The sequence below is a fragment of the Panthera leo genome, chromosome D1 (genome assembly GCF_018350215.1).
Source record: "Panthera leo isolate Ple1 chromosome D1, P.leo_Ple1_pat1.1, whole genome shotgun sequence".
Taxonomy (NCBI): Eukaryota; Metazoa; Chordata; class Mammalia; order Carnivora; family Felidae; genus Panthera; species Panthera leo.
Genome location: NC_056688.1, coordinates 111,527,310 through 111,595,481, shown reverse-complemented (window position 1 = coordinate 111,595,481; position 68,172 = coordinate 111,527,310). Strand labels below are relative to the sequence as shown.

General features: G+C 59.0%; 3 protein-coding genes across 3 annotated transcripts; 2 read left to right on the top strand and 1 right to left on the bottom strand.

Moving 5' to 3' along the window:
- The first annotated feature begins 17,256 nt into the window (after window positions 1-17,256).
- Window positions 17,257-21,122, top strand: FGF19 (fibroblast growth factor 19). The gene is made up of 3 exons (XM_042907229.1): window positions 17,257-17,497; window positions 17,857-17,960; window positions 20,808-21,122. Exons 1-3 carry the CDS (start codon window positions 17,257-17,259, stop codon window positions 21,120-21,122), a joined length of 660 nt encoding a protein of 219 aa, XP_042763163.1.
- A 12,367-nt stretch (window positions 21,123-33,489) lies between these two features.
- Window positions 33,490-42,357, top strand: LTO1 (LTO1 maturation factor of ABCE1). Its single transcript, XM_042904949.1, has 5 exons — window positions 33,490-33,597; window positions 35,472-35,577; window positions 37,297-37,367; window positions 40,225-40,342; window positions 40,633-42,357. The coding sequence occupies exons 1-5, from the start codon at window positions 33,548-33,550 to the stop codon at window positions 40,699-40,701; spliced, it is 414 nt and encodes a 137-aa protein (XP_042760883.1). The 5' UTR covers window positions 33,490-33,547; the 3' UTR covers window positions 40,702-42,357.
- A 10,758-nt stretch (window positions 42,358-53,115) lies between these two features.
- On the bottom strand, window positions 53,116-63,168 carry CCND1 (cyclin D1). Its single transcript, XM_042904947.1, has 5 exons — window positions 62,754-63,168; window positions 60,976-61,191; window positions 60,286-60,445; window positions 56,057-56,205; window positions 53,116-53,460 (listed from the first exon to the last, which is right to left on the bottom strand). The coding sequence occupies exons 1-5, from the start codon at window positions 62,949-62,951 to the stop codon at window positions 53,296-53,298; spliced, it is 888 nt and encodes a 295-aa protein (XP_042760881.1). The 5' UTR covers window positions 62,952-63,168; the 3' UTR covers window positions 53,116-53,295.
- Between the last annotated feature and the right edge of the window lie 5,004 nt (window positions 63,169-68,172).

The following is a 68,172-nucleotide window of genomic DNA, read 5'->3' as shown; positions in this document are numbered from 1 at the left end:
CGTGGCTTCGTGGCTGTTCGGCTGAGCCGGCAGGAGGCAGGTGCCGTGGCTGCCGATTCCACCTGTGTCTCGCTTGCTCCTGGGTGTATGTGCACGGTGTGCAAGCCGGCCTCCTGGTCCCCACACCGAGGGTGACCCCAGGACCGTGATTCTGTAGTGCTGCTCTGAAGGATCCTTGGGCACGGGCACGGGCAGGTCCGCCTTGTACAGCTGTGCGGGTTGTGCCCTGCACAAGGGCTCCTCCCGGCTCAAGTCTGGCCTGCCCGCTGAGGCTGCAAGGCTCCGTCTGCCCAGAGCGAGGGGGACCTTTCCCAGTTGCACACGGATGCCTGAGAGGCCGGGGGCCAGCTAGCTGTTGGTAGGCCCTCCTAGGGGGCCTTGGGTCCCATGCCCTGCCCGGCTACAACACAGATACGGCCTCAGGGGAGCCAGGCTTGCTCTCTGGGCCTCAGTTTCCCCCTGGGAAACACGCATTTCGCAGCTCCCTCCATCCCTGAAATGCCAGGACGGCCAGGACGCGGCACACAGTAGGGGCCCTGTAGCGTGAACTTGGCCGCTGTGGCTGCCTGTGGCATCGGGACGGGGCTGGATAATCTGTTCGCCCAACAGGCAGGCCGAGCAGGTATTAGCCGGTACCTGCTGGCTTACCTCAGCCTCTCAGACATTCACAGAACCCACGCCCGCGCCAACGCTCCCCGTTGGCTTATCCACACCTGCAAGGCATTGATGTGGCCCGTCTGATGTGTGTGCTCTGATACCGAAGCCCCCTTCGCTGTGGGCCTGAGGCCCCAGGAAGGGGGGCCCCACCCCACACAGGGCGCCTGGTCCCCCGCGTACCCCCTCGGCGTCGTGCAGCACCCCCCCCCATTGCCCTGGCCAGGTCCTCCCCACCTTTGTTCCAGGTCCTCCCCCGGGAGCCCCAAGGCCATAGCCCTGTGGAATGCCGCACCTCTGAAGGGTAATAGCCCCCCACGAAGCGGCCAGCATTGTCCCCTTGTCCCCGGGCCTCCCAGCTGCCTCCCACCTCAGGGCAATTTATGGGGTCACGCACCACCTCAAGGGGGCAATTCTCTGCCCTGGTGTAAACGGGCTCTCCCAAAGTGCTTTACAACCTGCTTGTAGCCCCCGGGGACAGCCCGAGGCCCGGTGGCCCTTCCATTTGGCACCCAGGTCGGGGGGCAGGCGGGGAAGGCCAGGTCCTGCCACCGGGAGCCCCAGCCCTCCTGCGCTGCTTTTCTGGTGGTGTTGACAGAAGTCACCTATGGTCATTTTCGAAGCAACACCCCCCCCCCCCGCCCACGCCCACGGCTCTCCAGCAGGACAGGAGCGTGAACCCCACCCCTCCAGGTAACACCCTCCACTTCTCTGTGCCTCAGGCTCCTTAGGTGTGGAAAGGGGGTAATCAGAGCTGCTTTTCAAAATTGGTTGGCAGATGTCAAGCACTCCACACTTTATCAGCACGCAAGTGGGAATTGCCCGCGATCTCACCTTCCCGAGGTGCCCTCCGCAGCCCCCCGCCCGCCCAAGTCTCTGCCTCCTTGCATTGTGGGAAATAGCATACGCACCCAACAGTGCACGCAAGACAGGGCAGGCCCACGAATACTTGCACAGCGGAGACCCACAGAACCCACAGCCAGGCAAGAGGCAGAGCGGCTCTGGGGTCCAGAACCCTCCCTCCTGCCCAGCCCCCCGCCGACCCCAGCCCAGCACCGCCCCCCAGCCCCTACTCGGCATCCTGGACTTTTCTGACTTTTGCAAATCATTTCCTTGCTTCCATCCGGACAAGCCTCTCTCTCTGTCTCTCTGTCTCTCTTTTAAAGGATTCTTTATTTAAAAAAATTTTTTTAATGTTTATTTTTGAGAGACAGAGAGACAGAGCACAAGCGGGGGAGGGGCAGAGAGAGAGGGAGACACAGAATCCCAAGCAGGCTCCGGCCTCTGAGCTGTCGGCACAGAGCCTGACGTGGGGTCGAACTCACAAACGGTGAGATCATGACTTGAGCCGAAGTCGGATGCTCAAGCTCAACCGACTGAGCCACCCAGGCGCCCCTAAGGGATTCTTTATTTTAGTTTTTTAAGTCTATTTATGTATTTTGAGAGAGACAGAGACGGCATGAGTGGGTGAGGGACAGAGAGAGAGAGAGAGAGCACTGTCAGCACAGAGCCCAACGCGGGGCTCGAACTCACGGACCTGAGTCGGACGCTTAACCGACAGAGCCCCCCAGGCGCCCCCCGAGAGCTTCTGAAAGAAAGTCGTTGTCTGCCTGTGTCTTGCCTCCTCCCTCTTCACATTCGTGAGCTGTCGGCAGGCGGCCCCATGACCTTATAGTTCACCCACTTCCCTTGGCGGTATAATGTGCGAACGGTGCGAACGTGCCCCAGTCCGCGTGTCCGTGCCCTTGCACACGCACTTGGGCTGTTTCAGGCGGCGGCTGCGGGAATGTAGCTGCTCGGGCTGGATGGGTCGGGAGTGAAATTGGGCTCACAGCTCACGGAGAGCTTCAGCTTTACCAGAAGATACCACACGGAGCCAGCATTTTGCTGCAGGAACACGGGGCGCCTGGGTGGCTCAATCGGTTAGGCGTCCGACCTCGGCTCAGGTCACAATGCCACCATTCGTGAGTTCGAGCCCCGCGTCGGGCTCCGTGCGGACGGCTCGGAGCCCGGAGCCTGCTTCGGATTCTGCGTCTCCCTCTCTCTCTGCCCCTCCCCTGCTCACGCTCTGTCTGTGTCCCAAAAATGAAGACACATGAAAACAAATCAAGACGGGCAGTGGTGGGGGCAGCGCGTGCCCACCCAGAGGTACAACCGAAAGGCTTTCCTGTGAACGCTTATGTGCGCAGAGAACATTCCAGAAAGGAGACAGCCTACAGCCCGGCCTGTCAGCAAGGAGACCGCTGAGAAGCGAGGGGGCTACTTTCGCGATTCACTTCATTCGCTTCTTTACCGTCGGCTCCTGGCGCCTTGGGCACGTAGGCGCTGTCGTGGAGCCTGGTTTTCCTAAGTGCCGCGAACCCCCACCGCACCCCCGATGCCCTCCTCTCCCCTCCTGCAGCGCGGGGCTTGTGCTCACGCTGAGCTCGAGGCCCTCCCGCGTACATTTCTGCACTGAGGGGCCGTGTTTCGGGTCCCTGGCTGCCCAGGGCCCAGGCACAGAGAGAGAGGTTCTGGAAAACAGTGCACTCGGCTCACCGCTTTGCTCCCGGTTCGAGGCAGGCCCTCGGTGCGTCATCCCTGATGACGCGGCCCCCTCGCCCCTTGCTGCCTGCCCCCCTCCACTTGCTTGACAGGTGGGAGAGCCGGGACAGGGCCACACGGTCGAGGCGGGGTGCCCGCCACTCCTCCTGGGGAGGAGCTACCCCGGCCTCGGCAAAGGTCCTCTCTCTCCAGCTTCCTTCCCCAGCGTACCCCTCTGCCCGGCCCCCGAGTTATCGAGGCAGGCTGCCCATCTCGCGTCACCTCGCCGCACACCGCGGCCTTGCGCCAGGGTCCCTGAGCCCCAGGGACTGAGAGAGAAGCGGTTTTGATGGACAGAACCTCCCGAGGCCCGGGTGTCTTGCCAGTACGGCCCCCGCCCCCTCCTAAAAGTGTCCGCATCACGACGGAAGCCCCCAAGGAGGGCCGTGATTTGCTCCCCAGTGGCCGGGTTGGGCGGCCGGGAGGCACGGCTGGAAAGTTCCGGCGTCCGTTGTGTGCCAGGCACGGGGCCGGAGACTTCCACATCTCGCCTCGGTGGTTACCCTTGAGCGCAGCCCTGTTGTACCGTAGGGGAAACTGAGGCTCGGGGTCCAGGGAGCCTCACACCGCAGGTCAATATCAGACCCAGGAGCACAGAGTGAGCCCGCCCCTGAGCCGTAAGGGGCTCCCCCTCCCTCCGCCTGGAAGGATCACAGGTGCAGCCCCCAATTTGTTCCCTGTCCATTAACAACCCCGACCTCTGAACCATACTGGGCGTCAAGGAATTAGGGCAGAGATATGCCACCTTTTGGGAGCTGACACCCCTATTCTTATTTAATTCCACCCCGCCTCCGTCAGTCCCTCCAAGTGTGAGCTGGCAAACATCTGTCCTGTAAATCAAAGCGCCCACAAGGGACTCGCTGCCTTTGACGGGCCTCTGAGAATTTCACGGAGCCCTTTGGAGAAGGCACCGTCGGGAGCTGCGAAAGCATTTGAAAAAGTTAAAAGCCTTCTTGGGTAGCGCAACGTGGCCCGGGGAGCCTGGCTCTGCGCGGGGGTCACAGCCTCAGGCAGCCAGGCGAGGACAGGTCCCCTGACCCCCCTGCCCCCCCCCCGGGGAAAACCTGGGGACGGTTCCGGCTGGAGAAGCCTGAGTGGAAGGCCATTGTGCCGGCCTCTCGGGTTTTGTTTGGGAGGAAGGGGACACCCGGGGACCCGTGAGACGGTGCCGTCTGCGTGCCTTTGACCACTGGAGCCGCACGGACGTCCCCGTATGTGGTCACTCGCCGTTGACGTGGCGTTTCAGTGACCGGTTGGAGTCGCTCAGCCGTGCCACAGGAATCCTTTGTCCGCCGGCCCCGAGGGAATAGCTAAACAGTATTGCTGACTGATCTAGTGACTTCTGTGTTGTGACTATAGAAGGGATCCATGGCAGGGGCGCCTGGGGGGCTCGGACTGTTAAGCCTCCGACTTCGGCTCAGGTCGCGATCTCGCGGTTCGTGGGTTCGAGCCCCGCGTCGGGCTCTGCGCGGACAGCTCGGAGCCCGGAGCCTGCTTCGGGTTCTGTGTCTGCCTCTCTCTCTGCCCCTCCTCCACTCGTGCTCGATCTCTCTCTCAAAACTAAATTAGGAAGAGCAGAGGGGTACAAAAATCGGAAATGAAATAGGCGAATTCTATCGCTTTCTAAAACTGTACCTCGGGGCATGTTTTGGGGTTCTTTTCTTGCTCTCACACAATCAAATTCTACTGTGTATTTAGTTTGGGGCCGTTTTCTTCACGCGGCCTTGTACGGTGGCAATTTGAGGTGGGGGCCCAGTGTTTGCACGTACCCCCATTCATCTGACCGGTTCATTGAGCCCTTGCCTTTTCCAATCCGCTTCAGACCCACGGATTCCCTCCCTCGGCCTTGCCTGCGAGGGGAAACCAAGGCCCAGGTTCCACACAAACCGTCCGGAAGCATCCCTGCCCCCTGCCAGGACGAGCAACCGAGGCCAGCCTCAGGGGCTGCTTAGCTCTCTGCCGGCTGGCTTCCACCCGGAGGACTCCCATCACGCCCCCCACCGCGCCCCTACCCGTGAGCGAGCGTGTTCCCCTGTCTCTGCTGGAGGCCTCTCCGGTACCACCCCTCTCCCGGGGCGAAGGAGCCACCTCAGCTGGGGCTCGGCGTGCTGTAGTGGGACAAGCATTGACCGATGGAGCCTGCAACGTGTCCCCAGTAGGTGGGTCCCCCTGAATCCTGTGGGTGTGACCTTATTTGGACAAAGGGTCTTTGCACATGTACTCAAGTGAAGGATCCCAAGATGAGATCATCCTGGATTATCCGGGAGGGGGGGCCCTAAATCCAGTGACAAGTGTCCCTGTAAGGAAGGAGCCAGGAGTGGGAGATGTGAGACACAGGTGGTGGGGCGGGAGGGGGAGGGGTGCGTGGGACGGAGCAGAGGGCTGCGGCCACAAGCCCGGGGACACCTGGAGCCCCAGCAGCTGGAGTTACAGGAAGGACCCTGCCCCTCAGAGCATCTGGGAGGATCAGCCCTGTCTCCATTCTCATCTGGGAGTTCCGGCCTCCGGAGCGAAGACCGAATCGGTTGCTGCTGCCCAGGGAGGGGGCCTTTGTTCCCACAGCCCCAGGACGCTAACGCAGGGGTCCGCGGGTTCTGACCTGGAATCCCAGCCCCCGTGCTTGCGGGCTGTGCGGCCGTGGGCGGGAGTCCCCACGGCCCTCCCGGTAGGTGTGAGACTCCAGGTGAAACAGAGCCTGGCACAGAGTAGGTGCCCAGGGAATGGCCGCCGGTGTTCTCGCAGATGCTGACTGTCGGTGGGCTGGGCCGTTTCGAGTTAAAGAGCACCGAACGCCATGCCATGTCCCTACCCCTCGGGAGCGTCCCACGTGAGCTGGTGGGAGGCAGGTCGTAGTGATGCCTGGGGCACGGGTGGTCCTGGGGCCGCTCAGGGGCTGTGTGAGGTGCCTCTGCTGTGGCCCCCCCACCCCCCACCCCGCCTGGCATCAGACTCCACACCAGTAAGGGACAGAGGAGTCGGAGCTGGCCACCCCTCGCCGGGGCATCACATAAGCACATTCCGGGCCACTGGTCCCGAGTGCAAGACAGACGGATGCCATGACTCCAGCTGTCTTGTGAGGAGGCCTCCAGAAGGAACCCTTAAAACAAACAAAATCATGGGACTCAGACGCTGATGATGAGAGCGAAGTTTCGCCCACGAGGGGCCAGGCTTTCCACGCTGGTGACGTGGTCACATCACTGCCTGGCCGGTGTCTGAGGGGCACACCCTGCCCCCCCCATTATTGACACCCTCGGGGACGCAGGCCGGCCCAGCCTGCTGAGCCATGATCAGCCAGAGGCAGGGCAGAAATCGAGTTCGTGTCTGCCCCTAGCCATCGACCGTGGGGAGTGAGCCCGTGGCTCTGCTTGAAGATCGAGGTACGGCCACCTTCCTGGGGCCACAGAGCGGCCACTGCCAGGGTCAGGTGCCAGCATTCCTGTCCAAGGACCACCAGGCACTTAGTGAGGCTGGTGATGAGCTGTGCCTGGTGAGGAGAGGCCTGTGCGTGGAGGGCACAATGCCTGACCGACCGCCTCCAAGGCCAGGCTTGGGCTCCGAGGACCCGGTCCCTCCACAGGGCTGATTCCTGGCCTCCCGGGGTCATGAGCCTCTTGGAGAAGGCGTTGAGAACTGTCCGTAGGTGGGGCCCAGAAACCTTGACATGAGATACCAAGGGTTCACAGGTCCGAATTAACACGGGGTTGCCGTCGAGACTTGAACAGGGCTTACGGGTGGATATTTGTGGGAGAGGAGAATGGAGGCAGGTGTGTGGACAAAAGGGGACATGGGGGGGGGGTTGGAAAGAAGAAGAGAAAGGGGGTAGAGCTGGAGGAGGGGCGTGGGTTGGGGGCCCCTCCAATCTCTACTGGTGAGGACCATCTGGCTGACTGTCCCCAGGCCTCAGTCTCCCCGTCTGTAGAGTGGGGCTGGGTCAGGCCCTTGCACACACACACCTCATTCTATAGACGGTGGGGAAACAGGAATCAGACCGGAAACAAGGGGGTCAGGGGGAGGGGTGTCACCCGAGAGTTGACGGGTCAGCCCGGGAATGACAGGTAAGGCTGGAACAACCCCGGGGCGGGGGGGACCCGGAGGCAAGGGCTGGCGGCGTCTGAGTCCAGACCGGCCCTGGGCAAGGCTTCGGGAAGAGGTCCCTTCTTGTCACAGCTGAAGCACGAGGGGTCTGGGTTGGGGCTCCCGCCTCCCCCCCCCCCCCCCCGCAGAGGTGCCTGGCGAGGAGCCCAGCCCGCCTCGGGGGACCCCTCGAGCCTTTGCTAAGCCTCTCCTCACACAGCCCTCTGCAGGGTCTCGTCCCATTTCCTAGATGGGGAAACCGGGTCGAGTGCTTGTCCCAAGGCACACGGCAGGAGCCTCTGGAAGGAATCTCCGGCCCCCTTCGTCTGTGGTATGTGCGGCCAGAAACCCTAGCCGGAACTGAGCCCCGAGCATCTGTTTAAATGCCTCAAAACAGAAATACCTCTGTTGTCCGCTGACCTGCTGGGAAGGCAGGCCCGGAAGCCCAGGAGGCCGAAGCCACCGCTCTCCTGTCCTTCCTCCCTTCCTTCTCTCCTCCTTCCTTAAGCCATGTTTATCGTGCAACTATACGCCAGGGCTGTGCGGGGCTGAGGGGCGACGGCCGTGACCGAGACCTCCACGGCCCCAGCCACGGCCCCAGCCACGGCGCCTGCCAAACAGACCGCGGGCGTCAGGTCACCCGCGCACTCACGAACACACACTCGGGCAGGCACGCTCATCCATGGGCACGCACTCGGGCATCTGCTCACGCTCAGGCCTAGGCCCGGGAGGGTTCGCGCGCGTGCCCGCGCACAGGGTCTGGTGGCGCCGGTCACCGGTCATCGGACCATGCAGAATGCTCCGGAACTGGACTTCTCAAGGTCTCTTTTCTCCCTAAAAGGGCTGTTGCCTGGGACCTGGGTGCAGATTTGCTTCTGAGGTCTTACACGAGAGAAACCACTTCAAACAAGGTGCTGAGTTCCCAGTACAGAGTAAGACCCCCAAAATCGTTTCCCATTAAAGAAGAAGAAGAGGGGGAAAAAAAAAAGGCATTACTTATAACCAAGTGACAGAAGACTGAGTCACTATCTACTTGCACAGAGTAGGATGGGGTGGGGTGGAGAGAGGGTTCCTGAGGGAATGACAAGACTTTGGGGTCATTCTCCAGGGAATGGCTGCCTCGGAAACTATGTCCTCTGCCTGTGACATCAGGGACGCAACACGACTCCCGTTTATCTAGGAGACATGCCCCAAAGGACCCAAAATAGCCACACTTCTTCTCCACACCCCACTTGGTGCTGCCGCTGTGGGTGGGCCCCGTGGCTTCCCAAGCCTTGGTTTCCTGCTCTGGAAAATGGGACGTACGACAGTGGCCACACGCATTCATGGCACTCTTGTAGAGCCCCCCGGGGACGGTGGCTGGGAACCGGGTGCGTGGGCTGCAAACCGCGACCCAAGCAAGGCCTGCCACAAACTGGTACCAGGCAGGTGGGGTGGGTTTCCCCCTCTGTTTTTTTTTTGTTTTTTTTTTTTTTTTTTTGAGAAAGTCCACACCTCCAGAGAAGTTTCTAGAGCGGTGTAAAGAACGCCCATCCCCCTTTCGCCTGTATCACGGCCCTTCCTGCCACAGTGGCATTCTCACTGCCTCGTACACATGCATTTATTTTCCTGAACCGTCGGAACGCGAGTCGTGACCAGGACTACGCGAGAGGACTCTGGCACGGGGCTCTGGAACGCAAGGACACTGTGTACATAACCAGGATGCGAGCGCCCGACCCAGGACACCTAACCACGCAGGTGCTAACTAACCAATGAGAGTCCGTATCCAAAGGTCCCCAGGGGTCTCAGCGGTGCCCTTTACGGCAACTTACTTCCCGGTTACTTTCCAAAAATTGAGGGGAAAGTCATGTAACATAGTGTGAGCCGTTTCATTTACTTATCTATTTTAAGATTTTTTAAGTAACATTTTAAGTAACCTCTACACTCAATGCGGAGCTCGAACTCACAACCCTGAGGCCAAGAGTCACACACTCCACTGAATAAGCCAGCCAGGTGCCCCCAGGGTCAACCATTTTAAAGTGTAATATTTGTTTATTTTTATTTATTTTTATGTTTTTATTTACTTTTGAGACAGAGGGAGACGGAGTATGAGCAGGGGAGGGGCAGAGAGAGAGGGAGACACAGAATCGGAAGCAGGCTCCAGGCTCCGAGCTGTCAGCACAGAGCCAGACGTGGGGCTCGAACTCACGGACCGCGAGATCATGACCTGAGCCGAAGTCAGACGCTTAACCACTGAGCCACCCAGGCGCCCCTAAAGTGTAATATTTAGGGGCATGTGGGTAGCTCAGCCAGTTAAGCATCTGACTCTTAATTTCGACTCAAGTCATGGTCTCGTGGTTCATGAGATCGAAACCTGTCTTGGGCTAGATCGTGGACAACATGGAACCTACTTAGGATTCTCATTCTCTCTCTCTCAAAATAAATAAGTAAACTTAAAAAAAAAATAAAGTGTAAAATTCAAGGGCACCTGGCTGGCTAAGTCACAGGAGCACACGACTCTTGATCTCAGGGTTGTGGGTTCAAGCCCTGCGCTGGGTATAGAGATAACTTAAAAATAAAATCTTAAAAAAATAATGGGTTAAGCGTAAAATCCAGCATTGCATTTACTGCCTTCACAGCCACCAGAAAAGGACACTCCTGACCCGCCAGTCAGTCGGTCAGTCCCCGGGGCACCTCCTCCCCAACCCCCTGGAATGACCAGTCTGCTCAAGCAGGTGTCTTAAAAAATTTTTTAAAATGTTTATTTAGTTATCGTGAGAGAGAGAGGGAGAGAGAGGGGGGGAGGAAGAGAGAGAAAGAGAGAGAGAGAGAATCTCAAGCAGGATCCACACTCTCAGCTCAGGAGCCTGACACAGGGCTCGATCTCATGAATCGTGAGACCATGAGCCAAGATCAAGAGTCGGATGCTCCGCTGACTGAGCCACCCAGGCGCCCCTCAAGCAGGTGTTTTGTTTTTTTTTTAATTTTTAAATGTTTATGTATTTTTGAGAGAGAGAGACAGCAAGCAGGGGAGGAGCAGAGAGAGAGAGAGAGAGAGAGAGAGAGAGAGAGATGGGGACAGAATCCGAAGCAGGCTCCAGGCCCTGAGCTGTCAGCACAGAGCCCCACGCGGGGCTCGAACCCACGAACCACGAGATCATGACCGGAGCCAAGTCGGACGCTTCACCGACTGAGCCACCCAGGCGCCCCATCCCAAGCAGGTGTTTTTAAGAAGGAGCCATCAGCACGTGGGGTTTTTCTTTTTTAAAAAGACTTTATTACAAATCAAATGTCACACTGGAGTCTGGGTGTGCTCCGGGAGGGAAGGGACGTTGCGGTGATAGAGTGTGTTTCTGGTCCCTTCTCTGCTGCCCACACGCCGAAGGTCTTTGGGCAAATCTTTCCTCCTCTCTGGTTCTTAATTCTGTTCATTTGCTGATCCGGGGCTTCTAAGAAACTGTCTTAAAGGTCCCATCCAACCCTTGAATGAATCACGTGACCAGGCATCGCGCTTCAGTGCCCCTAGCCTCCGGGAATATCTGTCCTGCTCGAGGGTCTCCTCCCAGGCCTGGGGGAAAGGGCCAAGCGCGCAGAAGTGCTGTCCTTGGGTGGGGGGTGGGATCTCACTTGGGGCTTCTCTCTCTCTCTCTCTCTCTCTCTCTCTCAGCCTGGCTTCGCGCCTCGGTGTTTCACCTGCCAGATGGGTCAACAGCTGACTCCTGGTGCTACCGCAGGAACTCTGTGAGAAATGGCTTTGCGAAGCAGACCCCTCCCCGGAGGTGAGGACTTCTAGGTCGGCGAGGCAGGCGGACTGGCTCTGGTCCCGGGTGAAAGTCGCTGCCCGTCCTCCTCCTGCCCTGGTGGGTTTCTTTCTCTCATGGACGCCTCTCCAAGAGGCCTTCCGGCGTTCCCAAGGTCATGGGGAAAATGAGAGTGGGTAGGGCAGTGTCCGAAACAGCTCCTGAAATGTACTTATGGCGCAGGGGACAGTCTCCGGGATGGGTACACTGCTGGGGACTTCTGGAGAAAGTTCCTGTTTGCGCTACTCCCGCTGGCCCCAACAATCCTGCAACAGAAATGTCAACCTTCACCCACATGGGGCCCCCCTGCTTGCATCACTGGGTGCCCCAAGCACACGCCCTCCGGCTGGGTTAGGAGCCCTGCCTCTGGGGTGACATGGGGCAAGGGAAGGTCTGATGCCTGAGGTCTGACCCATCAGGAGTGCCCGGAAAGTGTTGGCAGATCAACGAACAATCAGTACGGGGAGGGAAGCCAGGGATGGGTGGAAGGAAGGACGGACAGAATGCGCAAGGAAAGGATAGACAAACGGAGAGGCCAATGCATTCATAGCCGCATCGACGCCTCCTGGTTCCTTTAAGTGATTCGGGCACTATTTCTTGACCCCCAGCGACACGTCAGCTTCTGCTCAAGTCACCGAGGGGCAGGGCTGTGTCAGGAGCGGAGCCGACTGAGCCGGGGCGGGGGTGGGGTGGCCTCTTGCGGTCCTGCCGGCCAGGGGGCCCACTGCGTCAGGAGGGCTTCCGCTCAGTGGCTCCGGGGCTTTCCGGTGTCCGTATTTTAATGCTATGGCTTTTGGAGGCATCACTGTTGGCACAGTTCAAGTTTTCTCACGAAGCTACTTTTTGTTTTCTTTCACTCGGTGACATTTACCACGTTCTCGCGTTGCTCAGATATCGATACACCGACAGGTCCAAACATTTTCCATTGAACGCGCTTTGACGAATAGAATCCACGTACAGAAATCAGCTTTGCAGCCACGTTGGCCAGAATTCCTTGGTCCCAGGAAAGAGTGCCGGCTCCTGTATCACAGATGAGAAAGGAAGGCCCAACCACACCCAGGTCCTGCCTGACAGGGGAGCTGGGCCAGTGGGTGGGTCTCGGGCCCTGGGGTGGCATGGGGGTTCTGAATCGGCGGCAAAAGAGGCTTCCGGTCCCAGGACCTGTGGTACTTGCTGTGGCTGTGACTTCAACACAGTCTCAGACTGGGGGAGGTCATGCCTTCCTTTAGGTGTGGATAGAGCAGAGTAGCTTCTCGAATTCCAGGAGAAAGCTGCCACATCCCACCCCACTCCAGTGTTTGTACATGGGCAGGGTCCTACCTGGGAAGAAAGACCATGTGACCCAGTCATTCCCCTCCTGAAAGTGCACAGGTGGGATAGATGTCTCTCTGGATTTCGTCCCGCACGTGACGTGAGAGGGGAGACTGGAAACAACCTAAATGTCCAATGGTAGGGGACAGACTACACACTCACGGCACCCCACTGAGATCTGCCAGTGTCGAAGGGGGCTGTAAAAGAGGTTTAATGCCCTGGGAGACGTTCACAATAAGAGGGAGAAAGGAGGATATAATTCAAATGCTGTTTCTTTTTAAAATTCTTTTAATGTTTTTATTTATTTTCGAGACAGAGAGAGACAGAGCATGAGCAGGGGAGGGGCAGAGAGAGAGGGAGACACAGAATCCGAAGCAGGCTCCAGGCTCCGAGCTGTCAGCACAGAGCCCAACGCAGGGCTCAAACTCACAGACCGTGAGATCGTGACCTGAGCCAAAGTCGGATGCTCAACCAACTGAGCCACCCAGGCGCCCCTGTTTTCTTTTTCTTTTCTTTTTTTTTTAAGATAAATATATACTTTTTAAAAGTCTGAGGAAGGCATTCACCCAAATAGAAGCAGCTCACAATGCGGTCATGATATGCTAGGTTTCAGACTTGTCCCTGGTGTGTTTTTCTGTACTTTTCAAATTCCCAACCACAAGCGAGTGCTACTTTTGCAGAAAATATCCAAACTCCACTGAGGCATAACTTAAAACGCACCCTAATTTTAAGGGCACCATTCAGTGAATTTTGACCGATGTCATTGTCTGTTACCACCCCGGTCAAGAAAAAGGACATTCCCATCATCCCAGAAAGCTTCCTCCTGCCCCTTTCTGGTCAATCCCAACCCCCATCTCCTGCCTCAGGCAACTACCGATCAGCTCTTTGTCACCATAGATTAGACTGTTTTTTTCCCAGTGTGTCCACTACATTTTAATTTTTTTTTTCAACGTTTTTTATTTATTTTTGGGACAGAGAGAGACAGAGCATGAACAGGGGAGGGGCAGAGAGAGAGGGAGACACAGAATCGGAAACAGGCTCCAGGCTCCGAGCCATCAGCCCAGAGCCTGACGCGGGGCTCGAACTCAGGGACCGCGAGATCGTGACCTGGCTGAAGTCGGACGCTTAACCGACTGCGCCACCCAGGCGCCCCTATTTTAAAATAAGCACTAAACGTGAGGCAAAGAGAGCCAGAGAGCAGCCTTCAAATAAATAACAACAGCTACCCCTTCTATTCTGCACCCACATATGCTAGGCGGTCTCTACATAGGTATTTATCTCTCCTTCGCTAACAATATCTTTGCCAGTCCTCACGTTAACTCATTTGGAGCTTACGGCGTTCCTTTTGCTGTTTACAAATAAGGAAACTGAGGCTCAAAGAAGGCTTCCCTTTTCCACTCTGATAATGGCCTCTGCCAATCTCCCAAAAAGGGGCTGAGAGGTACCCCTTTTTTGGAATAACGATGGAAGTAGGGGAAAAACGGGTCTCGATGATGCAGAATGCTTTGGGGGGGGGGGGGAAGATGCGTGTTCTAGCATATTCTAACAAAAGTATTGAACTGTCTCAGGTGTCCCTGAGTTCCAGTCTTGGCTCGGCCAGGAACCAGTGGCTTCCCCCAACCCGAGTATTCACAGCCCTTCCTGTCCCCGGTTTGTTATGGCAGCTTTTACTTTCTAAGGAAGATTTTTTACCACCACCCAGAAGTTTCTGTAATTACAAAGAACTCAACAGCGGGGAGGGGGCAGGGGATTTGGGAGGGGCATGAGGAGGTACTTATGTACTTAAGAAGGCATGTTTGACATTGTAACGTAAATTTCTACCCATAAAGTGAAAAGAAAAACAGCTATTTTCATAGTGTAAAGACTGGAAGTGAACGAGAACAAGATTTTTCTTGGCCGTTGGGACGCGCGTTTAGAAACAACGAAAATCTCTCATTTGCCACAGGAGCAGTTCGGACAAGCCGAGGGCGGCCCCAGTAAAAGCGTTTAGGGCAGTTGAAACGATCCCAGTTAACATCACAAGCCAAGCTCTGCTGGTCCCCTGGGCCCGAGACCCCTGGGGCCTGGGCGGCCTGGGCACCGTGGCGAGGACGCCTCGGACTCTTGCCCCTCCCCTCGGCGAATGAAATCTCAGTCGGGGTGGGTCACCTGGTTCAGTCACCACCAGAAGAATCCGCATCATCCCATCCCAGCATATTGGGGGCTGCGTGGTGTCCCCAGCAGGGGGACCGGCCTCGCCTTCTCCCTGCCGCTCTCACCTGGAGCGTTGGCCGCAGCGCCCCCTGCTGGCCAGCACCGCCTTCCCTCTGCCCCTCTTGGCTTCCTCCCAACAGAACACCAGGGGTTCCCCACCCCCGCAGACCTGCCGGGGCTCCCGCCCAGCCCACCTGGGTGCAAACACTTGCGACCTGTCTGGACAAGCCTCAGTTTCCCCAGATGCAGCGTGGGCTCGTCACCCAAACTTTCCGATGAACTGCGTGGTGCACAGCAGAGACTTGGTGGGTGGCCGCCACTCTTCACGAACCACGTCCTCTGTACTTTATGTCCACTCTCCCAGGAGACCCCGGGACAAAGCTCAGAGCGGCCACGAGGAGGCAACAGGCCCAGCAGGTCCCTGACCAGTCCAGGGAGTGGCCGGGCACGGATCTGTGGCGAAGGGGGTCCCACCCTGGAGCCCACGCTCCCGCTCGGAGGCCACAGCACCTCTCAGAGACCAGGCCTGGCCCGGATTTACAAGCTTGATGGCCTGGGTTCCAATTCCAGGTCCACTACTCACCGGATGCCTGCCACTTTTCTGAGGCTTTCGTCTCCTATCTGTTCCAGGAGGCGGGGACAGAATACCGTGGACGCTCTTAGAGGGGGTTAAGCCGAGAACGCCCAAACTGTGCTTCGAGCAGGGCCTGGGCATAGGAAGCTGATGCCTCGACCGCCTTCCTGAACTCCGTGATCACTGTGGCCAGTCTTCCCACCGTGGCCCTAGGAGGGGCAGCAGAGGAGTGGGGGGTGGAGCCAGAGGCTGGTACCCCCCCCAGACCGATTTGGGGGGCACCCCCCCCCAACGCAGCCTCTGCCGTCCTCCTCTCTGCTGCGCATTTATCCAGGATCTTTAAAACAAAAGCTGCAGGGGAGGGCAATTAAGTTTCATAGGGGCCGCTGTCGATTTAAAGCCACAGGGGGGAAGTAATTAGATTTAACAGAAGCCGTGGCTTTCTGAACCAAGGCACGCAGCGTGGGGGTCCTGGTCTAGAGAGCCTTTGAGATGATGTCTTCTTGCAAAGCCTCTCCTGGTGACATTTTCTGCGCGCTCCGTCATTAACGCCAGTCATTGGGGATTGAACATGGCCTTTACTCATTGAAATTCATTAAGCCTGGCATGGCTTTGCCTCCCCGTGTCTCTACCGTTTGCCCGCCCATTGCCTTGGTGCTGAGACAGCCCGGCCTCTCCCCAAAACTGGCGTCCTGGGGCCCCACACCCAGGAGCGTGGGGGTTTGGAGAGGAAACCGGGAAACATGTGCGGAAGGGTCCCCAAGAGCACCCTCTCCTTCCCGCCGTGGCATTCTCTGGACGCTGTAGTCCTTTCTGCAAGCATCGTTAGAGAAAGTCTGCGTTGTGCAGGAACCACTTAACCAAGTGGCCCCAATTTCCCCTTCTGGTGCGCGCTCCCGTCCCAGCAGCGCCCCGCACCGCTGTTCTCCCCCCTCCCCTTCCTCCGACCGCGTTGTTCTCCCCTGGCCCCCCAAGACAGCGCGCCCTGGCACCGGAGAAGAGCTCAGGGACCCGAGGACCGGATCAAGGACAAAAGGCGCCCCAAACGCAGAGGGGCCTCCCTGCGCGGCGCCTGGCCCGAGCCGGGAAGCCCGCGTTTCCCCGCCCGCAGCTGGCAGGCCCCCGCGGAGGCGCCTCCGCGGCGACCGCTTCAGCTCGGGGCACCGCCGCCGCCGCCGACCCAGGCCGGCCCAGAGGCCGAAACCGGGCCCGAAGCGCCATCTAGCGCTCGCCGCGCGCCACTCCCCCATTGTTCCTCCCGGGACTCGAGCCCGGCCCCCCGTCGGGGGGCAATTTACCGGGGTAAAAGGGGGCGGGAGGGGGGCAGGGATCGCGAGAACATAAAACCAGGAAAACGTGAGCTAGTCCGAGCTGCAGGGGGAAATTCTAATGGACAGCTTTACATCTGGAGATATGACGGCTAGGACCGTCGCGGGAGGGAGCGGAGAGCAGGCTTTTAAGGGGAGAGCGCTCCACAGCCCAGGCGAGGCTGCTCCAGACCGGGAGCGAGGGATGCAAAACTCAGCTGGTCACGGGGTTCGGGCTCCCCGCTCCTGCTAACGCCCCGAGACGAGCGCATTCCCCGGGGGAGCCGGGGGCCCGGGGGCGGGGCCGGGGGTCTCCTTTATTGCTTTATAAAACCAAACTCGCCCAGCCAAGAGCGACCTGGCCCCCGGCCCCGCCATCGCGCTGCGAGGAGGAGCTCCCCCGAACCCTCCGGTGAAGCGGGGCTACTCCTCCCCCCGGTCCGGGAGGCCTGGGCGGGGTCACCCGGGCGGGGTCCGGGGAGGGGCTGGGGCAGGAGGCGGGGTGTGAGTGGGTGTGTGCGGGGGGCGGAGGGCTGATGCAATCCTGATAAGAAATGCTCGGGAGTCGCGGGCACCCACCCGCCGGGCGGGTAAGACGCGCTATATAAGGTCGCTGGCCTGGAGCCACCGCGCCGTCGGAGCAGGAGCGCTGAGCGCCCAGGCGCCCGGAGCGCACCGTTGCTCGAGGGACGCACCCCGTCTCGGCACGCACAGCCCTGCTACCGCCCAGCCTCCCGCACCCTCGCCGCCAGAACTGCGCCCCGAGCCCGAGGGAGGTGCCATGCGGAGCGCGCCGAGCCAGTGCGCGGTAACCCGCGCCCTGGTCCTAGCCGGTCTCTGGCTGGCAGCAGCCGGGCGCCCCCTAGCCTTCTCGGACGCGGGGCCTCACGTGCACTACGGCTGGGGTGAGCCCATCCGCCTGCGGCACCTGTACACCGCCGGCCCCCACGGCCTCTCCAGCTGCTTCCTGCGCATCCGAGCCGACGGGGGGGTTGACTGCGCGCGGAGCCAGAGCGCGCACAGTGAGTGCCCACCCGCCCCGGTGCCCCTTCTTCCCTTTACGTCCTGCGGGAACCCTACATCGTGGCGCCTCTGCGTTTTGCTCCCTGCCCGGGGTCCCTGACGGCGCGGGGAGGTGGGGGATGAGGGCACCGGCACGTGGACCCAGCGCAGCCACGCGTTATCCTTCGCTCGCCACCTTCGGTTCCCGCACACCCCCCCCCCCCCCGCTCCCAGGAACCTGGGTGCTCCATTCCCTCCCCAGGGTCCCAGCCTGCACGCGGAGGTGGAGCGGGGAGGGCGTGGGCCCGCGCGCCGACCGCATCCACGTGCTGTGGGCCCAGAGGGTCCCGGCTGCAGCCTCTGCTTCCCTCACGCGCAGGTTTGGTGGAGATCAGGGCAGTCGCTCTGCGGACCGTGGCCATCAAGGGCGTGCACAGCGTCCGGTACCTCTGCATGGGCGCCGACGGCAGGATGCAAGGGCTGGTACGTGTCTCCCCCCGGGGGTACGCGCTGGGGCGCGGGACCTGCACCGGGCCCCAGGCCGAGCCTGGCTGGGAGAGGGGGGCGGTGCGCGCCGAATCGAATCCGGGGTTTCCTCGCTCTCGCCGCCGGGTCCGGCACGGAGCTCGGAAGGGAAGACGGCAAAGGGCCAGATTAATGTAAAGTGCGACTTCTTTTCCACGGAGGCTTCCGGTCCTGGCTGGTGGCCACAGGGCGGACGAGAGCTGCCTTTGCATTTGCAATTGAGCCGCAGGCCGGCCCAGTGGGACAGAGGAAACGCGGGACCCGGCTTGCTTTGATATTAAACAGGGAAACCCACCTCGGGCCTTTGCAGTCTCGGCCTGCGCGTGGGTGGTCCTCGCCTCCGTTTCCTTCCCTAGGCTGAAAAATGAAAGGAAAGAACGAGAAAGGATATTCACAACTTGGATCTTTTTTAAAAAGGCAATCTTCAAATGAGTCAGGAATAAAAAAAAAAATCACATCTGGGATTGGGAAGGTTTTCAGCTAATTAGTTTTTATCTGCTACCAGTGTGGTTTCTGCAGACGCCTTGGAATCCCGTTCCAGTGGCGTGTTGGCCCCGGTGTGGGTCACCTGTACTGCAGAGGCTTTGCGGGGAGGGCGCTGGGGGGAACGGGCTGGGAAGGCCCAGGTGACCATCGAGGTCTCGGGGCAGGAAGTGTGCGTTTGCTGGGTCCTGGTCTCTGGGAACAAAGGCGGGGGAGTTCAAAGGGAGCCCGCGCCCCTCCCGCGCCCCCGGGCGCACAGAAGAGGCTGTGTGAGGTCCCGGCCCGGCGCTGGGCCTCAATGCAGCCCCGCTGGGCCGGGGCCTCGGACGCTGGAGGGGGACGGAGGGGGGCGGGGAGGCCGCGCCTCCCGGGATGCCCCCGCCCCCCAGAAAAGATGCAGAGGCCGGGCCTCCCCCGCAGCGCGAATCTTTCTGGTGTCCGCCTTGTTTTGTGGCCCCGAGGCCAGTGTATTCGATCTACACCCAGAGTGCCTGCTTCAGGTTTTATGGCGGAGTCCTGCGGGAAAGGACAAGAGTGGAGGGAAAGAAGGGAGGTGGTCGCTTGCTGAAAGCTGACACCCACTCCAAACCCGCAGTTGCAACTTTTGTTATTGCGACAGTTGGGGGGCGGGGGGTGGGGGGGGTGGGGGGGAGTTGTGGCCGGAGGACCCGGGGGCGCAGATGGGTCCACCCACCATTCAGTCCAAGCCCGGGGGGGGGGGGGGGGGGGGGGGGGGGGGGGGGGGATGTCCCATAACTGAAAATCCTGTTCTGCCTCTTGATCCCTTGTTTTTGTTTTATTTTTATTTTTTAAGACAAATTCCGCTTTCTCCAAGAAACTTGAAGTCATTTCATTTTCTGTGCGGAGTAGAGCGTGGGGCGAGAGTTCCGCCCAAAGACCCAGCAGCGTTCGCTTTTCCTTCCCTTGTTTATTTATCGGTTTGCATTTCCCCGACGTCTGGTGGCTCTGTCCCAGTGCACGGGTCAGGGGGGCCAGGACCTGTTGCTTCATTAGACTTGAGCCTTATCAGCGCCTTATCAGCATCGCACTCACTCACCTGCAGTTCAGCGACCTTTGTAGGCTTGGGCACGAAGGAGACTGGGTGCCTCCCGGGGTTGTTTACCGCCCAGCCCTCCTGGCTCCCCGCCTGGGGCTGTCCTCTGTGTCCCCCACGGGGTAATGACCTTCCCCAGCTTGGCACAGGGCTTGGCCCACCGCTGTCTCTCAGCTACCAGGGTTCTGGGACCCGGGGGGCTGCTTTCTGCCCTTCCGGTGGCATTTCCGGCCACCCGCTGGGTGCAGGCTCCGTCTTGGGCCGGGGGGAGGGGGCTGCCTTTATCCTGATAATCCTGGCAGGCTGCCTGGAAGGCCCTCCGCCTCTGAATGAGGGAGCCCTGATGTTTCCTACCAGGGCATCAGACAAAAAGGCCTCTGGGTCGCCTGCTGTTACTCAGGCCTCAATGGGGAGTAGATGCTTTAACCTGGGCCCCAGGTTGGATTGGGACAGCACACCTAGTTTAACAGTGTCTCCCAAAGTGCCGGTGGGTGCCAGGAACCTCTTGATGTCAATAGTTGTGCATTTAACGGAAAGGGTGAGGGGCCCAGGATATATATCGCACCTCTGATTTTGTGCATATCAGAACAAGACCAAGTTTAAGTGACGTGATTTAGAGAGAGACCCAAAAGACCCGTGTAACGTGTATACAGATATTGAGTATATACGTGACACGTATTCCTGAAGTCTATGTGTGTCGAAAGGTTATAAAGGTATATAAAACATCTATATGTCTAAATTTATAAAGTATATATAATATGTTCTATATTTAACATTTACTGTTATAATTGTTCACATTTATTTATTTTTTTTTAAATTTTTTTAGTGTTTATTATTTTGAGGGGAGGGAGACACAGAATCCGAAGCGGGCTCCAGACTCTGAGCTGTCAGCCCAGAGCCCGACGCGGGGCTCGAACTCACAAGCCGTGAGATCACGACCTGAGCCGAAGTCGGACGCTTAACCGACTGAGCCACCCAGAGGCCCCTGATTTTTCACATTTATATATTAGTACACGCTCGCTGTGTATAGTCATTAGTGTAACGCATACCTTAATAATACAAGTATATATTTGCATACATAACCATGGACTTTAGACACCTTCATGCTTTATAGAACCTCTAACTCTATGTGCAGATACATACGACCATCACGCAGACCCAAGTGGAAGTATGCACCACAGGTGCTCGCCTGTGCCCGGTTTCCCTGCTCCTTCTGGGGGGGGGGGGGGGCAGCCACGGGTGCTCACGGCTGTCTCTTTTCTCCCCAGCTTCAGTACTCTGCTGGGGACTGTGCCTTCCAAGAGGAGATCCGCCCCGACGGCTACAACGTGTACTGGTCCGAGAAGCACCGTCTCCCCGTCTCTTTGAGTAGTGCCATACAGAGGCAGCTGTACAAGGGCAGAGGGTTTTTGCCCCTGTCCCATTTCTTGCCCATGCTGCCCGGCAGCCCAGCAGAGCCCAGGGACCTCCAGGACCACGTGGAGTCGGAGAGGTTTTCTTCACCCCTGGAAACAGACAGCATGGACCCTTTTGGGATTGCCACCAAAATGGGGCTAGTGAAGAGTCCCAGCTTCCAAAAGTAACTGAGGCTCTGGCCTCCCTCCCTCCCTCCCCCGCCTGTAGAGGCCAGGACCCCAGACCTGGCGTGTTTGCAAAGTGGGTTCCGGCTGTGGTTCCACAAGTACAACCCTGTTCCTTTTAGCTTTAGGAAGAAACGTAGAGAACTTGTACGTAAACAGAGTTTTACATTGGCTGTGCCAGCTCTTAGCGGATAGACTTGTATGATCGTGAGATTGTAAGCCCTCCCGCACCCAGCACCTTCACCATTGCTGGATGATTGGCTGTGGGGCCCTGATACTGCTTGAATATCTCCACTGACCCGGGAGCTCACTACCTTTGGGAAGGTACTTACCGCCAAGCTGAAATTTCCTGCAGTTCTCCGTCGTCTCCAGCGGGGTGGGGGGTGGGGGGGGGCAGCCGGAAGAAAAGACGCCATTTACAACTCATGTATGGGTGATCAGCTTTGTGAAACCTTGGGTAACTTGGACTCCAGCCACAGGAGAATTGATGGAAGGTGGCAACTCCAAGGAGGTTCATTGACTCTCCCCAACCACCCCCCCCCCCCCCCCCCCCAGGACAGAACCGACCGACGGCCCGCCAGGCTTCAGGAACAGGGAGAGCCCACAGGCCGCCTCCAGCCTGGGTAAATCTTGAGAACTCCCTACTACGGCTGGTTCTGGGACAAATCACCGTCACCAGACTCCTTGGCAATCTGCCCAGGGCACACTGGGAAGTCACTTGCTGCCCCCCGGACGGCCAGCGCCCTGCACGAACCCACCGCGTGCCGGGGCTCAGACTGGTTCCCCCGAGTGCACGGCCACCTTGCCACCTGCTCAGAGGGACGGGACGCGAGGGCAGTGCCGGCAGCCCTTGCCGTGACGATGCGGGTTTCCACGGGATCCCATGTGCTTGGGTCACGTGGGTTTCCCACGAGCGCCCCTCGGGACGGAAACCCACAGGCCTACCCCCTTCCCGCTCCCACACACGATGCTGTGGCTCTGGCGTTCTCTGCCCCCTTAAGTGCCGTGGGTACGGGCCAGAGAGGAGCCCACACCATCTTCTGGGGCTGCTTCCGTTTCCCCAGCCCCGTGCCGGCACCACGTCTTGCCGTGCCACGGGACTCGACGTGCCACGGGACTCGACGGCCTCCCTCCTTAGGCAGACCGGCACATTTCATTCAAAGAGCCAGAGGAGGTTGGACTCGCAGCCCCTGATCTCGGCCGGTCACTTGCAGAAGCAGCCGGGGAGAGGGGGCCTTTTCCCCAGCACTTAGTTTCCCACGCGGTATTTATGAGTAATTTATTTTGTTTGATATGTACATCTCTTTATTTTCTTACTTTATTTATACCGCCCCCCAAGTTGTATTTATGACGTAAGTGAGTTTTGTTTTCTACATTAAAGCACAATTTGTACCAGAAGTTGCATTTCGTTAGCCACCTGGGTGTCTGTGAGGAAGAGCGGGGGGCCGGGAAGGGAAGCGATCCTGGCGCTGGGCTCAGAGGACAGACACGCTTCGTGCGCGGGCTACGTTTTAAAACTGCACTTTGTACGGGAGCTCCTGGGTCATGGTCACCGTCCCCTAAGCTGAGGCTCGGGTGGGTTGAACAATAGATTAGGTTAAACCCAGAGGTGGAGGCTGGTTGGAGCCGGCTTCCCTTCCTGCCTGGGTGCCAGCCTCCTACACGTTAGGGCAGCCACAGTGTAGGAGTGTGTGTGTGTGTGTGTGTGTGTGTGTGTGTGTGTGTTCAGATGCCTGAAACAAGCCCCAAGTAGCAGTGGCCTGACTGTCTCACCCGCAGCATATTGACATTCGTGGCCACAGTATTCTCTGTCGGGGGCGGGGGCTCCTGAGTGCTTAGATGACGAACAGGGACCCTGGTCTCCAGCCACTAGATGTCAGCAGCAACCCCTCATTAGACAGCCAAAAACTGAAAGCAGTTGGCGGCATGTTTGGGGGCAAAATTCCCCTACTAGCCGTTCATCCTGGAGCAAATCCTCGACCTCTCTGAGCCTCGATTTCCCCACGAGGAGGGGAACGGCCACGTGGTGCCTGATGGGGACAAGGGTCCAGTTACTGGGCGGGTTATGTCAGCCTCTGCTGCCATGAAGATCGTAGTTAAAGTCTACCGACGCCTCTCACGCCCCTGGCGAAGGGTCCTCACTCTTGAACGCCTCGTCACGCGACAATGTGGGCTGGACGACGCCCGCTGGGACCAGCAGGTAGCATCGTCTACCCCCTTGTTCCACAGGTGAGGGAGGACAGGACCAGCGAGGGAGGGCACTCATCCGAAGTCGCACAGTCCAGAAGCAGCATGGCAGAAGGGCTGTGGGGTCAGGCCATGAGCCCCCCGCTGTGTCACCTCCAGGAAGTCAGGCCAACCCTCAGCCTGCCTCCTGGTGTGGCCGGTGAGATGAACCATGTCTGCACCGCGGGACTGTTGGGAGAATCGAATGGAATTATGTCTGCAAGACGCCTGGTATACAAGCAGCCCTCGCCAGGACTAGAACTCTTGGCCCTGGACGATGATTTCCACTGGCTCTTAAATCTGGTTGCACGTTGAAATCACCTAGGGAAAAATACGACAGCTAGGCCCCGTCCTCAGAGGTCCTGGTTTAACTGGAATGGGTGTGGCCTGGACATTAGGACTTTGTAAAGCTCCCGGTGATTCAAATGTGCAGCGGAGGATGAGAGCCACAGGAAGACAGTTTCCATTTGATCCTTTGTGCTCTGGAGACCAATGCTTCAGGGGGAAAATGATGTGGCGTTTCCTCCCTGCAGCACAGCTGACAATAATGAGTAAATGCACAGCTTTGTAAACTAATTCACACTAGAGTGTTGATGGTTGGTACATTTTCACTGTCTCTGTGGAGGACCGTCCATCCATACGAATGGATGACGTGGGCCCTCTGGCAGGAGACGAGGATTATTTTTCAAGGCTGCACCCTTGTACTCACCCCCCCCCCCACCCGCCTCTGCTCCACATTCAGGAAGGAGGGTTTGCCTTTTTGCCTCATCTCCCTTCCCTGCCTCGGACAGCGTTGTCAAAATTTAGCAAATAAAAACACAGCAGCGCCCCGTTCCATTTGAATTTCAGGCGAGCAACACATTTTTTAGTATAAGTCCGTCCCACGCAATAGGAGATATACTTACACTAAGAAACGATTCACCGCTCACCTGAAATTCGGATTTAACTGGGCGCCCTGGATCGTACCCAGCAGCCCTCGCTTTAGACCCACCGCACCGAAAGGGGGTCAAATGGCGAGAGAGTCGCGGGGGCAGTTCAATTGGATAAGCCTGTCCAGGGGTGAGAGCCCAGAAGCAGAATCCAGAAGAGTTCTTCCTTTGGGCCGTTTCCCCACCTGTGAAGGGAGGATCCTCAGGTTATGTCACTCTTGGGGGTGACGCGCCTTACTGAACGGCCCCACCTGGCTTCGGGCGTGCTGCAGGGGGGTGGCCGGTGGGGGGGGGGGTGGCGGGAACTGCTCGGCTTTTGGCGTCTCCTCCCCTGGAAACGACAGATGGTCGCCAGTGGCTCCAGGCTTTTCTATCCTCCTGCACCCTCAGCAGGAATGACAGACGTCCTGTCCCAGCGACAGCTCCTACCAGGGTCCCAGAACCCTTCTGCTGTCCCGAGTTTATTTATTCCCCACCAGATCTCTGCGGCCCGGGGCCCGGGGGGCTTGTATTGGCCAGCCCTGCACCCTCCCCGACTGTCCTTCAAGAGAAAGGAGCCTCGTGGCCTAACACGCTTAGCCCTGGCTTCACCAGTCTGATGGCCGCCGTTCCTTTCTGAGGTTCCCAGTCTTCTTCTGTTATTATTTCTTCAGAGAACCCAACTTTGCCGCCCTTTGGAGGCCAGGATGGCAACACCTTGTCCCGATTTCCCCTCCGTCTGGGCCGGGCTGTGTTTCTCCTTCATTCCAGCCTGTCTGCGGAGGAAGGCTGGACTCCACCACTTTCCTCGTCCTCCAGCACCCCAAAATGTGACCGGATTTGGAGATGGGACCTTTAAACGAGGTGATGAAGGGGGCACCTGGGTGGCTCGGTCGGTGAAGCGTCTGACTTCGGCTCAGGTCACGATCTCATGGTTCATGCGTTCGAGCCCCCTGTCGGGCTCCGGGCTGACGGCTCGGAGCCTGGAGCCCGCTTCGGATTCTGGGTCTCCCTCTCTCTCTGCCCCTCCCCCGCTCACGCTCTGTCTCTCTCTCTCTCTCAAAAGTAAAGAAACATGTAAAAAAAATTAACATAAAAGGTGATTAAGTCACGGGGACCTCATGAGAAGAGAGGGGCAGGACGCACAGGGAGAAGATCCGTCCGTGAGCCGGGGAGAGAGGCCTCCTGAGCGACCCAACCTTCCAGCCTCCAGAACAGAGACAACAAACGAGTGTTCGAGCCTCGCCATCTATAGCATTTTGTCCCTGGGCTCGTAGCAAACCCCTGTCTGTCTCCATGTGGTCTGTTCGTGAAGACACAGTGAGGGGGTTGGAACCCGCCCCCACCCCGCCGCTCCCAGAGCGAAGTCTCCCCGAGCAGGTTCCCTGCTTCCCCCCCCACTGGGCTCACAGAAGGCCCTGGAAGGTGTTGTGCTGCGTTGCAGGCAAGAGACAGAGTGCCCCGGGGCTCTGGCTCCGAGGCCTGTCTCCGGGACGTGCCCGCACGGTGAGGGCTGGAGGGACACCCAGGTGAGGCGGGCTCCTTTTTGGCCAGGTGGAGAAGGCAAACTCTATTCCTAGGGCCATGGAGGGTCACAGGGGATCCCCCGGCCCCGGGGATGCAGGTCCCTGGGAAGCGCCATCCGCCATGGGGTGTAGAACAGAATGGGGGACGTCATCGCCGGAGTCCCCCAGGCCACGTGGGTGGGGTGCGGTCTCTGTGGCAGTCAGGGCTCAGGGACAGCGGGGGGAGAGCGGGGGTCCCGGGAGGAGTCCTCACCGGCCCCAGCTCTGACACCAGCGGCTGACCCCCTGGGCCCTTCGGGGGGGCCCCATCTTCCCGCCTGTTGACGGGGGGGGTCCTTGGATTCCATTTAGAGGGGTGTGTATTTTTCTTTATTAGCCAAGGTGTGGGCAGGGCCTCACTCCCTCCAGAGGCTGTAGGGGGGGAGGATGCTTCCTGCCTCCTCCAGCTTCTGGGGGGCTCCAGGCATCCCTGGGCTGATGGCTGCACCCCTCCGGCCTCTGCCTCTGGCTTCATGTGGGTAATCCAGAACGATCCCATCTCAAGATCTTTACATCTGCCACGATACTTTTCCCAACTAAGGTCACATTCTTTGGTTCTGGGGGTTAAGAGGTGGACACATCGTCCTGGGGAGCATCATTCAACCCACGACCGATGGAAAGGTGAGAGGAATTGCCGTGTCGGAAAGGGTACGCACGTTACGCGTCTTTCCAGAGGCCGCCGGATTGCACTCTCAATTTGTCCAGGGGCAATGCTTCTGCACACGTGTGCAGTCAGATCCCTCAGAACCACCGCAACTGTTTACTTTAGGAAGGACGGGGGGCCGACGGTGAGGGCGCCAGGCCTGGAGTTTCACCCACGACCGACACCAGCCCGGGGCTGGCAGGGCCCCGGCGGGGTGGGCGCGGGAGAGGCCCGAGGCAGGTTGGGGGTGGGCGGGGGTCACCTCCTTCCTCGTCAGCTGTCCAGCCCTGTGGCTCCTGGGCCCCCAGGTAGCACGGAGGGAGCCCAGGCCCAGGTGAAGCCTGGATCCAACACCGGCCCTGGAGAAAGCGTCTGAGAGCTGGGGGCAGCTGGGCTCAGACCAGAGCAGGTTGATGGGAGGAGTTCTAGAGTGCTCTCCCTGGGAGACCTGGGACTCGGGGCTCGGCGATCGTGCTCCTCATCGGAGCTGGGTGATGTCAGTCGGCCCAGGTTTCCTTCTCCTTATGTGATCGGAGTGCTCCCAGCTGGACAGGGGCAGTGAGTGGGTCAGGACCTGCTCTAATGGGGGCTGGGCGGCTAGAGGCTGGGGTAGGCGGTAATGGAGGGAGGCCATGTGGTCTGGGGTGGCTTTCACATCTGCCCCTTAGAAGCCACGTGGCCCCCTCGCCCCCAGGGCCTCAGTGTCCCCGCTGAGTGATACTGATAACATCCCCCCAGGGCACATTTTTAAGAATTACGAGTGATAACCTAAGAAGAGGTTCTGACACACAGATAAGTGGGTCCTTATCGTCATTATTGTGGCCTGGCTGGGGAAACGGAAGCTCAGGATAAGAATGTTCTAGCCCCGTGAAAGGGCCGCCAGTAGGGATTTCCCGAGCCCGGCGGCAGGTGGCCCGGAGCCGAGCTGGGAGGCGCGGCCCGAAGCGCAACGGCGCCCCCCAGTGGCGGGTGCGCGAACGGCCCGCGCGCGGCCGACTCCGGCCTCCTGCCTGCCGGGGTCCCCGTCCACCTGCCCGGTTAGTTTCGCGGAGAACCTCTGATTCTGGACCCCAGGAGAGCGCGGAGGGAGGGGAAGGCTCCTTCCCTTCTTCCACCCGCCGTTAGACACGCGCCTGGAAAACAATACATAAATATACACGTTTATAGATATAAATCTTTATATTGACAAAAACGAACATATATATGTGTATATCTATGAATATATTTATTGCACTTCCTGCATGCCAGGCACCCATCGTCCCATCATCCCTGCGAGGCGGGGAGGGGACCAGTATTCTTCCCATTTCACAGATGAGCAAATGGAGGTGAGTCCCACTAATGCCCGGTGGGCGAGACTGAATTTCAGACGCTGAGAAAAGCTGGTTTCCTCGAGCAGCACCACACACCCGAGTAGAGGAGGCAATGGAAACAAGGGTCTGGGCTTTAGTGCTGCAGAGCTCAGAGTGAGTGTGCTCAGGTTTCGGGAGCCCCAGCCTCGCCTCCCAGGGTCACTGTCCCGTTGGGAGGCAGATCTTCAGGCCGGGAGATAGAAGAGCTCTCCCAGGCTGGGCAGGGGAGCGAAAGCCCAGAGAGGGGCGCTGGGGCCAGAAGGCCCCTGCAGGCCGTGCTCAAACATGCCAGGCAAACAGGGCCAAGGGGACGTCTGGCCCCTCCTCCCTCCCATGGCCCCGGCGGTGGGGGGGGTGGGGGGGGTGGGGGGGTGGGGAGGCGGGGGGGGTGGGGGGGGGCCTTCCCAGCCAGCCACCTGCCAGCTGAGCTCTTCCGCTCATTCCTTCGACCCCATGTACGGAGCGTCTACGCTGCGCTAGACCCTTGGCAAAGTAAGCTCGCAACTTTGGCACCTGCAAAGATTCAGACGTTCGTATTTTCTTTGACACCTTCGCCACCTTTGAAAATCACAGTTTGGGAGACCCCCTCCTCCTCCTCCTCCTCCTCCTCCTCCTCCTCCTCCTCCAACTCCTCCCCCAGCCCCGGCCTGGCTCATGCTAGACTCCGTGCAAGTGGGAAGCAGCCAGCCCTTCGGGGCAGAAGCCACTGAGATGTCAGGGTGTCTCTGTCACTCAGCACAACCGAGCCCGAGCTGACACAAGGGTGCGCGGGAGAGGTCGGTCCCCTCTGGGCGGAAGTAAGTACCGCTGCCGGATCTTTGTGCCACTTTACCCCCGATTGTCTCTGCCTCTCCATACGCGTATGACTCTCCCTCTGAGACCGGCCGGCCTTTGAGGACTTCTGGGGGGAGGGGGGGGGCCTGCCTGCCCAGACTCTCCTTGTCTCCTCCTTGCATTTGGAAGCACTGGACGTGTCCCCGTGGATCCCAGAGCAGTCAGGAAGATGGAGGGATTCGGAGCTGGAGGGCCTGGGTGGTGAGCTCCGACCCAAATCTCAGAGCGGGGCCCCCCAGGGGTGGAGGCTGACCCCTGCCGGCCAGGGCCCTTCTGTAGGGCGGGAGTGCTCGGGGACGCCTCTTGGTCGCGGGTCACAGCACCAGACCCCCAGTCTCTCTGCATGTCTCCTGGCTTGTAGCTGTCAGAGGCTCCGAGCGGGCAGGTAGAAAACGGCCCTTCCGGCTGGGAACGCACAGGGGTGCGGCCACTGGAGAGAACAGTAGGGGGTTTCCGCAAAAAGCTAAAAATAGAACTAACCCGTGATCCAGTTATGGCGCTGCTGGATATTTACCCCTCGAAATACAAAACCGCTATTGCAAAGGGGTACGTGCGCACCCACGTTTATAGCAGCATTACTTACGATAGCCAAATCATGCAAGCAGCCCAAGTGTCCACTGGCTGATGAATGGGTAAAGACGACGTGGTATATATACACGATGGAATATTCCTCAGCCATCGAAAAGAATGAAATCTTGCCATTTGCAAGGGCATGGATGCAGCTAGAGAGTATAATGCTAAGCGAGATGAGTCAGACAAAGGCAAATACCATATGATTTCATTCATATGTGGAATTTAAGAAACAAAACAAATGAGCAAAGAAAGAGAGACGCAAATCAAGAAACAGACTCCTCATTATAGAGAATAAACTGATGGTCACCAGAGGGAGGTGGGTGGGGGGCATGGGGGAAACAGGTGATGGGGATTAAGAGTACACTCATGGAGGTGGGGGGCGCCTGGGTGGCTCAGTCATTTAAGCGTCAGAATCTTGATTTTGGCTCAGGTCATGATCTCACGGTTTGCGGGTTCGAGCCCCGTGTAGGGTTCCACACTGTCAGTGGAGCCTGCTTGGGATTCTCTTTCCCTCTCTCTCTGCTTCTCCCCCCACTGTCAAAAAATAAATAAACTTAAAAAAAAAAAAAAAAAAACAAATAGAGTCCACTTATCATGACGGGCACTGAGTAACGAATGTATACAATTGTTGAATCACTATATTGTATACGTGAAAATTACATAATGCTTTACGTTAACTATACCAGAATAAAAATAAAAACTTAATAAAAACAATAGTGGGTTAAAAACAAGAAGAAAAAAGGAAACGGTCCTTCTGAGCAGGCTCCCGCGTTTTCTCCTTTGGGGAAGGAACAGAGGGGAATTAGCCGAAGAGCCTGCCAGGGACCCAAAGCGTGGATTCTCTGTCTCCTGTCCCAGGGGTCAAACTGGGATTTGAAAGCCTCCAAAATGCCTCTTTTTCCAATTGTGTCTTCCTTTATTTTCGATGAATAAAGAATGAGAGGGAGATTTATTTCCTGGAAGTCGTCGCCTAAGTGACTTCCTTTTAAGAATTTGAAACTGCTTTTTTTTTCTTCTGATTATACAAGGCACATTTGCTCCACGACGAAAAGAAAAATCAAACACAGAAACACATCAAGGAGAAGATAAAGATTACTCATCATCTCGTCAACGCATTAGCCAGAAATGAGCACTCCAGCTCTGTAGCGAAGCACAGAATTAATCTGTAAAGGGATGAGGACCCTATGCTTGCAGGTTATTATTATTTTTTTTAAGTTTATTTATTTTGAGAGACAGCGCGCTAGTGGGGGAGAGGCAGAGAGAGAGGGAGAGAGAGAGAATCCCAAGCAGGCTTTGCCGTGTCAGCACTGTTAGTGCACAAAGCCCAACACGGGGCTCAAACCCACAAACCACGAGACGGTGACCTGAGCCGCAATCAAGATTCTGATGCTTAACCGACTGAGCCACCCAGGCACCCCTACAGATTTTTTTTTTTTTTTAACGTTTATTTATTTTTGAGACAGAGAGAGACAGAGCATGAACGGGGGAGGGGCAGAGAGAGAGGGAGACACAGAATCAGAAGGAGGCGCCAGGCTGCGAGCCGTCAGCCCAGAGCCCGACGCGGGGCTCAAACTCACGGACCGAGAGATGGTGACCTGAGCTGAAGTTGGAGGCTTAACCGACTGAGCCACCCAGGCGCCCCACCCCTGCAGATTTTGAAACATATATTGAAACTGGTCGAGAGGCCTGAAGTTTTTTTGGTCTTTTGTTTTTTACTGCCTTGGGAACAAATGACACATTTTGTTTTTATCTCGCTTTTTTTTTTTTTGTCTTAACAAAATGGATGTGTTTCCAGGTTAACAACTGTAAATCTGCACATTCAGGTTCATTTTGCTTAGTTTTGCAGGCTGGCGAATATTTTGCTGCAGATATAGGTAAAATTAAAAAAAAATCAATTCCAGTAAGCGAATACTTTTCAATGAACTTGGATGAATTTCGTTTTTCTCTTATATTGACTTGGTTCCGTTTGAACCTGAACAAGAATACGTGAAACGTTACAATTTTTTAAAGTGTGTTTTACTTGTTAATACGGTGGATTCCCAGGAGTTGATTATACTATCCCCTTGATATAAATTAAATATTTAATAATTTCTACCTACTTTTTAATGGGTTCAGGTATTGAAAAGGACACCACATTTGAAACTTATTTAAGAATTTTGAGGGACACCTGGGTGGCTCAGTCAGTTAAGCATCCGACTTTGGCTCAGGTCATGATCTCATGGTTCCTGGGTTCCAGCCCTGTGTCAGGTTCTGTGCTGACAACTCAGAGCCTGGAGGCTGCTTCGGATTCTGTGTCTCCCTCTCTCTGCTCCTCCCCAGCTCACTCTCTGTCTCTCTCACAAAAATAAATAAACATTTTAAACGATTTTTAAAAATCAGCTGAAGATAATCCTTATTAAAAAGAAGAATTCCGAAGTAAATTATTTGTACTTGAAAATTGCATTTTTCTACCTTTGAGGCCATGTTTTAAAAGTCTTGTCCTTGTTTGAAAATGAAGCTACTTGTGAACAAGTACTGAAAATCCAAGATAACAGGGGTGCCTGGGTGGCTCAGTGGGGTGTTTGACTCTTAATTTTGGCTCAGGTCAGGATCTCACAATTCGTGGGTTCAAGCCCCGCATCGGAGCCTGCTTGGGATTCTCTGTCTCCCTCTCTCTCTCTCTCTTAAAAATAAATAAATCAACATTAAAAAAAAAAAAAGAAAAGAAAATCTAAGACGACATAACCAATCTCTGACCCTTTAACGTTAAAACAGTCTGGGTTCAAGACAGTATTTTAGGAACATAACCATGGAACACAGTGGGGGAAGATCTCTCCAAAGTTGTTTTTTTTTCTTTTTTTTCCCCCCAAACAATAGTTTGAATCAAATTGTGTTGTTTCTGTAGCACATATAATCTTTCAAAGCTGTATAAAATTATTTAAAAGTTTGAAATGAAGATTCATACCGTTCTGTATACGACTTTATGCCCACAAATTTTATTCTGTAATTGGTCTCTTCCTCATCACGTATTCTTTTCCCATGGCAAAAAATATAGTTTATTTCATTTTCTTTCAGCTGATGAGGTTTATGTTCAACAAACCTATTTTATGTATGTAACAATGAAAGAACCACTCCCTTATTTGGGACATATTTGTAATATAAAGTTTTATTACTCATTAATAGGCAGGGAGAAGGATATGAAATTGTATGTGTATTGCCATTTTCACCTGAAAATTCGAAGAAAATAATGTAACAAAATTAGCAAAAATTAATTGGCGGCCAGAGTGCTGGGTGAGTGGATTCATTTGCTTGCTTGTTTTGTCCCTTTTCCTACATCCCAAATGTTTTGTGGTTTTATTTGCTGATAAAAAAAAAAAACAAAAAAACCTAAGAATGAAAAGATATTTAAAGAACAAACTCATTTCATCTTCTGAAAATCATAGTTCATGGGGCTCTCTCAATGCTCTTAAGACTTATGTTCACTGTGCAACCACGGACACTCAGAAAAAAATATAAAAGAGGATATTTTAAAATTACCGTGATTCCAAAATCTAGATCTAGTCCCTGTGAACATTTTGGTGGCGTGCTTTCATTCTTTTTAAAAGGAGAACCGCTTAACGTAATTGGAATTGGAGGATACGTGGAATTCTTTTTCCCCGTGAACCTCAGGAGCATTTTCCATGACCTCACTTTCGCTTCCAACATTATTTCTGGCGGCCGCTGGAGTCGTCACGGTGCTGCGGGGAACATCAGTGCGCGTCCTGGAGGCGAAGTGACAAGGTCTCGGGCACAGACCCCCCCCGTTCTCCACACTGCCCGACCAGTGGGTTCCGCCCTCAAGCCCTGCGCCCGTTGCTTATCCATTTTAGTAAGCTCTTTACAAACAAGAAACGTGATTGCCTTAGTCATGACGTTCGTGAGACACACATCTCTGGATTGTTCCTTAGCTTTTAACGCTATCGCCACTTTGGGCATGCACGGATTTGCATTCTCACGGAGTGAAATATACTGCTTTTCCCTTTAGGATTTTCTCCACGGCTCCGGCGTAGAAACTGCAACTCGCGCTCACCTGCAGTCGCGTCCCACCCAGAACGCGAAGCCTTGGGGCGCGAAGGGGCCGCTGGACCTCGCCGGCCCCGGCCCCGCCCTCCCGCGGCCGGCGCGCATGCGTCCTGGCGCCCCGGGCGCCGGCTGGGCCCTCCCGCGTGCCGTCCTTACCCGGCCTGCCCCGCGCCGCCGTCCCCGGAAGTGGCCTCGCCTCCGCGGCGGTGGCGGCGGCGGTGAGTGGGCGCCCGGGGCGCGCGGGTGGCGGCCGCCGCGCGAGGGGCAGGGCGGGCCGGGCGCGCCCGCCATGGCCGGGAGTCAGGACGTGTTCGACGCCATCGTGATGGCGGACGAGAGGTGGGTGGCGGGGCCGGGCCGGCGCCCGTTCTCGGCCGCGGAGGCTGCGCGGGCCTGCCGGGCCGCGGGCGTCGGGGGGAGCGCGGTGGGGCCGCGAAGGCCGCGGACGCCTGTGGGGCCGCGAGGCTGTGGCTGCCCCTTTCCCGCTCGGCCGCGCGCCACGTGCCCAGCTGCTGCCCCAGACCCGCCTCCCGCTCCGGGGCGGCCCCGAGCATCTGCTCGGCCTGCTGACTGCCTTCCTCCGGGGACGCCCCGTACTTGGGTGGGACGGGCCTTTGCCATCTGGGCGCTGCCCCCTTTCCTTGTTCCGTGGTGGCGGGACATACGGCCGCATTCATGGGCACGCTGATAAATGTGTCAGACGTCATCCCTTTGCCTCCAGAGCCCCCGGGGGAGTGCCGAGGGCTGTGACGGCGGGGACCTGTGCGGCTTTGTGGCCGGCCCACTGGAGACACCAGTAGACCTCAGCCCCGAAAGAGAGCGGACATTGAACAATCAGCCGCTAACGTTTATTTAGAGCTTTCTGTGAACCCAACACTGGGCTAAGTGTTGCATCCGCGTGTACTGTTTTAGCCCTGCTTGTGAGTCAGACCCTATAGCTCCCCCTGCGTCGCGGAGGAGGCGAGGGCACTCCCCGCGGTCGCACAGCCAGAAAGTGGGAGCTGTACGTTGCCTCATCGGGGGCTCCAGCAAACTTGCTTCGTTCTTGGTGATCGCAGGTTAGGATGATACCAGTTCCGCTGTTGAGCCCTCAGGGTCAGAGCCTTGACTGTGTTCCAGGCACCGCTGCGGCGGCGCATTTTGCGGTGATCTGATGGCATTTCTCCCTCCCGGTGAACTGGGTTGTGATGGAAAGCCCTGTGTATTCCGTAGGGTGTTTTGAAGCAACTGAGCTCATAGACCCACAGAACTGACCTGGCTGGAGACGAGCGTCACCTCGGAGGTTTCAAAAAAGTAGATTCCTGGGCCTTACTCCAGATTTACCAAATTATCGGCGGCGGTGGGGGCCAAGGCTCTTGAATTTGTATCTTTAAAAATTTCCTGTGGGGGCGCCCGGGGGCTCAGTTGGTGAAGTGTCCGACTTCGGCTCAGGTCACGATCTCACGGTTTGTGGGTTCGAGCCCCGCGTCGGGCTCTGTGCTGACAGCTGGGAGCCTGGAGCCTGCTGCCGATTCCGTGTCTCCCTCTCTCTCTGCCCCTCCCCACCTTGTGCTCTGCCTCTGTCTCTCTCGTCTCTGTCTCTCTCGTCTCTGTCTCTCTCTAAAAAAATAAATAAATAAGCATTAAAATTTTTTTCCCTCTGTTTCTGGTATCTTACCAGGTTTGGGAATCACAAATTGACCCTCCCCCCCCCCCCCCCCCCCACGTAGAAGAGGCAAATTGGGTTTCAAGAGGGGCAGTGACTTGCAGCGAGAGACCGACCAACTTAGGATTGGAACCTAAGTTTTCTTTTTGTACTATTTTAAACAGTTGCTCTTTTCTTTTCTTTTCTTTTCTTTCTCTGCTTTCTTTTCATTCTTTTTTTTTTTTTTACGATTATTTATTTATTTATTTTGAGAGAGACAGTGAGCAGGGGAAGGGGCGAGAGAGAGGGAGAAAGAAAATCTCAAGCAGGCTCTACGCTGTCAGTGGGAAGCCCACCTCAGGACTCGGACTCGGGGATCACGACCTGAGCTGAAATCAAGAGTCGGATGGTTAATCGACTGAGCCACCCGGGCGCCCCTGGAACCTAAGCTTTCTGACTTACGTTCCACATTGTCTCTATTATACAGTGTCTCGCCTTGCTGAGTCTGGGTAACGTGGGAGAGAAGGATTTGTCCAGGAAAAACACTCTCCTTCCTGTTTGTTTGATCCGGCTGGTCTCTCCCTTACAGGTTTCATGGGGAAGGATATCAGGAAGGCTACGAAGAAGGCAGTAGCTTGGGTATAATTGAAGGAAGACGGTACGGCACGTTACACGGAGCCAAAATTGGGTCCGAGGTAAGCGAGAACCCCCCACTGAGAAATGAGCCCTTTTCGTGTAGTTGATAATTCGCTTTGATGATCCATATGGTACAGCCAGAGCATCAGGCCTCCCCAAACAGCAACGGTCTAGACAGTGCGGATAGAGAAATGTTCTTGGTACGGAGCGACAGAGCAGATGGCCGTACAGGGACGCCTGGTCTCCTTGCGCTCTGCGGCTACCGCGGCTCGTACAGGCTGGAGTTCTGCGGCAGCCCCGGGTCGGGCAGGTCTGCTGGCGCCGTTGTCCCAACAGCATCTGCTCACTCCACGTCTTCGCGTCACGCTTCGGTGGTTCTCGCAAGGTTTCAAAGCTGTTCGTTATTTTCTTTCAGGTTTTTAAGGTTTATTTAATTAGAGAGACACAGCGTGGGTGGGGGAGGGGCAGAGAGAAAGGGAGAGCGAGAATCCCACGCAGGCTCCGCACCGTCAGCACAGAGCCGGACGTCACGAGACTGAGATCGTGACCCGAGCCGAGATCAAGAGTCCGATGCTTAACCGACCGAGCCACCCAGGCGCCCCTCAAAGCTTTTCATTATTGTTATTTTCGTTTTGGTGGTCTGTGGTCCGTGGTTATGCCTTGCTGAATGCTCAGGTGTTGGTTAGCATTTTTTAGCCATAAAGTATTTTTAATTAGGGTATGTACATTGTTTTTTTTTTTTTAAGGCAAAATCAATTGCACACGTAATACAGCACAGCGTGTTTTGCATAACAAGTTAATACATAACTTGCAAATGCACTGGGAAAGCAAAGCATCGTCTGTTGCGGCGGTCTGGAACCGAACCTGCAGGGTCTCTGAGGTGTGCCTTTATAAAGACAATGAAACTGCCGCCCGAGGAATGAGGAAACAAGTCCTCGGTCGCCTCTGTTTATGCCGGAGTATCCCGTAGTGGCGCCCTGTGTCTTAAGCCAGCTGAGTCCTTACCTTGTGTCCTATGACAGCATTCCGTTTCCATTCCCCATAGTTTTCCTTCTCTTCTGCCCTTCGTGGCGGATGACCGGCTCTAAATGGCCAAGCCAGTGGCAGTCATGACTGCATTAGATGTCTGTTGCGGTAAAGCTGATCCCCACAGGCGCTGTGGGCCGCAGACAACACGTGCTCATCATGTCACGCGCATTCTGAGGGTCGGGAGTCCAGGAGCAGCGGGACAGGGTGCTTCTCGCTCCAGGCCGCATGGCGCTGGGGTCAGGATATCAGCCAGGCCTACAGCCATGTGAAGGCTCGACTGGGGCCGGGAGCCCCCCCCCTTCCAGGATGGCTCGCTCACACCGCAGTGCCGGCCACGTGGACCTCCCCATAGGCTGCTCGAGTGTCCTGGTGACGCTTGGCGCGAGCGATCCGAGACAGCAAGGCGAAGCGACGCTGTCCGTCACGCCTAAATTCAGAAGCCGTGTGCTGCCTTCTCTTCCGCGTTCTGCTGGCTGCGTGGGCCGGCTTGCTGCCGTTAGAGGGGACCACACGGGACACGCCTCCCAGGGTGTGGGGCCCGTGGGGCCTTCTTGGGAGGCTGCCACCCCGCTGATGGCTCGGCCTCTTGACTTCCGTTGCGTGAGGCCCAGCAGATGCTTCCAGAACCTGTGGCGCAAGAGGCACCACTGCCCTCCGTCCCCCCCTTGAGTTTTGAGAGTGTGAAGATTAGATCAAGTGTAGCTGGTTGCTGATTCATTTCACTCTTAAATGTTTTTATAAATTCACAGATTGGGTGCTATCAGGGGTTTGCTTTCGCTTGGCGATGTCTCCTGCACGGTTGTGCCACCGAGAAAGACAGGTAAAGTTGAAGATTTCTTTCTTTTCCAGCACGTGGACCAGGAGTCCTGGTTCCATAGCTCACTGTGACTTTGGACAGTTAATGCGTCCGTCTCCTCATGTCCAAAGTGGAAAAACAATCAGGCCAGACTTGAATGTTGTCGCGATATTTACACGGAATGGTAAATAGAGAGTGCGGGCCCTGGTTTTGGTGTTCGATGAGCAAGGTTCTGATTACTTCTGAGGAGTTTTTGGCGCCCTCTGCCTTTTCCTGGAATCTTAGATACCCGGCCAGTAAGATAATGTTCAAATTGATGACATCTTCTTGCTCATCTTTCCCCTGGGCTTCTGATAAGCGCTGTAGGATGTTCTTGGTGTGAACGGGGCTCAGGAATGGTGACTGTGTTGTCATTAGTTTTTTTGATGCAGTTGCTAGGTCTGCCTGTGTGATAAGGCATTGAGTATGTTTGACCTGAGTCTGGCACTTGGAGGCACCTAGTAAACGTTGGCCGTGTTTTGTATCGTTCGTACTCTTTTTAAACGCTCCCTACTGTGTGCTACCTGCTCAAGCCCCCGCGGCCCCGTTGCACATCTGTCTTTGCCCTAAGCTGGAAACGAGCCTTAAGGCAAAAGGCACCCGTGGTCTGGCCGTCCTCCTGCTCGCGGGCCCCTGCGTCATGCTGTTGTCTGGTGGCTTTGCCTGGCCTGGGAGGGGCCCTAGGACAGTGGATAACAGAGCAGGGAGGGTGGCATTCCCCCGTCCGAGTGACTCATTGTCTCATTTGAAATAACTTTGAACTTCTAGAATTTGGGCCGCCTCCATATCCGAATGTGAGGAGAGGAATGCCGGTGGCTGACCGTGGGTGATGCCGAGATCGCCCGCGGTGGGCTGCCTCCATTGAGTCCCCATGAGTAGCCCAGGGTGGACCGGATGTGGAGTTAGCCCGGGGCACCTCTCCGGGGGTCGGGGGTGGGGGGGGGCAGGGATGGTCCTCTGAGGACTGCGGGAGCAGTCGGGAAGCGAGCGGTCGGCGTCTTGTGGCACCCCTGGGCGGCAGTCCCAGCTGAGCTTGGCTCTCCATCTGGGTCTGGTCCATGAGAGGACAGGACGGGGAGAGGCCGTGCTTGGCGCTCTCCATCAGTCTCCCCTTCTCTCCAGCTCCGACGCGTGCTGGCTTCCGGAGGAGAGCCGCGCTGTGTGGAGGGGTCCCACAGCCAGGGCCTGCCGCCCCCGCCCCCCATGGGGGCTCCTGAGTCCTTCCTTTTTGTTTTCTTAAAGTTTATTTTGGGAGCGAGAGATTGAGCCTGTGCGTGGAGGGGAGGGGCAGAGAGAGAAGGAGAATCCCGAGCAGGCTCCGCACTGTCAGCGCAGAGCCCGGTGTGGGGCTCGAACTCACGAACTTTGAGGTCATGACCTGAGCCGAAATTGAGAGTGGGACGCTTAACCCACCGAGCCACCCAGGCGCCCCTAATTTCTTCAAGCCGTGCACGCAGCCCCTTGTCAGGAGAAAGCCCTTGCAGCCCCCTCGCTGCCGCCCCTGCTGCACCAGCACAGCCGGAGGGGCTCTTTGAAACACAGTCTAAAAGCCTTTCTCACTGAGCTGTGGTTCCCAGGTTTTTGCACTTAAAAGAAATTTTTTTAGTTTATTTTTGAGAGAGAAACAGAGCATGAGTCGGGGAGGGGCAGAGGGAGGGGGAGCCACAGGATCCGAAGCAGGATCCAAGCTCTGAGCTGTCGGCACAGAGCCCGATGCGGGGCTTGAACCCATGAATTGCGAGATTATGACCTGAGCCGAAGTTGGGTACTCAACCCACTGAGCCACTCAGGCGCCCCCGCAGGTTTTTGCATTTTTATGTCAGTATGATTTTAAAAAATTTAAAAGTTTTTTTAATGTTTTATTTATTTTTGAGAGAGAGAGAGAGAGAGAGAGAGGCAGAACATGAGAGGGAGAGACAGAGAGGGAGGCCCAGAATCCGAAGCAGGCTCTGTGTAGGCTCTGAGCTGTCAGCACAGAGCCCGATGCGGGGCTCGAAGCCACGAACCACAAGACCATGACCTGAGCCCAAGTCGGACGCTTAACTGACTGAGCCCCCCAGGCGCCCCCTGTCAGTACAGGTTTTAAATGGTTGTTTCAATGTGCACACGTGTGAACAGTCTCCCCCAGCCCCCGGGGGTGGGCCCCGGCCTCCAGGGTCCGGGGGAAGCGGAGAGACTTAACCCTTGCAGAGTCCAGTACTTTCCCTCCGTCCTGGGTACTGAGCTTTATGGAGATGACTGTGCCCCAGAAAGCCTGTGATGCGGCCGGCAGGTGTGCGTGTTCCAGGCGAGGACGCCGAGGCTCAGACACGTCCCACAGCCGCCCCGCCTCCCGGCAGAGCTTTGTCTCGCCGGGAGAGGGGACCGAACCCGGACCCCTGACCCTGATTCCTGCCCTTGGGAGGGAAGGGCTTGCCGGTTTACCTGCCGCCCAACTCGCCAGGGCTGTGAGCGCGAACGTGTCGAGGTCCCGAAAATCCCAGGCCCCAGAGCAGGCTGGGTCGTGCCCCGGCACTCTTTTCTTGTCTGGTTTTGTCTGTCCCCGCGTCTGTGACCTAGAGAAGCCGTGGTTGCTGTGGTCGTGGCGGGCGCTTGCTCCCTGGCCGGGAGACAGGTCTCTCCGTAGCGTCATACACCCCGATGGCGAGTGTGGGGTGTGGGCGAGAGCACGTGGCTAGGTAAATACATACTATGAGTGTAGCGAGAAATTAACCGTCTGGCTTCTGAACCCAGGCACGCTTCCCACGCCCACCGCTTTCAAGTACGCGATCGGCAAAGCTGTTACATAAGCGGAGCCCATTATGTAAAAGGGACTAAAAGTCTTTGTTTCTGTGCTTTACAGCAAAAAGATGAAGGCCTTAGAATCGTTGATTGGAATGATTCAGAAGTTCCCTTACGATGACCCTACGTATGATAAACTTCACGAAGACTTAGACAGAATTAGAGGGAAATTTAAACAGGTTTGTCCCCTGCACGTCTCTCTTCGATTCGGAAGCGCGTTTCTCCGGCGGCTGGTGCGTGGTCTCGGGGCTCACGTCGCTCGTGGTGTGGGGGCTGCGTGCGCCCTGTAAGCGGCATTTCTGCGTCTCCGTGTAAGAAAAGGGAAGACGGCCTAGAGAACGGGGTTAGGACTTCCTTAGGGGGTGGGGCCGTGGAGTCGAGAAGCTGCAGGTAGAAAGTTTTGTTCTGATTTGTGAGTAAAAATACGTAAGGTTTTAAAAAATACATCCTTTTTCTTTTGTGTTTTCAGCTTTGTTCACTACTGAATGTTCAGCCGGACTTTAAAATTAGTGCGGAAGGTTCTGGACTTTCATTTTGAGGATGACAGATGAACAAAGACGAAACATCAAGGAACAGATGTCCGTATGTTAAGTGTTTAAAAATGTGATTCAAGGCAAAACAATGATGGAGTATTCATTGTTCTGGGGGGAGGGATCCAGTTCGGGCGGTGAAAGGGCTTCCTTCTCCCTGGGGGCCTCCTGTGTCGCCTCGATGCCCCCCCCCGCGGTCCCTCTACACAGGCCCGGCCTTTGTCGGGTCCTGTCCACGCTGCGGTCTGAGCGGGTCCCCCCCGGCCTCGGGAGGCCTCTCCCTTGCGGTGCAGGGTCCGCTGGCCTTGCGGCCCCCTCCAGTGGACGGGCCCGGCCGGTTCTAGACTGGGGGTGGCCCTGGCTGCGATTTCCCCCCCGAGCCTGAAATCAGCACTCAGAAGAACAGGTCTTTAACAGCCGAGAGCACCACGGCTGGCCTGACGGGAGATGGCGGCGGCGTGCCCAGCACAGTGACCTTCGTTGACCCGTAAGATGTGCCAGCGCCGGGTGATGTGCTTCCCCTCTTCCGGTTAATCCCTTCAGTGATCCCACTTCACAGATGAGGAGACCGAGACCCGCGGGGACTGCCCGGTCCAAGGGCGCCCGGCAAGCAGAGCTGGGGCTCCGTCCTGCGCCCGCCTGTCACCGCCGTCTGGTGCTGCCTGCCCTGGGACGCGCCTTCGCAGCCATGGAGCAGGGTCGCTGCTCTCGGGCCCGGTGTGCCCAGGTCCCCGCTGGGGAGTCCACCACGACCGGCTGACGTGGGCATCTGGCTCGGAGCGGGTTCCGAGGGAGCCTGGACACGCTCTTCGCACGGCCTCTCTCCGCATCGGAATGGGGCTTTGCAGCGTTGAGCGTGGGTAAGGGGAAGATACTTCAAGGACTAGATGTCAGGCCACTGTCGTGCGTACGCAGAAAGTTTGGGAGCCTTACGTTGAGGATGCTGTGTTTTCCTGTCGTATGAGTTCCTTTTCCTTCTGCCCGTACCTGGCGGGCATCCGAATACACCGTGAGGTCTGGATTGCTGGAGCAGGTGACGCAAGGTCGTGGCTCCTGGGCGTCCCTCTGCCCGTGCGTCTGCGCACCCCCGGGGGGTGGGGGGCAGGGTTGCCGGCAGGTCCCGCCTGCTCCTGTCCGCGGCAGCGCGGCCGAAAGTGACTCGTGAGATCGATAAGGGGTAACCGCGAATCGTCCCGGTTTTTAAATACGTTCCAGAGCGTCTTAGCGACGGCTGTCGTGCCGCCCTGGCCGGTGGTCATGAGAGCCTGCCGGGAGACCCGAGGCCGGGGGGCCTCGAAGGAGCGGGGTGCTGGGTGTTTTCTTTCCTCTGGTTCCGTTGCCCTGGCGAGTGTGCTGAGGACCGGAGAGGTGGCTTCGGCTGGTGAAGGTGGACACTCGGGCTCGAGCCTGCCACGCTGTTGCAGGCGGGAGCGTCACCGTGCACGTCCCTGTCTCCGCCCCAGCCGGCTTCCGGGGCGCTCGCCTGCTCGTGCACCGCCTCGCGGCCGGACCCTGCGGCCACAGACACCGACCGCGGGCGTCCCTCGCCGGTGGGATGGGGGGCTCTGGTGGTTTTCCCTGGGGGACTGTTTTCTGAGCGTTCTGTTTTGATAATGTATTACTGTTACAGGCGGAGAGCAGAATAAATAGATTGCAAAGCAGAAGGCCTTCTGGTCCTGTTTGTAATGTGACATCCAGCAAATCAACTACTTTCTGGTATTTGGGATTTAGGTGCAAAAGCAGGGAGGCGTGGAGTCGGCCCGGGCACAGCTTCCTGCCGTGTTTCTGTCCACGCGCCTCCTTAAAACACGGACAGGTGGTTCTTGGGAGAGAGTAGCGCCCTGTGATGTTTGGGAAGGGTCAGCTCCCGCCGCCCCGGGCCCGGCCACCTGTCCGCAGTGCCTACTGTTCCCCTGCCCAGACCCGCCGTGTCCCTCTCTGTCAGCCTCTCCCGCCGCGGGTGTTAGCGTGGGCCAGAGGCGGCCTTTCCCTCTTCCCTCTCCGCACGGGAGGCCGAGCTGCCTCCCCCGTTTCCTTCAGAGGCTCTGGACCCGGGCTGCCCCCGTGCCCGCCCAGCTCCTTCGCAGACAACTGGACCCGGTGTCTAGGAACCCTTGTCCGCCTCGGACGCTCCTTGATTATGGCACAGACCCAGGCCACCTTGATGCTTGCGCTCCGTGCCAGGGGATGTCATCTGCACTGACTGGTTCAGGCGTGAGCATGGCTCCCCTCGGCCGATGAGACGCGAGTGGAAGTCTTCTGGGGCTTCCTGGGAAAGGTTATAGCGCTCCAGAGAGAACATATCTGTTTCGGAAGCTGTCCCATGGAACTCTTGTCCCGTGGACGTGACCCACCCCTGGAATCGCGGCAGGAGACTTGCACCTGGCTACGGACGAAACCACACCTGGGCGTGGTGTGGCAGGAGCCGGCGAGGACCCGGCCCTGGTGGCACCGAGCAGCTGACGGCCAGCCCCTGAGCCGCATTGCTTCTGGACTTGACGTTACATGAGCTGACGAATGTCCCCGAGTTCAAGGCTGTTGGGGTTGGGTTTCCGTTCACAGGCAAGGTTTCCTGCTCGTGTTCCCCCGACCCATCCGATCCTGTCCTGGGCACCTAGTTCTCTCGGATGTTAACCTTTGTCCGTGTTGGCCTTGAGTTTGGGAGCTGTCCGGCTTGGGTTTTGTTTCTTTCTGGTGGGTTCATTGTTCCCCCAAGGCTTTGGCCTGCTCCCTCTTTCCTGTTGGAAACCCCCAGCATGTTTTGTGCCACCATTAGTCCACTGGGGCCACCATAACAGACACCGTGGACTGAGGCTCAGCCAATAGACATGTCCTGTCCGCCCCCCCACCCCCATCCTGGATGCTGGAGCCCGAGGTCCAGGCGTGGGCAGGACCAGGCCTCCCAAGGCCTCTCCCCTTGTGTGTGGACAGCCGTCCTCTCCGTGTCCTCACAGGGCCGTCCCTCTGTGCGTGTCTGTGTCCTGATCCCCTCTTCTTACAAGGACCCCGGTCACACGGGATCAGGGCCCACCCTTGCCTTAAGGTGAGCATGTTACCATAATCACCTCTGTGAAGACCCATCTCCAGATACAGACCCTCTGTGAGGTTCTGGGGGTCAGGGCATCAACGTCGGAAATTCTGGGGACACCATTCAGCCCATAGCAGCCACCCGCATGGCTGCTGGGAAAGACTGCTGACTTAGGACTTGGGAGAGAAGAAGGCGTTTCACCTGGAGCTGCTTCATCGAATTCTGGAATGGGAGTGATCGGGACCTAGGGCAATGCCTGCTGCCTAAAAGAGTGCCACTTTTCACTTCTTACTTACGTCGTATTCATCTCACTTTTTCTCTCCCCAGGGGTGAGGAAAGAATTCAGAGACGCTCAGGGAGCCTGTCGGTGGGGTGGGGTGTTCAGTATAAGGGAACGGGAAGGTGGGCAGGGAAGGCTTCCTGGAGGAGGTGCCCTTCATCCCACTGCTTTTGTGAATTTTCATCGGACCTCAGCGCCATGGAGAATCTCCCGCTGTACTTGTGAACAGCAGTGGAATATGGAGGTAACCAAAAATGAGTTAGCCTGGAGCTCATCCTCCTTCCTAGATCAGTCCCAGTCCTGGATGAATGAAGTGGGCAGCTGGTCTCTGACTCAGGAAACTCAAGTCACCAAGCAGGTACTGTTGACCAGAGAAGAGTGGGCGCGATGTTCATTTCCTTACAGGGTATGAGTCCCACAGTTGAGGGCCCTGCCACGAAAGGGTCAGTGGCTTGTCTGAGTTGACTAAGTGGCCCCGCTGGGGCTTTGCAGATTCATTGTCCGAATAGGAAGTTCACTCCTAACTTCGGGGGCTTCTAACTCTCTTCTTCGTGCCTGATTAAAGCCTCCCCCCCCCCCCCACCTCCCCCTACCCCCACCAGCATCAAGGTGCTTGCCGTTTGTCCCTTGGGGACCCCTGTGGAGACCACACTTTGGCCGCGTCTCTTCGGGCGCTGTAGCAGATCAGCGGGGCCTTGGGTGGCGGGTCCAGAGGTTCCGTCGTGGGTGATTCCCGAACGTGACCTTGTTTGCGCTGCTCAAGAGTGATGGGCCGGGGAGCGCAGGCACCCGGGAGCGCTCGCTGAACCCAAGGCTCAGTGACAGGTTGGCTCCGTCTTTCCCACCAGGATTCAGCGAGCATGTGCCGTAGCAGTGGGGGAGTGCCCCCGGAATGGCGGGGTGCTCGCTGAACCTGCCCCCCGGTTTGCGAGCTCTGACTCGTCTGTCGTGGGTTGAATTGTGTCCCCCACAAAGAGCTGTGCTGCAGTGCTCGCCCCGGGTACCTGTGGATGCAGCCTGATTTGGAAGTAGGGTGTCGGCAGGTGCGATTAAGGCACGAGGGGGGATGGGTCGCACCCAAGTGACCGGCCTCAATGAGGAGGGGGGACACACGGGGAGGAGATGCCGTGTGAGGCAGACACGCAGGCGGGGCCGAGGTCGCAGCCCTAAGATGGAGAAGACCAGGAGTGCCAGCAGCCACTGGAGGCAGGGAGAGAGCATGGGCCGTCCCACACCTTGGTTTCAGACCTCCAGCCTCCACAGCTCAGCCCCAGCATTTATATCGGCAACACATTAAATCCAGGAAAGGCAGAAAACGTATGGACACTGCTGGGGGTAAGAATCCTTGAAAACCAAATGACAGGATGCCCATATCAGACTGACTTAAACAGTAAAGGACAGCGATGGTCTCCTGGAACAAAAGGGCTCTCACTGGCTTCAGGAAAGGCTCGATCCAGCAGCTCGTCCGGAGAGCTGGTACCTTCTTTCTGGTTTCCCATAAGACCTGCTTCAAGCTTAGATGCCACCCCAAGGCCCACAGCAGCTCCCACAGGGTGGTGGGAGAGCCGCCCCAGTGCCCAGGGTCCCATGGAGGACAGGGGAGGGCTCCCTTTTTCAGAAGCCCCAGGAAACCTCTCTCCCTGTGTCATTGGCTCTGTTAGACTCCGCATTTACCCTCGAGCCTGCCACCCTTCAACACCACCACCCCTGGGCGGGGGCAGGCAGATGTGCTGTTGGGTTTGAGCCCATCTGGGCCTGTCCTGGAGCTGGGGATGGGGTCATTCTCACCCACACCACAGAGCGGAAGGACCGGCACCGGGCGGGGGGATTGGGGCTGGTGCGAAGAACGGCAACTGTCCCCTTTATGAGCCCAAAGACGAAGTAAGCGTGGCCTTGCTGCTGCCACCCAGAGAGCCACCGTTGGGTTTGGGGGGTCTGTCTTTCCACACCCAGGTGACGCACGGGCTGATGATGGCCTCTACTGAGCAGTGACTGTGTCGGGCGCCGTGCTAAGTACCTCACACCCTCGGGCCATCTAGCCCTCACCTCCCGAAAGCACCGGGCTGAGGTTACTGAGCTCCAGGTCCGGGCTGGGCCAGGCCTCAGATGCCGAGCAGGGTGCAGACCCCACCCTGCCCTCCGTCCGGCATCCGTTCTCCTGGACACACTTATTCCCATTTTCCAGGTGAGAAAGTTGAAGCTCAGAGAGGGAAAGGTTGCAGAGCTGAGATCCAGCCCCCAGGCCTTTTACGCCCAGACACGCGTGCTCACGGACGCAGGCCCGCGCGTGTGTGAGCGTGCTCTCTAAACCGCCGTGGGTCACCTCGCACGTCCGCTGCCCGGAGGAGGGCAGCCTGGCTCGCCGGCCAGGACACCGCCCTGACTCTGGGGACCACGGACAGAAGCCTGGCACGGGGGTGGACGTGGCCTCGGCCGCTGGGCCTCCTGGCGGAGCTGAGCTTCAAGCGCACGCGCTGGCCGTCACGCGAAGCTTCGTGCGTTTTCTTCAGGCCCGCTTTTGAAGACTGTGCCCTTCTCTGCAAGGTGGCCGAGCCAGCGGACAGGAGTGCGGGCTTCGGACACACGATCTGGCCCCTGGGCCTGACTTGGTCGGTTCCTGGCTGTGTGATCCAGGCCCCGTCGCTTCCCCTCTCCGGGCCCTGGTCTCCTCATCTACAACAGGAGGCTGAAAATCGCCACCCTCGGCCCCTGTGCGGCCCACTGCCCGTCGGGGCCCACGAGGCCCGGCTGGCACGCGGCCGCGCTCGTTCATTTACCGTCGTCCGCGCCCGCTTCTGCCCAGGGGCGTAGTCGAGAGGGACGGAGGACACGTGGCCGGCGGTGCCGCAGCCACCGGCTCTGCCCTTTGTGTGGACTCTGCCCACGCTTGGCCCCCAAGATGGAGAAGCTTGTAGCTGTGGGAACGCAGGGCCCGCTCACCAGTGGTTTCAAGAGCTGGGGAGGCTGTAAGGCGGGCCCAGTGCCTGGTCTGCAGCTCGCGCTTGGGGCGTCTGAGCTGTTACCCTCCCGTGCCGGACGGAGAAGGAACCCCTCGGAGGGCCGGGGTCTGAGGCGCGCAGTGATCCCCCAGGTTGGCCCGCTGGCTCTTAAGAAGACTGAGACGTTGGCCCGTCTGCGCTGCCTGCAGCGGAAAATTAAAAGGATTAACGGACGCGGCCTTCTTTGAGAGGCTCGAGGCCCACCGAAGCCCCTTTAGGAGGGCTTCATATTTCTCCCCCCCCCCCCAACCTCCTTGTGGGCCCCTGGGAGTGGTGGTGACAATGCCCCCGGATGTGGGCCTCAAGGCCCTCGGCCCGGAGCTGCCCGCCCACCGTCCGCCAGCTATTGTCTGCCGGGCCGCAGTGTGGCTCGGGGCCGGGGGGCCGGTGGGCCAGGGGACTGTGGGAACGGATTAGAGGCCCTGGGTCCGAGTCCCCCTCTGCATAAACTCCTGATCAAAGGCATTCCTGGGATGACAGAGCCCTGTGTGCCGCAGAGGCCTGTCCAGCCCGCGGGGCGTGTGCTTCACGCGGCCAGCTACCCGGACACGTGTGGGAGCCCACGCCGCGAGCGGCCTGCGGTGTGACCGTCGTCCCCCCGCCAAACACAGAGCCAAGGCGCGGGGGCAGCGAGGCTTCCAGGAGGCCCCCGGCACCACGGGCTCGGGTGGGTCCCGGGAGCCTGAGGTGTGGCCGTAGTTCCCGGGGGCCCGGCAGCGCCCACCTCTGCAGACACAGCCGGCTGCTTGCCCCCCGGGGCCCCTGGGGCCGCTCCTCCTGACACAGGGGTTTGCCCATGGCGCCCGGGTTCGGCCAGAGCCGTCCCTCTGCAGCGCACGACACAAGCTGGGGTCGGCCCGCGGGCCCGGCCTGTTGCCCCTTCTGTCCTGTTCCCACTTCCGCTTCTGAGCACCCCCGTCTGCCAGGCTGGGAGTAGGGCGGCAGAGAAGGGACAGCGAGGTGTCCGTCCTCAAGGACTCCTAGCCCGGAGTGGGGAACACTCAGGTGTCGTGACTCCTGGACCTTCCAGAGCCACCTGCTGGGGGCAGGGGTGGCAGTGCCTGCAGGGGGGCCTCGAAGGGGAGCAGAGGGGAGGGCACTTCAGGCGCAGAGCTGGAGGCAGGAGATAGTCTGGTGTGTCTGTAGTCCCCGGGGGTGGAGACTCGGGTTGGAGCTTCTGAGGCTGGGGGAACGTAGGTTGGTGGGGAGGCTTGAGGGTGGGAGTGGGGCGTGAGTCTGGGAGAGGTGAGGTGAGGAGGGAGAGGTGGGGTGAGGGGAGAGGCAGTGTGAGGTGGGAGGGGTGAGCGGGAGTGAGGTGGGTCAGGTGGGGAGAGGGGGAAAGAGGGTAGACAGGGGTGAAGGAGGAGAGGTGGCTCGGGTCTCGGGCCCTTGGACCAAGCTGGAAGGAGCTAGAAGCCTCCAAAGGTCTGGGTCCAGGTGGTCAGGAGGCAGTGGGCCCAGCGAGGAGGGTCTTTCCGGCTGGGGAGAGGGGGCAGCACGGAGCCTTCGTCTCAGAGGCCCCTCAAAGGCCAGCTTCTACCCGGGATACAGGCAGGGGACAGGCCCTCACTGTCCCCCCCCACCTCCTCCCCGGGGAGCCATGGGCACTTTGGCAGGGAACGCCTACAGAGTCCTTTCTCGGGGTCTTCAGAGACCGGAGGCAGGGTGGGGGAGGTGGCAGACCCCTCCACCTGCCGCCCCTGCCCTGCACGGGGGCTTGGGCTCCCCTCCCCCACTTGCTAGATTTCCGCTGGAACCTGATGCCGTGAGGTTGTTACCCCTGCCCCCCGAAACCGCTCCTCAGGACACACCTGGCTGGTCCCCGGGGCTGGGCGCCTATGATGGGGCACATCCGGACACTTGCAGGACGCCGCCCCGGCTCTGACCCCCTCCCGGAGTGCGTGTGGCATGGGCCGTGTGTCCGCCGTGGGGAGCGCAGTCACCCTGGTCCCGCCACCCCCCCGCCTGCTCCCGGCCGCCCCAGTGCCTGGAGCACCAACTAGCCGATCTGGAGGCTCCCCGCTGGGGTGAGGGGCACCCTCAGGGGCGGGGCTGGTATACAGCAGGAGCCTCATAAAGGCCACGGCGAACTGATCTGATAAGGAGCGCTATCCTTGGCAAGTGAACCAGCTTCCCTCCTGAGCAGCCACGAGCCCGACAGCCCCGGGGTGGGTGACACGTTGGGGACCTCAGACTCCGAGAAGAGACCCGGGCCCCATGGCGGGGCCCAAGGCCCGCTGACGCCTCCCCAGTCCGCTCCCCGCCTCCACCTGGGCTGGAAACGAGGCCGGCCACGTGCATCCGAAGCCGAGGCGGACGTCACAGGTGTCCGCTGGGCCTCCCAGGTCACTAGGTCCGTGTGAAAGGCCACCGGCCTGCGGCCCAAACACGCGCGCTGTGCTCTTCTCCCTGAGCTGGGGGCGCCTCAGGACCGTGATTCACCAAAAGCAAACACCAGTTTGCGCCAGAGGAGGGTTAGTGAATGCCGGCTTGTTTATTTTCCTATCTGCAGATAGCCTGGGAGGGGGCTGGCGGAGCGTGGGCCGGGAACCAGTCCCGAGCCGCCTGCAAAGACACTGACCAGCCGCTCTCCAGGGCTCCACCCTGGGGTCCCAGCGGCCCCTCCCACCGCATGCCCCCGTCTGGACTTCCTTCCTCCCAGCCGAGAGCATCACTTACTCCCTCTGGGTCACCGGGGGACCTCTGGCAATGTTGGGTTCTGGCCGTGACACCTGGGGACTGTCCCGCCATCTGTTGGGAAGAGGCCAGGGACACGGCTAAATACCGCACAGTGCACAGGGCGGCCCCCACCCCCACGACAGAGGAGGACCTGGCCCCAGATGTGGACGGCTGCAAGGTGTGAACCCCCGTGCCCAGTCCGGGAACCGGCCGCTTGGGCACCTGTTCGTCAGCACCGGCCCCACCCCGGCCCTGGCTCCCTGCCCACCCCAGGAAACAGACAGACACGGCACCGGGGTTTTACCAATTTTATTTCTAGACTTTTCACGTTTGTCTTTTGTTTTCTGCTGGCAACGTGCCGGTTACACGTCTGTGCTGGGAAACGCCGTAGGGTGCAACCGAAATACACACAGACCACAGCTGCCCACCCGCCAAGAGACCCTCACAGACTTGGTGGTCACAGGACAGACCCCGCCGTGCTCCCCGGACCGGCCACGGCCTTCGAGCACACACGACGTTCACACCCCCCCACCAGGACCGACCGTCCCTCAAGGGCCCCGTTTGGTTCAGACACAGAGATGCCGCAGCCAGAAGGGTTGAGGTAAGCGGAGGCAGTGCTCCTGCAGGGGCGGGGCAGGGCGGGGCGGGGCGGGTTCGGGGCCTGCCAGTGGCCTGGGAGCACACAGGCTGACCCCGCTGGGGCAGGGGCCGCAGATGGTGCAAATCCTTGGAGTCGAGCAGCGTGCCAGGCGACACGGGAACACGGCACTGTTAGCTGGCCTCACTGAGGCTTGGAGTCCTTTGACATTAGCATCACGCTGTACTGAAGAGAGCAACACACAGAAAACGCGGGTACAGAATGACAGATGCCACACGGCCGGAGCTGTAACCCGGTCCCGAAGCCGCTCTGAGCGTCCAGAATGACGGAGCCCCGCAGCGCAGCACCACGCGGCACGTTAGGACACACTCGTCACAATAATTATAATAATGCAACTTTCATAGCTACACGCAAAGAACGACGCGGCTGTAAGAACCACAGTGGTGGTACGTCCCAGGTCAGGAGGGCAGCCCAGCATCACAGGCGCAGGGAGGAGGAGGCGGACGTGACCGGGCCTCGGGGATGCCGGGCTGCGCGCACGAACGCGGCCCGGAGTCCATCCCGCCGGGCCCGTTTGGGGACCCCGTCCGCGTGTCTGTTCGCCGAAGCAGGAGGCCGCGGGCCAGACGGGGCCTGACCGCCTGGTCTACACATGGCTAAGAGAAGCATGAGGTATCGTGAAACAGGAACCTTTTTGGAATAGAGCAGTAATCACATTAAGTCAAAATTGATCACATAAAAAAAAAAAAAATCTACAAAAAAAGAAAAAGGCATCCTTAATACATTTTTCTATGAGAAAATTAAAACTAGAACATGGCAGTATATGACATCGTAAAACAAAACAAAACAAACTGATCCTCCAATAGCAGCAAAACAATGTGAAAGAGACACAGAAAAGCAACGTGAATCTGTTTCCAAACCGGGTGCTGGGAAGTCATCGGTAGCAGCGAATCAGGAAGCGGAGCGGCAGCCTGCCCGTCGCGTGGTCCCGCCCTCAGCCCTCCGCGCACACGCACCTCGCGCCCTCGCCAAGCACCAGCCCTGGGCTCTCGCTACCTCCCGACACTCCCTACGCAGTCGTTACAAAAAAGGTACACAGCCAAGATGTGCAAATTGTCTACGGGTTGCTAACCTTTCTTAAAAGGAGGGGACAAGGGGACAAGAATGTGGGGGGGGGGCTGAACTGGTTTCGAGTACCCTAATTTTCCGCCTAACTGATGCCTCTCGGATCGGGTTCCCGCCCTGGGAACCCAACGGCACAATCCATGCTGTGTTTTTCTTTTTCTCAGGACTTTTGTTCTCTCTCCTATAAAAAAGGACCTAACAGTTATACACTGTGTGAAACCCTTAACACCAAAGGCAGAAAGTTGTGTGTGTGTGTGTGTGTGTGTGTGTGTGTGTGTTTAAATCAAGGGGAGATTACATTACTTTATAAATCATACTGGCCTTACGAACATCCTCTGCAATAAATATTCTTTTTAGCCTTAACTATAAATTATATATTTTAGTGTTTCAAAACCTTCCTAACCCTTAAACTACACCTTCTCGAGGTAAACCTTTAAAGGCCCCTACTCTCAAACACCAGTTGGCACCAAAGGATTCCTAAACTTACGCTACCCTACAGAGAAAGAAACGCATCATCCTGGCAATGTAAGAATGCACTTCTTGACTGGAAGCTCGCCTTCGAGAACACCCCCTCTCGCTAACTCCACAGTGACATGCGCTTGCCTCGCAATCCCGTCTGCACCCAAGTACGTGAATATTCCCAAACCATTCCATTAAGAAACTGCCCCCCCCCCTCCACACACAACATAAACAGAGAGATTCGTTGAAAGTGCTTTGAAATGGAATGGTTCTAGAATATCGAGAAGGAAAAAATGGTTCTAGAGCACCGGAGAGGAAAAATGGTTCTAGAGCTTAACGTTAAACAGGAAAAAGAGTTCTAGAACATTGAAGAGGAGAAATGGTTCTAGAATATTGAAGAGGGAAAATGGTTCTAGAATATTGAGAAGGGGGGGGGGGGCAGAAAGGAGCCGTGGATTTCACCTGGATGTGAACAGGCTGTGGGTCTGTGGGGTGAGAAACCGGCATCTCCTAAACAGGCCACTACAAAAATATGAAGATTATAAAAATAGAATATATTACGTCGCGGTTGCGGGTTCTCTTTTACGGTAGCGCAGGCCAGGAGTCGGAGCTGGATTTCTGGGGCCGCCGGTGCCCGGCCACCCGCCCCGGGTCGGGCCACAGGCGGAGGGAGGGTCAGCACACGGCCGTGCTGAGCTCTACGCTACGCTAACCGAGGTTACGCCAGCCACTGACAGGTGAGGAGGTTACGCGCCTACCTACGGGATAAAATGAACGCGCACAAATGACTTACTCATAAAGTGACTACATGCCCAAGCAAGCGAGTTGTGGGACGCCTAGAACCGCCTTAAAGCTGTGCTCCTTCAGAACAGCACACGAACACGTTTGCTACCTACGACCCTCTTCCGCTTCAGAAATGGTTTCTTGGCTTTTCTCTCGTTTTTACCGTGTTTTCATGCTTTTCTTTCTTTTTTTTTTTTTTTTGCCGTCGTTTTGTTTCAAACACAGAAAGAATCAAATCTAATCCTCCCCTGCAGACTTGTTCCTTGTGTTAATGCCTATCCTTACGACACAGAGACACAAACACGTTCGCATACGACCTAGTTGATTATGGGGTATAAGATTCTCTATTTTTGTAGCACAGCCTCCCCCCACCCCCTCCCCCCAGCTCAGGGTTATGCAAATACTATTTTTTTTTCTCTCCTTTTTTTTTTCTTTTCTTTTTTTTTTTTTTTTTTTTTTAAAGACAGCTTCTTGGATACTTTTTTTTTCTTTTGCTTATGTCAGAGACGGAAGGGAGAAAGAGCAAAGGAAAAAAACCGACAGTAAAGGAGAAGGAAGCTTTCCCTTCTGGTCGTGACCGGTCCTGGCGAGGAGCGGTCCTGTCCAGGGAGCACCCGGGGCCGGCCCCTCCCGCGCCGCGCACGCGCGCCCTCAAATGTTCACGTCTCGAACGTCGGTGGGTGTGCAGGCCAGGTCGGCCTCCTCCTCCTCCTCCTCCTCCTCCGCCGCCTTGGGGTCTAGGCTCTGCTGCTGGGCCTGGCGCAGGCTGGACTCCAGCAGGGCCTCGATCTGCTCCTGGCACGCCCGGAGGCAGTCCTGGCCAGACGGGAGACAGGGAGACAGGGGGTGCTCAGAAGGGGGCCTGTGGCCAAGGCCCTCCTGCAAACGCCAAGACCTGGACCACCTTGTGAAAATGAGGCTAATCTAAGGCACTGCCTCCCCGCAGTCGGGTGGAACCCCAGGACCCACCGGCATGGGCTCTGCTTGGCCCCCGGCTGCCCCGGCCTGAGGAGCCCCCGTGCTTCCCGGGCTACGGAGTCCCCACTCGGGTCCGAAGGCCCCGGAGGCCACAGGGCTGCCGGCTGTCTCCCGTGCCCACCTGGTGCCTCCCTGGCCTGTCCCGAGCGCCCCCCTCTCCACCCCAGGACCCTGGCCCCCCGCTGGAATCCCTCTGCCAGGCTCTCATCCTGGCTCCCTGTTCCCACCAGCCCGAACTCAGCGCTATTTGACCCAGGACAGAGAGGCCCTCTGAGCCCTGCTTTTGGGACTTAACCTCTGCCGTGTCAGCCCCTGCGGTGAACCCAGCCTTCCGAGATGAATGGCTGTTAGAAGCATTAGGCCGTGCATGACTGAGAATGAGCGTTGGGTGGCCCCGGGGGGACTCAGACCCTCTATCCCCCTCTGTCTTCACCCGCTTGGCCTGCACCCTGGGAGACACGCTGGCCTGGCCCAGCGTGCACCCCCGCAATCCCGCAGCCCTTCTCTGCCAGCAATCACCCCGAGTTCTCGATGCCCAAGAAGGGATCTTGGGGAGTCCGGGGCTTCTCGTGGTCTCGTGGTGGCCGGTCTGCCCGCAGCTCAAAAGTGCAGGTGTCAGGCTTTGTCCCAACCCTGGGACCCTGGGACCCTGGGACCCTGGGATGCCACACTGGGGCTTCTGTTCTGGAAGCAGGTAGTCTCTGGTCCAGCCCGGAAGACAGATCCGAGCCTTTCCCCAGAGGAACAGGTGCACCGCGGGCCCACCTGGGGAGGGTGCTGTGAAACGGGTGTCCAGCGCCCCAGAGAAGGGGATCCAGGCCAGCAAAGCTTCCGAGCGAACCCTGGGGGACCTGCCACATTTACGGAGCCATACGCTTCTGCGCGGAGGGCTCTCCTACACCACCGGTTCAGTATTTGTCGTGGCTGGTGAGGAAAGCGGTGTAGGTGCAAAAAGCCAGTTTTACGGATGAGGAAACTGAGGCTCGAAAGGCCTGGTGTTGGACCCAGGGCAGAGGGAGGCAGCGAGGGACTTGTTTCCTCCTCGCAGCCAGCAGCCTCGGCTCAGAAGAGCCGCCTCTGGCAGCCAGGAGCCAGCTCGGAGCAAGGGCAGACGCGGCTCATGCCCCAGGAAGACGCGGGGCCCCGCCCGCCACCCAGTGTTTTCCGGACGTTTGTCGCCGGGTGACCAGACTAGCGAATTGCAGCCTCAACCGATTTCTCCCCCGTCCGTCAGCTGAGATCTTGTTTCAGATCTAATTGACACGATCTCTATGCAAATAAGGGGTCGTGCAGTGATTTCCTACAACTGTCTGTGCCCAGCACCGTCTGTGGGGTCTCTCTCTGAAGGGGAGAGGCAGGGGTCATCTTTCCAGGACACCCCATCCCTCTGGGGGCCCAGGAAGCACTGAGACTGAGGGAGCCCCCCCCCAAACCCCCACCGCCTCCGGGAGCTGCCTGCTCCCAACAGGGAGATGAGCAGGCATGCCGCCTCCTCCAGGCAGCCGGCAGTGCTGGGCAGCGGACGGGCAAGCTTCTGCCCCGCAGCCCGGCTTTTCTTCCCCAAATCATGCGGGGAGGTGGCAGCCGCTAGGGCCCACGACGGAGCCTTCAGGCACTCGAGGGTGGGCCACCAGAAGGCAGCCCGCGTCCGAGCCAGACCCGGACCGGGGTCAGGGCGGTCACTGGCTCCCATAAGGCACGCCCAGCAGGGCCGAGGGCTGACCTGTCATCCTCGCTGGTCTAATCTGGTAAAGGCCACAAACCCTTGTAATTGTTATTTTCACTCTTTCTTTTAAGACAAAAACGGAATCGGGAAGAAAACAATGGCATTTGTAAGCAGGAAGGACACCACGGACTCCGGCTCGGGCTGTAATAGCACCAGGCACTCAAAAAGGGCCGTAAAACACAAGGTTGTCTCCACGGGCCTTTGTTGCGTCTGGAGACCTCACAGGAGCCCTTTTAAAGCCTCCATTTATGAGCCATCCGCATTGTTGCACAGACAAAGCTGGACGGGGCCACAGCTCCACATGCCATTAGGGCACGGATCATTGACGGGCCTGCCTTGTGGCCCCGCTCCCTGGACGGCTCACCGGGAGGGGTTTATGGCTCCTGCCTGCTCCTGGGAAACCTGAGGACCCTCCTGGCCTGCCAGCAGGTACTGCGAGATGCTTCTCCTTCCAAAGGGGCCCCAGGAGGGTGGGGTGAGGCCGGCACCCGGTCAGCCTGGGGCCAGAGCTCTGTATGACCAGGTCCCTTGCGTCTGAGCACAGGGCACCCCCCCGCCCTCCCCCATCACGTTTGGGGGCCTTGGCCTGAGCCATGGCCTTTCCCATCAAGGAACTGGCTTTGGACCCCCGGGTGCTAGAAGTTTCTAGTACCCGGTGCTGAGCAGGCCAGCCAAGCCAGCGTAGGAGCGGCGCAACTGATGGCTTACCGCGTCGCACTTGATCACTTTGGAGAGGAACCGGGTGAGGCGCGGATAGGACAGGAAGCTGTTGGAGCTTCCCAGGGGCAGACCTTGCACCGCGGCCAGCACGCTCCCCGCTGCCACCATGGAAGGCGGGTTGGAAATGAACTTCACGTCTGCAGAAGAGAGGGAGAGAGGCAAGGGGCTGTGAGCGGGTGGCGGCGGGGAGGGGGGCCTCCACGGGACCCCGTGGTCCCACCAGCCCCGCATCAGGGTGCGGAGGCCGGGAGAGCACAAGCCGGGCCTGGAGTGCACCCAGCTGGAGCTGGGACACCGGCAGAGAACAAACCGCCAAGGCCTGCGGGGAGGGGCGTCGCTATACTGGAGCCCTGGGAACGTGTTGCTTATTCACATTCTAAAAGGTGACAAACCTACAAGGGAGAAGGCATGCTGCGGGGCCACAAGGACTGGAGTCGGCCCGCCAGGCCTCCAGGGACCCAGCCTGTACTCTCGGAGGGGTGCACCTGTCTCACCTTCCCCAGGGCAGCCCTCTGGGCATGTGCAGGGGGCAGTAGTCAGTGGTCCCGCAGTGGTGGCCTTGGATGCTTATCCTCTGTGTATCTCCCTCCTGGGACCTGGCGTTACCTCATTACTCCACCCGCCAGCACGCCGTCCCTCTGCCCCAGGCACAGCTCAGCGAGGGCGGAACCCCTGCCTTTGCTCTGAGGGTGAGGCCAGCACTCGCCACACTTGTCACGGAAAGGTGGGAAAGCAGGAAGGATGTTTAAGCAGCCACGTGGTGCCCCGTGGGCTGCCGTTCTGTGACACAGAGCCAGGAATTCTTGGTGGGGGAGGCCACCGAGTTCCGAATCTCGATCAGGGGGCTCAGCCCCTTTGCCTCATCTTACACGCATGGGGCACAGGACCGGGCTGGGTGAGCTGAGCGTGAAAGGAGGGGACCTCGTGGGCCAGGGTGCGTGTCCCCAGCAGCCTAGCTGACGCTTTGTCCTGGGAGGAGACATCAGGCTGTACCGTTGCCAGCAAAGCAGGCTGGGGAAGAAAGGAGCCACCCTGGAGGGGGAACAGAGCCCGATGCCGGGCACCGTGGAAACTTGAAAAAGAAATACCTAACAAGGCCCGCCCCCCTCTTTCCCTCTTTAAATGGGAGCATTTCCAGGGCGCCTGGATGGCTCAGTCGGTTAAGCGTCCGACTTTGGCCTAGGTCATGATCTTGCAATTTGTGAGTTTGTGAACTTGTGAGCCCCACGTCAGGCTCTGTGCCAACAGCTCGGAGCCTGGAGCCTGCTTCCGATTCTGTGTCTCCCTCTCTCTCTGCCCCTCCCCTGCTCGTGCTGTCTCTCTCTGTCTCTCAAAAACAAATAAATGTTAAAAAAAATTTTTAAAGGAAAAATATATTAAATAAATGGGAGCATTTCCACCCAGTCTGTGAGCGGAGAGCCATGAATGAAAAGCTTGTCATTGAGGCACATCAGGGCTGCAGGAGCCCCTGGGTGGCTCAGTCGGTTAAGCATCGACTTCGGCTCAGGTCGTGATCTCCCAGTTCCCAAGTTCGAGCCCTGCATCGGGCTTTCTGCTGTCAGCGCGGAGCCTGCTTGGGATCCCCTGTCCCCCCCCCCCCGTCTCCCCCTCCCCTGCTCACACGCGTGCTCTCAAAAATAAACATTAAAAAAAAGTTGCTGCAGTCCCAGCAACAATTTGGTTGAAGCTCGAGACTCCCGTCCAAGACGGATGGTGTAACGGGGGAGGGCTCGCTCCCGAAGCCCACGTCCCCACTGAAGCGTATGTGTGCGTTTGCGGTGTGGGGCTTATGTGTGTAGATAAGGAATGTGTGCGTGTGCGTGTGTGTGTGTGTGTGTGTGTGCATGCGCGCACGGCGCAGGGCTTACGTATGTAGGTAAGGAACAACCTGACTATATCGTCCAACACTTCGACTCGGCGCCCAGTGCAAAGAGCCTGGGGCCACTGCCAGAGCAGCCGCTGGGGCTGTGCGGGTTTGCTGACCCTTGCTCAGACCCACCCGCTAGACTCGATTTTTCTGTCCGCTTCCAACACCACCTGTAGTTTCTTTACCCAGCCCACTGCAATTCCCCGGAAGGCTCTAGTGCACACACAGGCATATACGTTAACAGAAAACCCACCGCGGTGCGGGGGATACGTGCACATCTGCAGACACGCGGGAGGCCCAGTTTGCAGGCACACACAGCACGGAGAGCAGAGTCCCCCCCCTCACGACACCGTTCAGCGGCACCCTTGCCCCGTGGAGGACAAAAACATCTTTGGGGGCCTTTGCTTACACTTCCCCCTCACGCCAGTCTGTTTCTGTTTCTGAGCTGCCATTGCGTTACTCCAGAGAGAGCGGTCCCCTCGTGACCAAGGGCCCGGCTGCGCCTCGGCTATGTTGCAACCGTGCAGGTGAGGATTTGGACCGAGAATCTTTCCAAGGAGGGACGTGGACGGGCAGGTGACCCTCTCCTCCCCCGGTCGCCTGTCTCCCGCGGTGGGGGGCGGGGGGGCCCGCCCTGGAGGTAATGCACGTGAAAAGCTGTCGCAGCCAGCCAGCCATCGCTGCACCTTCCCTCCGGGTGGACCCCAGGCACCGGGGCCTGGGATGCACCCTGCAGGCCCCAGGTTGGGGGCGGGGGATGGTGGTGCTGGCTGGGCACGGTCTCAGAGGCCCCGCGTGCTTACGCACGGCGGCCCGCGGCAGCTGGACAGCCAGCACCAAAGCGCGTTTACGGCCTCCGCACCAGGCTCGCTCGCCTCACTGCCCGCGCCCCACGAGGGCTCCACACCCCACTTCCGCGGGGTTCTGGGAGAGGGGAAACTCCAGGCTGCCCCAGCCATCCTGGGGGGGGAGGGTGTACAAGAACCGTTCCTCGCATGATCTCCAGGAAACTTTGCCATTTCTCTGAACCACTTTCAGCTCCTTAAAAGGCTGCCTGGAAGTCTCCGGAGGCCTCTCTCTTCTGAGGCGCCCCAGCCAGAGAACGCCTCCCTGCCTGCTTGAGGGGCTGGCCCCCGGAGGCCGAGGGGACGGCCCGCGGGAGGCTCCCTACCCCTGCCAGAGGGCTGGAGCCACCACCCCGCAGATCCGTCGGGGCCCACGGTGTGCCCCCCCACTCCCCTTGCTTGGAAGGGCTCAGAGGAGGGGTTCGTGCCTCGTGCAGGAGGACGAGCAGGGTGGAGAAGCCGGCAGACTCTCGCCTGACCCGGAAATCCCAGCCACCAGAGCACCCGGACAGCGGGAGGGTGCCGGGAGATGTCGGAACAGGGGCTCTACCGCTCCCGGGCAGGGAGTGAAAGAGGCCAACCTCCCCCCCTTTGATGTCGCGTGGCCCACAGACTGGGGGAGCCCCACACGACGTGGCAGCTGAGGCCTGACCCGGGGCAGAGGTGGCCCCGTGTGGAGCTGGCTGGGGTGAGGACGTGGGTCCCCAGGCAGGGTTCTCCAGGTCTGCTGGGCCCAGTCCACGTGATCAGAGGGAGAAAGAAAGGGGTCTGCGTCAGGGTCAGGGCCCGGGGGAGACAAGGCAACACCAGGCGCGAGTCTGCGCGCGTCTGCCTGCCCTGACTTCTGAACGGCTGGCTGTCCCAGGGCCCGGGCCAGGGCAGTGTCAGGCAGGGGCCTCCAGGGACCATCCAGAGCCCTGCCAGCGGGGGAGAAGACTGGCCCCCTGCTGCCAACCATGGCGGCCCAAGCCCGGGCCGATCTGAAGCCCCTCCCAGGGCTCAGCTGAGCCCAGCCGGCCCGAGGCACCCCTGGCGGGGCCTCTGGCGGCCAAGCTGTGCTGCTGGCCGCCCCCGCACGAGGGCTGCTGCTGGCCGCCCAGAGCACGTGGTGCAGGCACCGCGGGCCGGCACTCCCCACCCCTGTAGGCGCCCCTGGCAGGTGGCCCAGCCCGGGAGAGGCCAGAAGGGGGCCCCTTGAGGACATGGGGAAGGACTGGTGTGTGTGTGTGTGTGTGTGTTGGGGGGGGCGGGAGGACGGGAGTGGGGAGGCAGGCTGGGCAGCCGAGGTCAACCTCTCTCAGCATGGAGTGGCCGCGGCCTGGCCACCCACCCACACCCATCCCCGAGGCGCTGCGTGGTGGCCGTGGCCAGCCTCCGCTGCCCGACCCCAGGAGGGCACCCCCCCCCCAGCCCATCTAGCCCCAGCGCACAGCCCAAGGAAGGAAGAGGAGCCCCTGTGAGAGGCCCCCCGGGAGACCGGGGCCAGCAGGACCCAGCTGCCCTACCTGTGGCACAGAGGGCCACGAAGGTCTGCGCGTGCTTCCGGATGATCTGTTTGTTCTCCTCGGCCACGGGCATTTTGGAGAGGAAGTGCTCGATGAAATCGTGCGGGGTCATCGCGGCCAAGTTCCACTTGAGCTTGTTCACCAGGAGCAGCTCCATTTGCTGTGAACGTGGGGTGACCCAGGGTAAAGAGAGGTGCAGGGGCAGCCCCTGCCCCTCCCCTCCGTGGGGCACGGCCCAGGAGAGAAGGGACAAGGGATGCTGGGGGCCCAGGAGGTGGGGGAGAGCAGGCCATCCCCAAAGAGGTCCCAAAAGACAAAGTGACGTGGAAAAAAAGGCCCACCGTTCCCAGGTCGGGCCAAAAAATGACCCCCACCTGGGACGCAAGACCTGGTAGCCAGCGCGGGCCGCCAGCGTCGTCGCCGCTAGAGGGCGCGCGCCGCCCACTTTTCGGCCGCGCTAGGGGCGCAGACGAGTGGGAGTCTGAGCGACCGCGAGCGGTGGGGCGCCGCAGCTGGGGGGCGGCGGGGGTCCCGCCCGCTCCTCGAGGGGGGCCCCACCGAGCGGCCGCCCGCCCACGGGGCATAGCGCGTGTCGGCGGCCCGCGGGGCCTCCTGCCCTCTGCACCTCCCCCACCCCCGGGGTCCTGGGGGTCCTGGGGCGTCGGTGGGCGGTGGGGGGTCCCAGGTTACCAGCAGCTCGTCGGGCCGGATGGAGTTGTCAGTGTAGATGCACAGCTTCTCGGCCGTCAGCGGAATGGTCTCCTTCATCTTGGAGGCCACGAACATGCAGGTGGCCCCCAGCAGCTGCAGGCGGCTCTTTTTCACGGGCTCCAGCGACAGGAAGCGGTCCAGGTAGTTCATGGCCAGCGGGAAGACCTCTTCCTCGCACTTCTGCTCCTCACAGACCTGCCGGGGCACGGGGGCCGTGACCGCCGCCGCCGCCGGGCCCCCTCCGCGGAGACCCCGCGGTCCCCCCCACCCCCACCCCCACCGGGCTCGCGCTGGGGCTACGGGTCGTCCCGAGCGCGCGGCGGGTCGGGGCAGGGGGCGGCAGAAGCGGCGGCTGCCGCGCCCCCCTCCCCGGCGTGTCCCCAGTGCCCACCCTCCCCGAAACTGAAAGGGAAAGTCCCAGCGAGGCTGGCACGGTGGGGGCGGGTGTGGGCACGGCTGGCGGCGTGCGCCGCGCGCGGGCGGCCGGCCCCGGGGACCCCGGCCCGCGTGGGTGCTCCGGGGACCGCCGGGCCGGGGCTCGCTCCAAATGGGGTGCGGGGCCGCGGGGCGGGCCGCGGGGCCGGGCGCCGCGCTCACAGCGCCTGCGAGACACAAAGGTGGCGTCCCAGGCCGCCGCGCCGCATTTCCCCAGACGTCATCTTTTCAAAAAATATTTAAAAATATTAAAAAAATAACTGGGTACATAAAAAACCCCTGAAAATGACCCTCGGACGGCCCTTTACCCAGGCCGGGGGTCTAGAGCTCGTTGCAGACTCCGGGGAGAGCCCCAGGAATTCAAACTCGGTGGCCCCCCCTTCCCCCTGGGCGCGGGCGCCGTTTCCCTCTCGCAAGGGCACCACGCCGCACTTTCAAAAATTATTTTAAAATATCTGCGGGTCCTCTGGGCGCCCACCGGAGACCTGGAAATGTGCCCCGGGCCGCCGGCTTGCTCCAGGCAGGTCCCCCAAGCCGAGACCCCTGCAGACCGGGGTCAATCCCCAGCGTCTTGGGGGCCACGCGACCTTGCAGCTCGGCGTGCTCTCCGGCCCAGGCTGGCCGTGCGGGGCGCCCCGGGACTCGCAGCTTGAACAAAGGGGCCCCTCTTCCCGAGCGGGGTCCCCCCCAAGCTGCCCGCGCTCCGTCCCCGCGCCCCTCCCTCCGGTTCCCGGCGGCCGCGCGGCCCCTCGCGGCGGCCCCAGCGCCTCGCCGGCCGCTCCCCGCCCCCACCCTGCCCCCAATTATTAATAAACACTTTTGCTTTGCAATAAAAGAACAAAGATGGCGCATAATACTGGCACGAGCGGCCCTTGCATACGTGTCCGTGGATATTAATTTAAAAATCAAATCTATGCCCCCTCCCCCTGGAGCAGGCGGCTCGCGGCCCTGCAGGCAGAGAGGAGGCGAGGGGGCTCGGGCGCAGGCAGGGGCCATAAAGGGCGCCCAGGCCGCCGGCCCGCACCCTCGAGCCAACGGGGGTGCCCCTGGTATTGGCTTTCCCCGAAGGGGACCCCTCCCCGACCGCTCCACCCCCACCCCCCGCCAGGATAGGGAATCTCAATCGACCCCACCCCCACCTCCTCCCCGTTCAAAAAATACCCACAATATCTATATATTGTGAAAATGCGGTTCCTAGCAACACCCCGGCAAACTTCAAAGTTGAGGTGGGAGAGAAGGGAGGGAGACGAGCGGCAAAGAAATGTGGGTTTGGGCAACAAGTTGCAGGAAAGGTCCTAAGAAAGCGGCCCGAAGCCCCGCACCTCCAGCATCCAGGTGGCCACGATCTTCCGCATGGACGGCAGGATCTCCTTCTGCACACACTTGAAGTAGGACACCGAGGGCGCGCAGGTCTCCTCCGCCTTGAGCATGGCCCGCAGCACCCGGTCGTTGAGGAGGTTGGCATCGGGGTACGCCCGGCGGATGGTCTCCACCTCGCAGCATAAGAGTTGGTGTGCCATGGCTGGGGCTCTGCTGGGCGGCCTGGGGACGGCGGTGGGTCCCGGGTCGGTCCGCGCTCGGCTTTAGCTCCCGCTGTCCCGCGCTCCCTCGAGCTCGTCTGCCCCTCGCCGGAGCGCGCGGACGCTGCTGCTCGCTGCTACTGCGCCGACAGCCCTCTGGAGGCTCCAGGACTTTGCAACTTCCAACAAAACTCCCCTGTAGTCCGTGTGACGTTACTGTTGTTAAGCAGAGATCAAAGCCGGGCAGAGAATGGGAGCGGGCGGGGGGGAGGGGGGGCGGGCGCAGGGGGAGGGGGCGCGGGCTCCGAGCGCCGGGGAGCGGAGAGGGGCAGAGCCCAAAAGCCATCCCGGAGGCGCCGCGCCTGCCCCGCGGCAGAGTTGCCCCCGAAGCCTGGTTTTCATAGAAATGCAAATCGCCCGAGGCTGCCTTTCTCCCCGCCGGGGAAGAGGGGTGCAAGGGTGTCTGCCCTCCCCGTGTGGGTCCCCTGGGATTTGGGGAGTGGGTGGAGGTGGCTTTGCAGGGGGGACAACGGGGGGGGGGCGGGCCACACGCAGCCAGGGGAGAGCGCATGGGGGGGGGGGGGGGGCGCGGACTCTGGGGCCCGGCGACACCCTATACACGAGCCGGGAGAATGGGCGCATTTCCGAAAACGCCACGAGGGCACCCACGGGCGGACAGGCGGCCAAGGAATCTCAGCGTCTACATCTTCTTTCATTTTCATTAACACGTGTAAATTTCAGGAACCATTTAGCATTCAGGGACGCGGAGCAGAGTCCGCGACCCTGGTGGAGGCTTCATTCCCGCGCCAGGGGGGGTCGTTGCAAATGCCCGAAGGGGTATCCCTAAACCCTAAAGGGATTTCAGCCTAGCATGAGCTCGCTCAAAAAATAAAATAAATAAAATAAATGCCCGAAAATTCCAGCAGCAGCCCAAGATGGTGGCCAGCATTTCCTTCATCCTGTCCTCCTCGCCTGGGGGATCTGCGAGTTGGCTCCCTACCTTGACCAGTACATCCTTTTAGGGATCCCCAATCTCCCCAGCCCCCCACCCCCGTCCCGGCAATTTAACAGCTAGAAAAACACCCCGGATGGAAGGCTGCGAAAACAAGTTGTCTCTGTCCTGCCTCATTTTTTAATTAAAAATAAATAAATCGCTGGAAATATTAGTCGCGTCTCTGTGACAAGACCACCGGAAGCTTCCTAATCGGTTTTGCTGGGGGGTGTGGACACCTCTGCACCTTTTACAATCAGCCCCGGGCTGCATTCGTGAGCCTGTAGGGGGATGGCAGGGGCTGGCAAAAATTAGAACAATTCCAAGTTAAAGAAATGGGTGTACTGATCTGGTTTTAAACAAAATCTATACGTATTTGTGGTTATACCAGAGGGAACCCAATGTTATCGCTAAACTAAGAGATATACAAAAGAACACAGAAAAGTGGTCTTGAAAAAGTTTTTAAGATTTAGTCTTCTTCGGTTGCTTTTTTTTTTTTTTTAATAAAAGGACATTTTGCCCTGTCTTAACTTTTAAAAAAAGTTTTTACACTACCTGCCCCCACTTAAGAAAACTGTCCATTTACTTCCCTCTGGACATAGTGGAGCGTCATCAAACCGTCGTATCCTCTTAGCAGTAAAGGCTCAAAAAATACGGATGAAAAAGCCCCCTCCCCTTCACCAAGGGCACACGCAGCAAGACAGGACACCCCCCCCCCCACTTCCAGGGCTGATTCTTCCCGCTCCCCCTCCCCCGCCGGGTATTAGGGTTACGAATATTCCGGGTCCAGGAGGGTAATTACCCCCGGCTCACGCCTCGTAAGCGGTGGGTGGCCCGAGCGGGGAGCGCCCACCGCCGTGTCCCCCTCCCCGGGCACCCACGCTCGCCTTGGCCCCGGGCACGCCGGTGCCTCGCAGCAGCAGCCCGCGCACGAGGGCGGCCCGACTGCTTTTTCATTCATAAAATCCCGACCGGGCGGCTGCCCCGATGATTTATGGGGCTGCGCGCTCTCACCGGGCCGCTGCTGCCCCGGGGGGCGAGGGGACCGAGCCCCGCGAGCGCCTCGGTCCGGTCCGGCCCGGGGCGGCGGGCGACGGCGAGGGGCAGCGGGTCATAAAGAGGCTCGCCCACTACGGCTAAACGGGCTCCGGGTCCGGGAGGGAGCTTCCCCCTAACCCGGGAGAAAGACAGAGGAAACTGGAATTAGCATGAGCCAATGGGGGCGCGGCGCTGTTACTAGGCGGACCGGGCAGATCTCGACTAGGAACTTCGTTGATTTCCCCGCTCAGGGACGGGCGCAAAAGTGCAAGCCCGGCCGGCGAGCGTGAAGAGCCGTCCAGGAACCCGCGGGGGAGGCGCAGGAATTTGGGGCCTGGCGGGGAACGCCAGCGGCCCAGCCCCCACCCCGGGGAGCCCAGAAACGCGTCCCTGGGGCTGCAGAGGGGGCCGACAGCTCCGGGCCCTTAAGGGCGGCCGCTTCTAGGAGAGCCGAGGGCGCGTTTTTATTTTAATGTGTGTGTGTGTGTGTGTGTGTGTGTGTGTGTGTGTCCCAAAGAGAAAAGCAACTTAAAAAAAAAAAAACACAAAACTTTTCTGTTGCAGTTTAATTTTGCACTGCCTTTAAAAAACCCCACCACGAAGCAGGAACTGCGAGTCCTGGGCTCATTTAAAGTGCTCTGCGCTTATTTCTCGGTGACTATTTGGAGACAAAGGGCCAGCGGCCCAATCGGGAAGGCACTACGTTGGTTGGAAAGAAAATCCCAAAGTGACCGAAATCACCTTCCCGCTTTCCTGGCCCCCTCGCTCACCACCCCCAGAGGAGACGGCGGCCGCGGTGGATCTTCGGCCCCGAGAGGGCGAATTCCGCGGCCGGCGCGTTTGCCACCGTCCCTGGCTGTGGGAACCTTCATTCAGGCGGGGGAAGGGAGCGCGTTCATTCAGGAACCGGCCCGCCGCGGCGCCGACCCCTGGACGCACTGCGGCTGCGCGCCGGCCCGCGGTGGGGCTTTGGGGAGGGGGGTGCGAGGCCCAGTGGAGCTCTTCCCCCGGCCTCGACCTCCCGCAGCCGCCCACCCCACACGGGACCCGAGCTGGCGCACCCAGGTGGGGTCACCTGCAGCCGCATACCTGGCGGCAACTTGAAAGGACCTGGCTCCAGCTCCGCGAGTTTTCCATTGTTAAGCCCTTAAGTCGCTCTGGAAAACGCTTCCGAATGCTGGCCACGGGGTCCCCCGGCGCGGGGGCTCCCCTTCCCCCACCCTGCTCGCCTCGGGCGCGCCCGGAGCTCCACGTGCCTGCCTCAGTAGCTCCGCCTGGGCTCTGCGGTGCCCACCCGGGCGCTCCAAAGCTGCGGGGCGTGCCGGGACGAACTCCGGCTCCGGCGCCCACCTGGGAACCGTCCCACGTTGGGAACGGGGGCAGCCGCACCTCCCACCGTCCCAAGCCGCCCATGTGCGTTTCCGCCCCCGAGAGTTAATTCCAGCCGCACACGGACTAACCCCCTACCCGAGTCCCGGTCGTCCGCCTGGCGGGATGCGGGGACGGGGCACTCCGCTCCCAGCTCTGAGGGCTGTGGGCACGATGTGCCCGGAGTTAAAGAGCAAACCCCAACAGGTGTGGGGGTGGTGGCTCACAACGCCCCCGCTTTCCCTAGGAAGAAGGTGCAGTCTTAGGGGTGAAAGAAGAATCCGACGCCTTGAACTTCGTCCCTCAAAACGCATCGCCTGGTGTCCTGAGCTATTGTATGAAACCCCAAAGTTCGCTAGGAATTCCCTGGACTCTTGGCTCAGGCCCCTGGCCGGTCTCTAGCCAAGTGTCGCGGAGTGGGAGCCCAGCCCGAGCAGATAACCACCTCCAACCGAGGTAAAGAAATCGGTTGGGGGGGCGGGGGTAATGACCTAGGAGGCCAAGATGTGTCCGCGTGTCCCGGGGCCAGGCAGGGCCAAGGCCTACCCGAGGTGGAGCAGACCCCGCCCCTGACCAGGGCGCGGAGCGCCGCGGCGGAGACTCGCGGGGGCGCCGCGGAAGCAAGCGGGGTGGGTCATCGGCGCCGGACCTTCCCGGACGAGGACCCGCACTGATACCCTTGTGGACTCCCGCGTGCTCCCGCCCCGCCCGGGAAGGGCTCGACGCCCCCTCATTGGCCTTGGAGGACTTGTCACTCGCTCCCCAACCCCGCGCTTTCCCGGAGACCGTGTGGGGGGAGGACCCCACACCCTCGTGCCTGCTCTCTGTGCCCTTGGAATGCCCCAAAGCGTTCCCAGCCTTCGCTTTGGCCTTGGGGGTGGGTGGAGGGATGGCCGGGGTCTTTATTATGGGGAACCTCCGAGTCCTGGGGCTCCAGACACTTGCCAGGAGGGGAAAGGGAAGGACGATTTTTTTTTCCAGGTGCGCAAATTGGGGTTGCACGCCCAACGCCCAGCACCCCTGCTCTTGGGTCCCTTGGCCTCGCGCCGTCAGGGCTGGGGGCGGATCGCGGGTCTGGACCCTCTGGGGAGTTCTGGGCATGCGGAGTCCGAGGGGCCCACAGGGCCGCGGTCTATCACCAAACCCCGCCGGGGTGCTTGCGCGGGGTTCGACCTACTCCCGCGAGTCCTGGGCGATGCGGCGGGGGGCCGGGGTGCGGTCCGATTGGGGAGAGATGGGAGGCGAGAGCGCGCGCCCGGGAACCTGGGCCTTGGCTCCGGAGCAGCTCAGGGCCGCGCCGCGCATTCCGCACATTCCCGCCCGGCCTCGGTTCCGCCGCCACGTGGTTGCTCTGCGCGCCGCGCTTACCGTAGGGCTTGGAGAAGGCGCGCATCCGCGGCCCCGGAGCGCGTGCAGACCTCCCAGGGTGCGGGGCGCGGAGGCCAGTTCCAGCCGCCCTACCCAGCAGCCCTCGCCTCTCTCTCTCCTCTCCAGAGATCGCTTTTCTTGTTGTTTGTTGTTTTTTGTGTTGTTAAACGTAACGAGAGTTGTACTGCTGGAGTGATGACATACTCATTTGTAAAGGCGGGCCGGAAGAGTCTCAGGCCCCACTGCTATTTGTAATTGGGTGACTGTCCATCTGAGGAGCACGACCGAACCAGACGAGTGAGTGCCTTCCCAGCGGTGACAAAGCTCGTCAGAGGAGCTGCGGCTTCGGATCGTTTTCTCCTCCTTTTCCTTCTTCAAACTCAGTGGGTGGCTCAGTCGATTGGGAAGCTGGGAGGAGCTTAGCCCATAGGGAAAAGCCCAATAAGCTGGCTGTAA

Bases quoted from the DNA above. Each gene is read 5' to 3' on its own strand.
- FGF19 (XM_042907229.1), top strand. From the start codon at position 17,257: ATGCGGAGCGCGCCGAGCCAGTGCGCGGTAACCCGCGCCCTGGTCCTA. The intron at 17,498-17,856 runs GTGAGTGCCCAC...CCTCACGCGCAG, and splicing joins GCGGAGCCAGAGCGCGCACA to GTTTGGTGGAGATCAGGGCA. The intron at 17,961-20,807 runs GTACGTGTCTCC...TTTTCTCCCCAG, and splicing joins ACGGCAGGATGCAAGGGCTG to CTTCAGTACTCTGCTGGGGA.
- CCND1 (XM_042904947.1), bottom strand. From the start codon at position 62,951: ATGGCACACCAACTCTTATGCTGCGAGGTGGAGACCATCCGCCGGGCG. The intron at 60,446-60,975 runs GTAACCTGGGAC...CCACGTTCACAG, and splicing joins TCCGGCCCGACGAGCTGCTG to CAAATGGAGCTGCTCCTGGT. The intron at 53,461-56,056 runs GTAAGCCATCAG...CCGTCTGGCCAG, and splicing joins AAGTGATCAAGTGCGACGCG to GACTGCCTCCGGGCGTGCCA.
- LTO1 (XM_042904949.1), top strand. From the start codon at position 33,548: ATGGCCGGGAGTCAGGACGTGTTCGACGCCATCGTGATGGCGGACGAG. The intron at 33,598-35,471 runs GTGGGTGGCGGG...TCTCCCTTACAG, and splicing joins ATCGTGATGGCGGACGAGAG to GTTTCATGGGGAAGGATATC. The intron at 35,578-37,296 runs GTAAGCGAGAAC...ATAAATTCACAG, and splicing joins GAGCCAAAATTGGGTCCGAG to ATTGGGTGCTATCAGGGGTT.